At 41.3% G+C, this 72089-nt stretch overlaps 3 protein-coding genes across 3 annotated transcripts in view; all 3 read right to left on the bottom strand.

Annotated features, from left to right (window-relative positions):
* Nucleotides 1-18391: 18391 nt before the first annotated feature.
* On the bottom strand, nucleotides 18392-36989 carry LOC109917819 (granzyme K-like). Its single transcript, XM_048596576.1, is given in 6 exon segments — nucleotides 18392-18544; nucleotides 28786-28993; nucleotides 28995-29047; nucleotides 30937-31090; nucleotides 36343-36487; nucleotides 36926-36989. Coding segments are annotated over 6 exon segments (777 nt in total).
* Nucleotides 36990-50664: 13675 nt separating this feature from the next.
* Nucleotides 50665-58418, bottom strand: LOC109917818 (granzyme K-like). The gene is made up of 5 exons (XM_020517674.2): nucleotides 58355-58418; nucleotides 58056-58197; nucleotides 57234-57384; nucleotides 55417-55671; nucleotides 50665-51095 (listed from the first exon to the last, which is right to left on the bottom strand). The coding sequence occupies exons 1-5, from the start codon at nucleotides 58416-58418 to the stop codon at nucleotides 50922-50924; spliced, it is 786 nt and encodes a 261-aa protein (XP_020373263.2). The 3' UTR covers nucleotides 50665-50921.
* Nucleotides 58419-63934: 5516 nt separating this feature from the next.
* Nucleotides 63935-72089, bottom strand: part of LOC109917821 (granzyme K-like) — a 10290-nt gene continuing 2135 nt past the window's right edge. The window contains exons 4-5 of the mRNA XM_048596474.1: nucleotides 68388-68660; nucleotides 63935-64219 (exon numbers count right to left, since the gene is read on the bottom strand). Of these exons, the coding sequence (XP_048452431.1) occupies nucleotides 64031-64219; nucleotides 68388-68660 (462 nt within the window). The 3' untranslated portion in view covers nucleotides 63935-64030. The remainder of the gene's footprint in view (nucleotides 64220-68387; nucleotides 68661-72089) is intronic.

The following is a 72089-nucleotide window of genomic DNA, read 5'->3' as shown; positions in this document are numbered from 1 at the left end:
TGGATTTGCTGGGACTTTTTTCCCTGGAGCGTAGGAGGCTGTGGGGTGACCTTATAGAGGTTTATAAAATCATGCGGGGCATAGATGAGGTGAATAGCCAAGACTTTTTCTCCAGGGTAGGGGAATCCAAAACCAGAGGGCATAGGTTTAAGGTGAGAGGGAAAAGATTTAAAAGGGACCTGAGGGACAACTTTTTCCACACAGAGGGTTGTGCATGTGTGGAACGAGCTGCCAGAGGAAGTGGTAGAGGCAGGTACAATTATAACATTTAAAAGACATTTGTATGGGTACATAGATATGAGTCTCTGACTCCCTCCAATGCCGGCACATCCTTCCTTAGATATGGGGTCCAAAATTGCTCACAATATTCCGAATGTGGTCTGACCAGACTTTGTACTGCTGCAGGAGTACATCTCTGATTTTGCATTCCAGCCCTCTCGAGATAAATGCTAACATTGCAATTGCCTTCCTAACTGTCAACTGAACCTGCATGTTAACCTTAAGAGAATCTTGAACTAGAATTCCTAACGTCCTTTTTGCTTCAGATTTCTGAAGCATTTCCTCATTTAAAAAATAGTCTATGCCTCTATTCTTCCTACCAAAGTGCATAATCTCACACTTTCCCACATTGTATTCCATCTGTCACTTTGTTGCCCACTGTCCCAGCCTGTCCAAGTCCTTCTATTGCCTCAAAGATTTATAACAGATTTGTCAGGCATGACCTCATTGTTGAAGCAGTGCTCACTCAGTCCTAAACTATCCTAACTATGACCCCTGGTTCTGCAATCCCCCACTACTCAGAAGTTCCTTCCTGTATTGAACCTGTCTAGACCTTTTAGAAGAGATAGTAGGAACTGCAGATGCTGGAGAATCTGAGGTAACAAGGTGTAGAGCTGGATGAACACAGCAGGCCAAGCAGCATCATAGGAGCAGGAAGGCTGATGTTTCGGGCCTAGCCCCTTCATCAGAAAAAGTTTGTAGGCATCTATGATACAGCCCCTCAAACTTTAAGCTCCAGTGAATATAATAACTGACTCGATCTCTCCTCATACATCAATCTTGGCACTCCATCTGTGACCCTTCCTCAGAACTGATGGCAGCTAGGAAAATGTTGGTTTATATGCAGAACATAGGGTGGGGGAGGGGGAAAGGAGTAAACAATAGGTGGGGATAGAGCCCAAAGAGAGAGAACAGTTGGATAGACAAAGGAGTGAATAACAATCTGGCTAGGATGGTGAGTAGCTGTTAATGGAGACTGTTAGTGACTAACAACAGGTGGAGTGTAATGGCAGGCTGTGTGATAATAAGGCCTGGTGTGTGGGATTGGGGGCTGGGACATGGGAGATTTCAATCCCTAAAATTATTGAACTCAATATTGCATCTAGAGGTCTGCAGGGTCCCCAAGCAGAAATGAGGTGTTGTTCCTCCAGCTTGCTCTGAGCTTCACTGGAGCACCAAGCCAGAGACAGAGAAGTTGGCCAGGGAACAGGGTGGTGTGTTAAAGTGGCAGGCAACTGAAAGCTCAAAGTCTTTTGTGCGAGTAGAATGTAGATGTTCTGCAAAGCAGTCACCGAGTCTATGCTTTGTTTCCCTGATGTAGAAGAGACCACATTGTAAGCAGCGAATGCAGTTGACTAGATTTTGGGAAGTACAAGTGAACTGTTGCTTTACCTGGACAGTATGTTTGGGCCCTAGGAGACTGAGACATGCTGTTTGTGGGCATTGGAAATGTACCTGGGTTCCCACATTGTCCAGGAGGAGCACAGTATGCCTTTGAGCTCTTCTACCATGACTTAGCCCTTTAAGTTAAACGTTTTGAATGATGCTTAATATCATATAAATTCAAATTCTCTGGGTCCTTCTTTCCTGTTCCTTATTGCTACAAAATCCAACCCTTTGAAACAACTATAAACTTCAAAAGATACCTTACAAAGTATAAGCAATAAAAATTGTAAATGTTTACCTGACATTACCTAATACTTCCCAATCAGCTCTCTCCCTTGGAGCCTCTACTCCTGCAGTAGGATAAAACTATTCTGGTTTTCCTGTGACGTCATTGTTCTTTTTTATTTCAAATATATACTTTATTCATAAAACATCTCTACATATATAAGTAGTAAATAGAGCAGTTTGGTTCTGTAGAGTCCCAACAGTTCCAACAAACCCAAGGTATATCTTACCTCTACAGGACTATATTTACATGTATTTGAGGCACCGTGAGGGTTCGATAACTGAACGAGCCCCTGTTGTACTTTGGCAGAAAGACTTTGGACGGTGATCTTTCCCCATTGTGTCTAGGAAGCAGCTGCCCCAAACTCTAGTGCATCACTCAGTATGTAGTCCTGGACCTTGGATTATGCCAGTCTGAAACACTCAGTCGAGGTCACCTCCTTGTTCTGGAAGACCAACAAGCTTTGGGCAGACCAAAAAGCGTCTTTCAGAGAGTTGATGGCCCACTAGGCACAGTCAATGTTTGTCTCTGTGCGTGTGTCCCACGGAACAGGACGACAAACAGAGTCCTGCATCATGGAGCTGCTGGGGACCAACCTTAACAAAAACCACAGCATCTCTCTCCAGACCTTCTTTGCAAAGGCACATTCCAATAGGAGGTGTGTGACAGTCTGTACCGACCAGCAGCCACTTCGAGAGCAGTGTGCATTGGCACAGAGTGTTTGGGCATGCATGGAGAATCTGACGGGCAGTTCCAATGTAGTAATGTCCAATTAACACACCCGTTGGCAAAAAGGTTAATCAGATACAAGTTCTCACTTGCAGTTCTCCAATCCAGGAGATAAAAAACATCAAGAGAAAATTCAGAGAGAGTAGTAGCCAAAGGACATTTACTGAAGCTTCCAAATCTGTTGAGACCCAACAGCTTCTGATGCTACTCAGAAATCCTGATCTGTGATTGCTGGCCACAACCATTCAGGCAGTTAAACAAAAACCCAAGGGCTTCCAAGCTGTTTGCATTAGACCAGACTGCTCAGCACCTCTGCCTTACAACCTCTGTTCGAAAAACCAGGACAAAATAACCCTTTTAAAGCCACAGCACCGTCACAATCTTCAGCACCATTCATGACTCCTCAGATACTGAAGCAATCCATTTTCAAATGCAACAAGATCTGAACAATATCCCATGGGCTGACAAGTGACAAGTAATATTTGTGCCCACAAATGCCAGGCAATGACCATCTCCAATAAGAGACAAGCTAACCACCGATGCTTGACATTCAATGGTGTTACCATTACTGAATCTCCCACTAATATTGGGGTTACCATTGACCAGAAACTCAACTAGAATCACCACATAAACACAATAGCTCCAAGTGTAGGTCAAATGTTAAGAATGCTGCAATGAGTAACTCCCCTCCTGACTCACTGAAACCTGTCCACTATCTACAAGGTACAAATCAGGAGTGTGATGGAATACTCCCCACTTGCCTGGTTGAGTGCAGCCCCAACAACACTCAAGAAGCTTGACACCGTCCATGACAAAGCAGCCTACTTAATTGGCACCACATCAACCAACATCCACTCCCTCCACCACTGACCCTCAGGAACAGCAGTATGTATGATCTACAAGATACACTGCAGAAATTCACCAAATATTTTCAGACAGCACCTTCCAAACCTACTTCAGTCCAGAAGGACAAGGGCAGCAGATACATGGGAATACCACCTGCAAGTTCCCCTCCAAGACACTCACCGTCCCGTCTTGGAAATATATTGCTGTTCCTTCACTGATGCTGAGTTAAGTTTTAGAGTTTCTTCTAACAAGATTTTGGTTCAACCTACAGCATATTGACTGCAGAGGTTCAAGAAGGCAGCTCGTCAAGACCTTCTCAAGGGCAACTAGGGACAGGCAATAAATGCTGACCCAACCATCGGCGCCCAATTCTCATGAGTGAATAAAAAATGCCCCATTTTGCTGCCGTTTCTTTGTTCTCTATTATAATTTCCTTGGTTTCTAACTGTAAAGGACTTATATTTGTGTTTACAAATCTTTTTCTCTTCACATATTTCCTGAAGTTTTTACAGTTGGTTTCTATGTTCCCTGCAAATTTATTTTCATATTCTATGTTTTCACTCTTGATTAAACTTTTTTGTTAGATTCTAAAATGCTCCCAATGCTCAGGCTTATTGTTTTTCTGACAATTTTATATGTCTTCTGTTTAGAACTAATGCTATCCCTAATTTCTTCTGTCAGCCATGATTGAGACACCTTTCCTCCTTTATTCCTCTACCAGTTAGGAGTGAATAGTAGTTGTAATTCATGCACACATTCCTTAAATATTGTTGACTACCTGCTATCAAACCATTTAGTAATGTTCCCCAATCCATCCTTGCCAATTTGCACCCCAGACCTTCATAATTCCCTTTATTGGATTCAGGACCCTAGTTTTAGATTTTGCTATTTCATTCTCCATCTTAATGAAGAATTCAATCATATTATGATTGGTCTTCTTCAAGGGACCCAGCACAACAAAGTTGTTAATTAGTTCCTTCTCATTGCACAGTACCTGGTTCATCAATATATTGGTCTAAAAAGAAATCATCTACACACCCCAGGAGATCCTCGTCCATGACATCATTACTAGCTTTGTTTGTTCAATCTAGAGTCACCCACAAGGCCCTCGAACATACTATATATAGTTGCTGCCATAATGTAGGAAAATTGGACAGCAAATTCGCAAAAATAGCACTGAGATTATGGCCAGAGAATCAATTTGTTTCTGCAATGGATGAGGGATAAAGGTTGGCCACTCCCCTGACCTTCTTTGAAACAGTGCTGTGGGATCATTTACATTGACCTATGACAGCAGATGAGGCTTCAGTGTAACGCTATCTCCAGAATTTTCTGAAGAAGGGTCCAGACCCGAAACATCAGCTTTCCTGCTCCTCAGATGCTGCCTGGCCTGCTGTGTTCATCCAGCTCCACACCTTGTTATCTCAGACTCCAGCATCGGCAGTTCCTACTATCTCCAGAATTTTCTGTGTTGATTTCACATTTTAAGCATCTGCAGAATTTAGCTTTTCTAGAAGTAGGTCTCCTTTGCTGGGAAAATGGCAAAAATCTTATCAGTACTCTGAGCGAGTGCAATCAGCCAGGCATTCAAACTTTTACAGTCTCTAAAACCTACTTCTTTGACCAAAGTTTTTGCCATCTGCCCTTACATCCTCCTTGTTTTGCTTTATAATGCCCCAGTGAATCGCCTTCAAGATTTTCCTTAAAGCCATTATACAAATGCAAGTTCTTTTTTCAAAAGTTCACCTAAGCTAAGTCTTCCTTCATTTACATGCTTAACCATATTATTAATATAATCCATCGTGATGCTGACCTGAATTGTGTCACTGTGAGATCCTACACCTACTTGATGTACCACAGTACCCTTCTGGGGCAGAATCCTAGCAGTCATACCATAGGCTACAATATAAGTAAGTTAGAGCATTTTGTTGGAGTTTCTGTGGCTGATACTCTGGCTTGGACAATTAAATTATGTCATTTCTTAAACTGACTTTAGCACATGGCTAATCATAGCCTTTAGAAAAGTTGGAAATTAGTCAAATCACAATGTGGGTGATAGTCTGACTTATATGTTCCTCAAACTGTTGGACACTTATGCAGCAGCAAATGTTTTGATTTACACCTTTAGAGGAAATGCTGCAATTCCTGTAATGAGTAGTCTAACTGTGGCAACTGAAAAATATCAGGCTCTTTCTGACTTTCCACTTTGTTGCAGACTATAGTAGCTGTGGAATTCGAACTTAAATAATAAATCTGAAATTGAAAGCAACTCTCAACAATGAGAAACTTTCATTGTTTGATGTAAAAACGCAGCCAATTCACTGTAACCCTCTATGAAAGAAATTCTGCCAGTCCAGTCTATAGAGACATTTTTGATCGATAAAGGAGTTAAGGATAATGGAATGCAGACAAGCAAGTGGAGCTGAGTCAATGATAGACCATCCATGATTTTATTGAACGGTAGAGTAGGCTCAATGGGCCAAATTGCCTACTCCTGTTCCTATGTAACATGCTGTCATGGTTCTGTGTCTGTGGGAGGCACTTACAATCACAAGATGAGGCATAATTTATATATTAAAAGTATGCAATGATGATACCACAGATGCTTTAGACTATAAGCATTCCAAATTAATGAAACCAAAAGAAATGTAAAATATAATCTATCAACAGCAGCTACAAGTTTAAATGGTTTGGCTAGAGGAGAGAACCAATGAGGTGAGAAAAAGATAACGTGTATGATGAGATGGTGTGAACTGTTGAATGTGATAAAATGAGATATCTGCTGTAGATATATGGTTAGGGGTTAACATATCAGAACACAAATGTTTCCCTTACAATTTCAGAAAGCAAAAAGCTTGGCATGAGTTTCTCCAGACAACTGATATCTAATGCAGCCATATATAACACAACTAGTTGTTGATCTAAAAGTGTGTTTCCAAATTGCACAGTATTGACTGTGGTAGAAGTTAAATTGTCACCATGTGCTGATTTAATTATTGAAATTAAGGGCTGGAGTTTTTCTAACAGAACTGCAGAATTGTTCTAGTACAGGAGGCCATTCAGTCCATCATGGATGCTGGTGAGGGCCAACATCAATTGGTTTGAGGGCCCATCTTGATTCTTTGGGAACTTGTCTCACTTGTTTTGGTGCTGTTATGCACTCGAACCCTCACACCCCCTTATTTTCACTAATACCCATATCCCCATGTAATCCCATGTCACCTCCGTAGCCACTCCCTTTCTATCAGCCATGCTCTCTTCAGGAACTAGGTGAAGATGGTAAAAACACTTCTGATGCTCCCTCATCCAAACTTGATAGTGAAAAGCTCTTCCATTCAAGAAACCCATTCAGAGAGTTTAAATCTGCAAAAGTGTTGCCTCCATTATGCCAGGGAATACAATAACAGCAAGGTAATTAACACCAGGTAAGTAACACCAACAGGTTCCTGGAATGAGGGACTGATGTATGAAGAGATACTAGATTGGATTGGACTATATTCACTGGAGTTTAGAAGAATGAGGGGGATCTCATGGAAACCTACAAAATTTGGACATAACTGGACAAGATAAAGGCAGAAAGGATGTTCCCAATGATCAGGGAGTCAAAAACCAGGGGTCACAGTTTAAGGATATAGTGAAGGCCATTTCGAATTGAGATGAAGAGAAATTTCTCCACCCACAGAGTGGTGAGCCTGTGGAGCTCTCAGTCACAGGAAGCAGTTGAGACCTAAGCAATGGATATTTTCAAGAAGGAGTTAGATATAATTCTTAAGGTTAAAGGGATCAAAGAGTATGTGGAGAAAGTAGGATTATCAGCCATGATCATATCGAATGGCAAAGCAAGAGGAAGGGCCGAATGGCCTAATTCTGCCCCTATTTTCTATGTTTCTATATAACATTATGGAGAGAGCAGAGAATAATCTGCAGGGAATAGGGAGTGAACGAGGAATGGTCATGCTTGGTGATACCAATAACATTGCGAGCACTGGTATCGAGATTCTAACCCAGGACTTCACCACAACCAGTTCGCATTCATGAACAGGAAAGAAATAAGGGCATGGTTACAAGATTCAAGCAATCAATCAAATATAAATGTAAATTATACATTGATTGAGAGAACTTTAATGTTCATGTGCATGAGAGCATTGGTTTGCAAATGCAGGAAGACAAGGCTCAGCTTGCAAGCAATTTTGCAAAGCATGTGGCAGAAAAGGTCATTGCCAGAGGCGGTGGGACAGAACAAAGAACAAAGCCTGATGCAGCTACAAAGAACCGTACAACAACCCAAAGAGACCACACACAAAGCTACAGCAAAGACAATCTGCTATATTAGAGCTGTCTACACATAGATATCGATAAACCAGAATCTGATGATGCATAGATAGAGACAAAGTTTGTGGAACATTGGCTTCACACTGTCAACCTCATTGAAAACATCAATGTTGACACACTATCTGAAGTCACAGAGTCATAGAGTTGTACAGCACGGAAACAGACCCTTCAGTCTAAGTCATCCATGCCAACCAGATATCCTAAAATAATCTGTCCCATTTACCATCAAGTGGCCCATATCCCTCTAAAGCCATCCAGATACATTTTAAATGTTGTAATTGTACCAGCCTCCACCATTTCCTCTGGCAGTTCATTCCATACATGCACCAACCTCTGTGAAAAAGTTGTCTCTTTGGTCCCTTTTATATTATTCCTGTCTCACCTTAAACCTATGCCCTCTAGTTTTAGACTCATCCACCCTGAGAAAAAGTCCTTGGCTGTTCACCCTATCCGTGCCCCTCATGATCTTATAAACTTCTACAAGGCCACTCCTCAGCTTCCGACGTTCCGGGGAAAATAGCCCCAGCCTATTCAGCCTCTTCCAACAGCTCAAATTCTCCAACTCTGGCAAAATCCTTGTAAATCTTTTTTTGAACCCTTTCAAGTTTAACAACATCTTTCCTATAGCAGGGAGACCAGAACCGAATGCAATATTCCAAAAGTAGCCTAACTGATGTCTTGTACCGCCACAACATGACGTCCCGACTCCTATACTCAATGCACTGATCAGTAAAGGCAAGTGTACCAAATGCCTTTTTTACTACCCTGTCCACCTGTGACTCCACCGTCAAGGACCTATGAACCCGCACCCAAGGTGTCTTTGTTTGGCAACACTCCCCAGGACCTTACCAATTAGTGTATAAGTCCTGCCCTGATTTGCATTTCCAAAATGTAACGCTTCACATTTATCTAAATTAAACTCCATTTGCCATTTCTCAGCCAATGGACCCATCTAATCAAGGTCTCATTGTACTTTGAGATAACCTTCTTCACTGTCTACTACAGCAGCAATTTTGGTGTTATCTGCAAACTTACTAACCACTCCTCCTGTGTTCACATCCAAATCAATTATGTAAATGACAAAAAGCAGTGAACGAATATTGTGGCACATCGCTAGTCACAGGCCTCCAATGTTTGCAATTATTTAAATCATTTGTCTTCTGAAACTGGTGATGATTCCTTATTCTATATTTATCAACATCCAACCCAATGAATCCTAAAAACATGCAGCCACGGGCACAGGAAGCCATGAGGAAACCAACAAATGCAAACACTTCAGTTCTGAGGAAGGGTCACCAGACCTGATAGGTCAACTCTGATTTTTTCTTCACAGATGCTGCCAGACCTGCTGAGCTTTTCCAGCAACTTCTGTTTTTGTTCCTGATTTGCAGCATCCTGAGAGTATGTCTCAAAGCACAGGGGCTAAACACAATTTTGAAGTGGCGCCCTCACAAAATTCCCATTGCAAAAGAGCTCAACCTGAGATTTGCATATGAAAAGTTATTTTGAAAGGTTGATGCCAAGCATGGTTGCCAGTCAGTACATCCTCAGTAGAGCTGACTACATTCCACAGCCCTTTCATTCAAAATGCTTTCAACTGATTCCTTTCGGGCGATGTGTTAGCTGGAATTTCTTTCAAGCTCATATGAATGGAATTACATCCACTGTACCAGGATACATTTGTATCACCAATGGCATTTCTGCTGTAGGGAGAACAAAGCAAGAACATAGAGTCAGAGAGTCATAGAAGTCTACAATGCGGAAACAGGCCCTTTGGCCCAACTTGCCCATGCCATCCAGTTTTCACAATTTGAACTAGTCCCATTTGCCTGTGTTTGGTCCATATCCCTCCACACCTATCCCATCTATGTACTTATCCAAATGTTTCTTATATTACACAATTGTACTCGCTTCCACCACTACCTCTGGCAACCTGTTTCAGGCACTGATCACACTCTGTGTGAAAAAATTGCCCCTCTAGACTCTTTTGTACCTGTCCCCTCTCACCTTAATCCTAAGCCCTCTAGTTTTGGACTCTCCTACCATGGGAAAAAACTGTTGGCTGTCTACCTCATCTCGGCCTCTCATGCCAACATGATCACAATCTGCATTCACTGATACAAATAGCAAACAATGAAGGGATAATGTTCACAGTCAGAAATGTCACATCAACACATCATCCTGAACCAAGTAAAGCAGAAGACATAAAAAACATACTAACTCCCAAAGCCAAGGACAATCCTCAAAGATCTCTAGGTCTCTTTAATTCTGTCTCACCAAAATTTTCCAATTTCATTCAGAAGTTTTAATACTACAGGGAAGGAGACGGCCTAGTGGTATCATGACTGGACTATTAATCCAGAGACCCAGGCAATATTCTGGGGAACTGGATTCGTATTCTGCCACGGCAGATGGTAGAGTTTGAATTCAATAAAAATCTGGAATTAGGAGTCTAATGATGACCATGAACCCATTACCAATTGTCAGAAAACCAGAAAAACTTGGTTCACTCTTGTCCTTTAGGGAAGGAAACTGCCATCCTTACCTGGTCTGGCCTATATATGACTACAGACCCACAGCAATGTGGTTGTCTATTAACTGCCCTCTGGGCAATTAGGGATTGGCAATAAATGCTGGCCTAGCCAGTAACACACTCATCCCATGAAAGAATCTTTAAAAAGTCACTGATGAACTTTCTGGGAAAGGATGTGTTTTTCCTCTGACAATGAGGTCCACTGGTACCCTTCAAAACACTGAAACATTTGCTATTGAAAGCTTTAAACTTGCGTTTTTCAGTCTTAGGGAGACAACAACCTCTGGGGCAGCATGGTGGCTCAGTGGTTAGCACTGTGCCTCACAGCACCAGGGACCCGGGTTTGATTCCAGCCTTGGGCAACTGTCTGTATGGAGTTTGCACATTCTCCCCGTGTCTGCATGGGTTTTCTTCGGGTGCTCCAGTTTCCTCTCACAGTCCAAAGATGTGCAGGCTAGGTGGATTGGCCATACTAAATTGCCAGTAGTGTTCTGGGATGTGTAGATTAGGTGGGTTATAGAGGGATGGGTCAGGGTCGGATGCTCCCAGGGTCGGTGTGGACTTGTTGCGAAGGGCCTGTTTCCACACTGTAGGGATTGTATGATTCGATGAACAACCCTGGAGACAGACGTCTCAAAGAAAGGGTTGGCATCATGTTGACTACAAAAAGGCAAACTGATTACATTTACTTCATAAGCTCAGTCTGTAGCACACTCCAACTAATCAAATATTGAGCAGGAAAAATCAAATTTAATTTTTGGAGTCATCTGTTTTTATGTCTATCAATTCAGTAAAAGATTTGTGGTCATGATTTAAGATTAAAAACAACTAGAGGTCACAGTGAAAACACTTGCCCAGTGCACCACCAAGAATTGCATTTTATAAAGATCCAAGCTGGCTGTGAGATTAGGTACAAACCAGGTAATCAGATGATTATATCAAAGACACTTAGCAGTCTACTGAACCTCGTGAACGGAGAAGATAAACCCTGAGATCTGAAAGTTGACTTCTTTGACATTGAACTTGACAACCTTCTCCAAATTGACCTGGTACATCTCATGGTACATTTTAATGCCAGTACCTGCAGGAGGAATCAGCAAAGTTTCCGCATTAAAGAGTATAAGGAAAATCATTGTTGAAGAATGATCTGATTACATTCAGCATGTCAAAAACATGTGAGACTGTATTGGTCCTTTCAGGATCAGCCAGATGCAATAACTCCACAGAGGCCAATATCCTCTCACCAAGTCACCCTCATCTACAGATGGAGAGTCCTTGACACTGAATCAGCTCCTTCAGAGCCAGCTGTCAGAGTGAAAAAGATGTCTGACACTCCTGTTTTTATCTGTCAGCCAGGGCTCCCCGACTGGACCAGATTAACAGCCCCAATCAGGGAGCTCATATTCTATCAGGTCCACCTGGCTGACCTCGTTACTTCAGGTATCTCCGAAGGAATCACTTTTAAAGAAGGCAGGTTGTCATACAAGAATTTTTGTGACCTGATATTCTCCAATATGGCCATCACACATGGACAAGAAGAACCACAAGAAAATCAGTATATTAGCCCAGTATCAACACTGATGTTGAAATCCTTGTTAAGAACTGTGAGGCATGTCAAGAACATATGTCAAATCAATGCAAAGAACCATTGATACCACATGAAGCCCTTATCCATCTTGGTCTAAAATCACATCCAATCTTTTACACGTCAATGGAAATGACTGCATCATCAATGTTCACCACCTTACAAGTACTCCATTATTCAACAATTGCACATTACATCAAGTATACACTCTAAGCTTCATTTTTATTTTAAACCGAAAGAACTGCTGATGCTGTAAATCAGGAACAAAACAAAGTTGCTGGAAAAGCTCAGCAGGTCTGGCAGCATCTGTGAAGAAAAAAACAGAGTTGAAGTTTCGGGTCTGGTGACCCTTCCTCAGAGCTGATGGTGGCTGGGGAATCGTCAGTTTATATGCAGAAAATAGAGAGGTGGATGGGGTAGGGAGTAAATGATAGGATAGAGCCCAAGGAGAGAGAAGAAACAGTTGGACAGACAAAGGAGTTGAGAAAGATCAGGCTGGGAGGGTGAATAGTTGTTAATGGGGACTGTTAGTGACAAACAACAGGGGGTGTGTAATGGCAGGCTATGTGGGGGTGTGTGGGGTAGTGGGCTAGGACATGGGAGAGTTTAGACCCTAAAATTATTGAACTCGATATTGAATCCGGAGGGTTGTAGGGTCCCCAAGCAGAAGATGATGTGTTGTTCTTCCAGCTTGCATTGAGTCTCCATTAACAACTACTCACCTTCCCAGCCTGATCGTTATCAACTCCTTTGTCTGTCCAACTGTCTTTCTCTCTCTTTGGACCCTACCCTAACGTTTACTCCCTACCCCACCCACCTCTGTATTTTCTGCATATAAACTGACGTTTTCCCAGCCACCAGGGTGAGGAAGGGTCACTGGGCCTGAAACGTTAACTCTGTTTTCTCCTTCACAGATGCTGCCAGCCCTGCTGAGCTTTTCCAGCAACTTTGTTTTTGTTCATTTTTAATTTATTTGGTGCCCCTAGAGAAGTCATTAAACAATGATCTTCAATTTCTTCAGAAGCCATTCCAGGACATATGTGCGAAATGCCGTATCGGTCACATCACACCACATTCAATAGTGTAGCTGAACATACAATTCGCTCAAAAATCTAATGACAAACTATAGACAAACCAAGCAATATTTACATACTGCAATGTCACATTTGAGACCAGCACTCCTGAGTACAATCTGTGTTCATGTTTGGTACCTATTTACTCATACCTGAATTAGTATTTAGGAAACTTGAAAGCGGCTTGTAAAACTGGAAAAGAAAATGACTCAAATAAACAATAAAAATGCAACTGCAGAATTGTGAAAATTAAAAGAGAGACAGCAAGTTCATGTTCAAGATCCCTGAGAAGATATGTGACAACCTATGGTGATGACAGGAATGTGCTCATAGCTGATACCTTATGGGATCTACATCAAAGGAGTCAACTTGCAGATCTAAGGATTTATCTTCTCTGCTCGCTAGGTTCAGAAGCCTGCAAAATGTTTTTGATGTAACCATCTGGTTACCTGGTTTGCACCCCATGTGACAATGCAAAAGTAAGATGGAACTGAGGATAAACCAGGCCTGTCCCTGTTTCCCAACCACCTCCCAGTCCTGTTGCATCCCAGACAGGACCCCATACAAACACGAATGACAGACAATATCACTGACGACTGTGGGTAATCCATGGCACCTCCAGAGTCACCATCACAAGATCTGGATGTATCAGCAACTTTTCTTTATGTTATAGAGGCAAATTGACTCACATTATTTTAAATAGTCAAACTTTGTTTTGAAAATGGGGGGATGTTGTATTTGTGCATTGTGTTGAAGAGAGTTCACCTTTAAACACGCAATAAGCCATGCATATGCAATGTTGCGATTCGGACAGACAGCTGGATTGCTGTGGATTTGCAAACGGCACATTGAGCAATTAGTTGGTTTCCTGTCATGTCTGCTTTCTAATGTATGCATTTTACTGTTTTAAATAAACTAGTCCATTCAATTAATCAATCTTTGACAAGTAATTGATTATTAGGTGATTAACATGACAAGAAGTCAGCTTTGATATTTATAGAAGGATTGGATGTTGGAAAACTGGCAAGTTTTGAAATTTTAATCTACGATGCCGAATGGTGACAAACAGTAAAAATGAAACCAAACAAGTGCAAAACATCATAGATTGACTGGCAGAATGGACAAATAAGTGATGGATGGAATTTAGTACAAAGAGATAATGCAGAATGGAAAAGGAGGCAAGGCAATGGCCAAGAGTAACATTGTTAGATTCTTAATCCAGAGAACCCAGGTACTGTTCTGTCAATGCAGATGGTGGAATTTGAATTCAATTTAAAAGAGATTCTAAATTTAAAATTTTAATGATGACTGTGAAACTGTTGCAGATTGTTGGAAAAATCCATTTTGTTCACTTATGTCCTTACCTGGCCTAAATGTGACTCTAGACGTACAGCATTGTTGCTGACTCTCTGTGTAATTAGGGATGGACAATAAATTGTTGGTCGCACCAGCAATGCCCACATATATGAATGAATCATGATAAAAAATATGGCACATAATAGCACAATTTTAAAGGAAGTTCTGTGTCAGAGGATCCTGAGGATTTATGCATATAGGTCTTTGGAGGTGGCAGAACATAATGTGAAAGTAGTCAGCAAAATGAATGGCATATTTGATATCATAAATAGATTAATTGAGTACAAAAGTGAGGCATTGTTTTAACTTATTATAAATCTCTCATAAACCACACTTCAGGAAGCCTGTGAAGGTGCTTGAAAGAGAGCAGAAAAGATATTTTAGAATGGTTTCAGAGAGAAGGAATTTTTGTCTGATTTTAGTTTGGAAGACGGTGTTTGTTCACATTGGAATAAAGGAGACCGAGGGGGGAATTTGATAGAAGTGCTCAACATTATGACAGGTGTATAGTGAATGTTCCAGTGTTCTCCTCCAAAAATAGTGAAAGATGAGGTGTCAAATTATTTTGAAAGGAAACTGGATTGACAGTCAAAGGAAATAAAATTGCAGGGCAATGGGGATAGAACAGGAGAATGTAACTGATTGAATTTCTCTGCATTAGAATTAGAATTGGAATTAGGTTTTAATGTCATGTGTACTCAAGTACAGAAGCACAGGTGTACAAAGTGTACAAAGTCACCACTGGTGCCATCTTAGGCACAAAAACCCAAAATTTAAAAAAAAACTCACCTAGATACAAAAACCAAGACAACCTTTTAAGATACAAAAACTAGAATTAAAAAAAAACACAAAAATTTAAAAAACAAAGCCAAGAAAAAAAGAGGGTAAGTCTCCAAATCTAAAAGTCTTATCTCTGTAAAGTAAGTGGGCCTCCTTCCTGAGAGCCTCAAGTCTCAGTGCTGCCACACTGTCATTACAGATAGTAAATTCAATTTGATGGAGTGAATGGCCTCCTTTCCTACTGTCATGAAGTTATAGATAACATTTAACCATCCCAAAGGTGCTTCAGAGTTCAATAGGGCTGTGTTATTGGGCTGAAAGGTATGGTGTGGAGACCCCATCTTCTTTCTACCTTCCAACTTCATCCCAATTAGACCACGGTGCGAAGGCAAAGAATGGCATTACTTCTTAGTATTTAACTTGTTGGTATTATCCCCCAAACCCAATCCCTACCTCTCTTCCCACCCCAACTTCACTGTGATCTTTCAATTCCGCCCCATAAGTCTGTTCTCTAACAGAGCTAGAGGTCACCAATTAGTGACATCAGGTCAAGCAAAGCTGGAAATTGGCAGAATGCTCAAGATAACTCTGTAACATGTAGAAATAAATGAATCAGAGCTAATGAAAGGCAAATTATGCTTAACAAATCTATTAGAGTTTTTGAGGGTGAAACTAATAGAATAGATCACGCAGAAGCAGTGGATGTGATATATTTGGATTTTCAGAAGGCTTTTGATAAGGTTCCTCATAAGAAGTTAATGGCAGAATTAAATTCATGGGAGATGGGGTAATATATTGGCATGGATCAAGAATTGGATGACAGGCAGGAAGCAGAGAGTGGGAATAAATGGGTCTTTTTCCATATGGCAGGCAGTGACTAGTGGGGTACAACAAGGATCAGTACTTGGTCTCCAGCTCTTCCTGACGTAAATGATCTGGATGAGGGAACCAAATGCGACATTTCCAAGTTTGTTGGTGACAGAAAACTGGATGTGATTATGAGTTATGAAGAGGAGATAGGGATGTTTCAAGGCAATTTTAACATGTTAAGTGAAGAGTCAACTCCAAGGCAGGTACAGTACAAAACAGCTAAATATGAAGTTATATAATTTGATATAAAAAACAGAAAGGAATTTGGGCCGGCTCAGTGGTTAGCACTGCAGCCTCATAGCACCAGGGACCCGGGTTCGATCCCAGCCTTGGGCGACTGTCTGTGCGGAGTTTGCTTGTACTCCCCATGTTGCGTGGGTTTCCTCCCGGTGCTCCGGTTTCCTCCCACAGTCCAAAGATGTGCAGGGTAGGTGGATTGGCCATGCTAAATTGCCCGTAGTGTTCAGGGGTGTGTGGGTTATAGCGGGATGGGTCAGTGTGGACTTGTTGGGCTGAAGGGCCTGTTTCCACACTGTAGGGGCTCTATGATTCTATGAAGGGTATACTTAAGTGGTGATACATTGGGAAATGTGGCTGCAGACAGGAATCAGTGTGTCCTTTCACACCAATCAGTAAATGTAGACAGGCAAATTCAACAAGTTATTCTGAAGTCAAATTGTACATTGGGCTTCTTTGCAGGAGTATTTGAGTTTCGAAGTAGAATTTTCTTAACTGCAGGTATACAGGACCTTGGTAAGACCACACCTGGAGTATTGTGTGCAGTTTTGGTTTCCCTACCCATATGGGAAGAAAGCAGGAATATGGCATTGAGATAGATCATCAGCTATGACTATATTGAATGGCAGAGGAAGTTCAAAGTTTCAAATAGCCTCCACCTGCTCCCAGATTCTATGTTTCTATGTTTAAAACTTCAAATGCAAGGCCCCAGTCAATCAAATCATTCACAACAGAATAGCATAGCCAAAGCAGTACCATAATTTATTTAGAAAGAAAGTGACAAATCTTATTTTGCAAACTGTGATTATATTATCTCCCTTTACAACATGCAGAACTTACTCACAGAAAATAAATTGTATAAATGTTGCGTACAAAAATTGTTAAAAATCAAAGGACAGTTTATTCAAACAAATTCAGACCATGAGTGGAGGGGAAACATTCCTTTCAAGTACAATTTACTGTTTTGTTGTGAGTCCTAACTGCTATGACCTTGTTTATCCAATTCATAGAACATAGATTAAAGAACATTACAGCACAGTACAGGCCCTTCGGCCCTCGATGTTGGGCCGACCTGTGAAACCAATCTGAAGCCCATCTAACCTAAACTATTCCATCATCATCCATATGTTTATCCAATGACCATTTAAATGCCCTTAAAGTTGGCGAGTCTACTATTTTTGCAGGCAGGGCATTCCACACCCTTACTACTCTCTGAGTAAAGAACCTACCTCTGACATCTGTCCTATATCTATCACCCCTCAATTTAAAGCTATGTCCCCTTGTGCTAGCCATCACCATCCGAGGAAAAAGACTCCCACTGTCCACCCTATCTAATCCTCTGACCATCTTGTATGTCTCTATCAAGTCACCTCTTAACCTTCTTCTCTCTAACAAAAACAGCCTCAAGACCCTCAGCCTTTCCTCATAAGACCTTCCCTCCATACCAGGCAACATCCTGGTAAATCTCCTCTGCACCATTTCCAATGCTTCCACATCCTTCCTATAATGCGGTGACCAGAACTGTACACAATACTCCAAGTGCGGCCGCACCAGAGTTTTGTACAGCTGCAACATGACCTCATGGCTCCGAAACTCAATCCCTCTACCAATAAAACCTAACATACTGTACGCCTTCTTAACAACGCTATCAACCTGGGTGGCAACTTTCAGTGATCTATGCACATGGACACCGAGATCTTTCTGCTCATCCACACTACCAAGAATCTTACCATTAGCCCAGTACTCTGTATTCCTGTTACTCCTTCCAAAGTGAATCACCTCACACTTTTCCGCATTAAACTCCATTTGCCACCTCTCAGCCCAGCTCTGCAGCTTATCTATGTCCCTCTGTAACCTGCAACATCCTTCCGCACTATCCACAACTCCACTGACTTTGGTGCCATCCGCAAATTTACTAACCCATCCTTCTACGCCCTCATCCAGGTCATTTATAAAAATGACAAACAGCAGTGGCCCCAAAACAGATCCTTGAGGTACACCACTAGTAACTGAACTCCAGGATGAACATTTCCCATCAACCACCACCCTCTGTCTTCTTACAGCTAGCCAATTTCTGATCCAAACCGCTAAAATCACTGTCAATCCCATGCCTCCGTATTTTCAAACAAATGAGTATAAATGCCAGGTTTCTTCGGTTTTGCACAGCCATCTCCTGCTGAAACAATGCCTCTGTATTCATATATTTTTCGGAACTTGCTGATTTTGCACATGAGTGGGCCACCAGAGTCTCCCTGAAAAAAATTGTGATCAAAAATAATGTCAGTCAATAGTTTCAAATTATTCAGGTTTCAAATTTGGAAAGTCTTAATGAATCCAGCCTGGTATTAAAGGTTTGTTGTTAAGATTAAGACCCCAATTTTCATTCCCAGGTTAAGCCACAGAGCGGAAGAATTTGTTGCTCTGTTAACCCCACCTTTTACAATGGCTACCTGCGTTGCCCAATTTTAGTCGAGGGAGTGGTTTGGATTTAAAGTTGAGCCAGGTGAACTAGGAGGTGTTGAGGAGATTGCCAGTTGTCGAGGCACACTGGGTGGAAAACCTGCCTTGGGAATCCAACACAGTGTCCCAAAAATGGAAATAAAGGAATATAACATTACTCTTAAACTCTTGCTCCTCATACATCCCTCTCTCCCACAGTCCCCATGACCCTACCATGCCCATCCAGGTGATCTAATGTCCTCTATCTATCTCACGTGGTTCTTCATATCCACCATACTACCATATGACACTCTACCCATCCCCATGGGTTCTTTGTACCCCAGTGTGACCCTCTGCCCTTCTACCCATTTTCCACAGACCCTCATACTCTCTATACCAACTTAGTGCCAACCCTTTCCCTCTTCATTTACCATGCTAACTTATTCATTAGTACTTGTACACGCAAGTGAAAAAAGAAGTTCCATTAGTTCTTTATTTCAGACTATCCTCTTGAGAAAACACTGACATTCATAAAAAAATTACATTTTTGACACATATTGACAATTCTTGACAGTACTGAGGAGTTCATGCACTAGCGTAATCTTTACTGTTAGCAATCTGAAGGATACCTAACTATTCCGCCCTCCCCACCAAAGGCTATTTGATCCTTGCAAATGTGTCCCAAGGCCATTCCCATGGGGGCACCTTCCCTTGCTAAAGGGGTACCTTAGCTATCCAAACAATTCTACAAAGTTGAGGCTTCCTCTTAGCAGGTCTTGTGACACTTCTCTGGGTTCCATGGTATGGTGTTGCCAAGATCCCGCTTCAATAGAGGCAGCTGGTGATTTAAATGGCCAGCAGCTACTGTAAAATACTGGCCTGACTTCACTCTCATCCAGCAAAAATGGGAAAGGCTTTATTTGGGAGAAGAACTGGAAATATCAAGACTCATCTGTCATTTTTGCCCCTGTATTGTAGTGAAAATTTGGTACAAAGTGCAATTTCCTGGGTACAATGGTGAGGTTAGAGTGGAGCTCATTAAATAAGTCAATGGCTTGTATCTATTGAGGAGTATAAAATAAGTAGTCAAAGACCAAATAACAAACAAAACCACTCCATACAAATATAGATTTTTTAAATGGTTTAAGAAACTTGTGAAATAATTTTTCGCACATCAAGATAAAAGCACTAAAATTTCCTCAGCATTCACCTGATCAGCTATTGTAATTTAGCAGAAGTTTGGCACAAAGTCCACTTAATTGCATACCCTGGCTGACAAATTAACAGTGGCTGACTGAGTGAACATTCAGGAAAATTATGATGAAAGATCCTACAACAACAAAATACAAAAATGATAGCCAACTTGCAACAAAGGGTTTATACCAAAATTAGAAAAAGAAGTCAATCTGTATGAAGCACGAAAGCAGAGAAAATAGGAGCACGAGTAGGTCATTCAGCCCTTTGAGCCTGCTCCACCGTTCAGTATAATCTGGTTGGTCACCCAACTGTTCTGAAGAGGAGTCGTCGGACCTGAAATGTTAATCCTGCTTTGTCTCCACAGACACTGCCAGACCTGAGGAATCTTTCCAGCAATTTCTGATTTTGTATTCAAATCAGTACCCTGTTCCCACACTTCTCCCCACACCCTTTGATCCCTTTAGCTCTAAGAACTATGTCTAACTCTGTCTCAAAATCCTTCAATGCTTTGGCGTCAATCACTTTCTGTGAAAGTGAATTTCACAGGCTCACTACTGTCTTGGTGAAGAAATCTGTCCTCAACTCTAATGGCCTTCCCCATATCTTTGGACTGTGAACCCTAGTTTTGGATTCATCAGTCATCAGGAACATCCTTCCTGCACTTATCCTGTCTAAATGTGTTGGAATTTTACAGGTTTCTTTGCGATCCACCTCATTCTTCTAAATTGTGGTGAATATATTCCTCTTCATCTCAGTCCTGCCATCCCAGCAATCAGTTTAGTAAACCTTCATTGCACTCCTCCATAGGCAGAGAATCCTTCCTCAGATAAGGAGACCAAAACAGCACACAGTACTCCAGCTGTGGTCTCACCAAGGCCCTGCACAATTGCAGCAAGATATCCCTGTGCCTATACTCGAATGCTCTTGCTATAAGGCCAACATGCCATTTGCCTTTACCACCTGCCATACCTGCATGCTTATTTTCTGCTCTGGTGTACAAGGACACCCAGATCCCCTTTCTCCCCTCTCCCTTTCTTAAACTATCACCACTCCAATAGTAATCTGCCTTCCTGTTTTTGCTATGCAAGTAGATTAGCGTATATTTATTCACCTTATACGCATTTGCCCACTCCTCCAAGCTTGTCCAAATCAAATTGCAACACCTCTGCATTCTCTTTACAGCTCACTCTCCCATCCAGGTTTGTGTCATCTGTAAATTTAGACAGATTATTTAGTTGCCTCATTTAAATCATTTATATTGTGGATAGCTTGGATCCAAACACTAATCCCTGTGGTGGTCCACGAGTCACTGACTATCACTTGGAAAAAGACCTGTTTATTTGTACTCTTTGTTTCCCGTGGGCCAACTGTTCTCTACCCATGTCAGTACACTATTTCCAATTTAATTTTGAATGCTATCTCTTAAGTGGACCTTAATGAAAGCCTATGAAGATATAAAGGGCTTGCAGCAAAGAGATAGCAATTTAGTTCCAATCTTGATTATCTGAAACGGAAACTCTGCAAAACAGATCTAAAAGTTGTAAGCAGTTTGAATAAATGTGAGAAAACAATGTGAAGTGAAGAATGAGACCAGTTAAAGGAAGTGATGGTGTGAACTGCTCATTTCAAATACAATGCCGTGCCCACTCTAGTTGCATGTTTAAACAATAACATATAATAGCAAAGCCACTACTTTTCTAATATAAGATAACAAGGTGTAGAGCTGGATGAATACAGCAGGCCAAGCAGCATCATAGGAGCAGGAAAGCTGACGTTTCGGGCCTAGACCCTTTTGAGATAAGATTCATCGGTTTATATACAAGTAAAAAAACTGAATTTGTAATTTACGTAAATATGGGTAGCTGATGTTGTGTTCTGATATTTGATGCAACCCAAATCCAAACCAACCAATTATTGATTTAAAAACATAGTCAAAAATGCCTTAAAATAGGTCAAACTGGTGAAAAATAGGAGAGTGAAATTTGGCTCTGAATAGCCTGCCAATTGGGCAGTGGAGATGCTATGTTAAATGGCATTTACATCACATACGCACACCTCTGATGTTAATTGTCTACAGCTACAGAGATTAATGTTAACTCTGCGTAAGTAAAAGAGTTTTGAGTGGGTTAAATCAGACCATTAGTAAAGATGTTTGCACACGCACACTGGAAGTCTGCTGGAGCACAAGAATATAAAAAGTAGGGAGTAGGAGTAGACCCATATACTCCAATCTATGTAAAGCATTCAATGTGATAATAAATCATCCTAAGTTTCAACTCTATTTTCCACCTACATTCCATATCCTTTGATTCTCTGAGAGATTGGAGATTTTATATGCTGCTAGCAGGAATGTGTCCAACTTGGAGGGTCTGAGAAATAAGGCAGGTACCACCCTCCCACACACCCCTGAGCTGACTCCCATCACACAAGAGTGGGTGGGTGCTGAAATCGGCAGCCTGCCTGCCAGATTTGAATAAATCACAGTACATTATTTAAAAAGGTAATAGTCGAGCTTGTTACAAGCTCAGTTGTTCCTGGTAATACCGTGCCAGTGCGCAGAGGTTTATTTTCTTGTTTTGGCAATCATTCTTTCCATCTCTTCATCAAAGTCTTCAATATAAGTTGTAAACAGTTGAGGTTCCAGCACCAAACCCTGTGGCACACCATTCATTACATCTTGCCAACCTGAAAAATACTCCTTTTTACTTACTGTCTGCTTCCTGCTAGCCAGAAAATCTTCTCCCCATGCCAATATGTTACCCGCTATTCCATGAGCTTTTATTTTCTGCAATAAACTTTGATGTGGCACCTTATCAGATTCCTCCTGGAAATCTAAGTACAGTACATTCACTGGTTCTCCTTTATATACAGCATAAACTTCTTAAAGAACTCCGAAAGAATGGTCAAGCATGATTTCACTTTCACAGAGCCAATGTTGACTCTCCCATTTTGAATTCATCCAAATGTCCTGCTATAACTTACTCAATAATCGCTCTGAATACTTACCCTAAGGCAAATTTTACACTAACTGGCCTGTAGCTTCCTGCTTTCTGTTGACTACAATTTTAAATAAAAGAAGCTACATTCATTCTATTCCAATCTAATAGGATTGTCCCTGCATCAAGGGAGTTTTGGAAAATTAAAATTAATGTATCAATTCACTCACTAGCTATTTATTTTAAAATAGGATGAAGGCTATTAAGATCTGTTTACTAGTCAGCTCATAGCACGCACAAATTGCGCAGTATCACTTCTCTGGTGACTGTGATTTTCCTGAGTTCCTCCCCTCCTTCGATTTCTTGATTTATCACTGCTTCTGTGATGTTACTTGCATCCTTGTGAAGACTGATGCAAAATACTTGTTCAATTCATCATAATCATACAGTGTGGAATCAGGCCATTCGGCCCACCATGTCTGCACTGACCATCCAAAGAATGTTCCACCCAGACACACCTCCCCCACCCTATTCCCAAAACCCTGTATTTCCCATGGCGAATCTATCTAATCTACACATCCTTGGACACTACGGGCAATTTAGCATGGCCAATCCACTTAACCTGCACATCTTTGGACTGTGGGAGGAAACTAGAGCACCTGGAGGAAACCCACACAGACACAGGGAGAATGTGCAAACTCCACATAGACAGTGACCCAAGGCTGGAATCAAACCGGGCCCCTGGCACTGTGAGGCAGTAGTGCTAACCACTAAGCCACTATGCTACCCTCTGCCACCTCTATTTTCTATTCCTAATTTTCTAGTCTTGCTTTCTATAGGACTAAAGCTTACTTTGTCAACTCTTCTTTAAGTATTTATGGAAACGCTTAGAAACTCTTTTTATACTTCTCTTTGGAGCAGAGAAGATTAAGAGGTGACCTAACTGTGATGGTCAAAATTATGAATAATTTTGACAGGGTAAAGAGGATAGTCTGTTTCCACTGGTTGGTATGTCAATAAATGAAATTGGACTGACCACCTGACATTGGCCTAGGCACTGAAAGGACAACAGCAGAAACAGCCTTGTTGACCCTGCAAAGTCCTTCTTACTAAAAACTGGGAACTAATGTCAAAACTGGGAGAGATGTCTCAAAGGCTAGTCAAGCAACAGCCTGCCATTGTCATACTCATGGAATCATGTCCTCGACACCACCATCACCATCCCTGAATATGTCCTGTTCCTCCGTCAAGATAGATCCAGCAGAGGTGGCGGCACAGTGGTATACAGCCAGGAGGGATTTCCCCTGGGAGTCCTCAACATTGCCTCTGAACCCCATGAAGTCTTATGGCTTCAGGTTGAATATGGGCAAGGACATGCCCTGCTGATTATCACATACCTTCCTCCCTCAGTAATCAGTACTTCTCCATGTTGAACAACACTTGGAGGAAACCCTGAGGATAGCAAGAGCACAGAATGTACTCTAGGTGGAGGATTTCAATGTCCACCACCAAGAGTGGCTCGGCAGCAGTACCACTGATCGAGCTGGCTGGGTCCTAAAGGACACAGCTGTTAGTCTGGGTCTGCAGCAGGTGGTGAGGGAACTAACAAAGGAAAAAAGATATTCAACTTCACCCTTAACAATCTACTGGCTACAGATGCTTCATTCCATGACAGTATTGGAAGGAGTGACCACCACACAGTTCTTGTGTAGATGATGTCCCACTTTCACAGTGAAAATACCTCCATCATGTTGCCTGGCATTATCACTGCGCTAAATGGGACAGACTTCAAACAGGTCTAATAATTCAGGACTGCAATTCCTGAGGAGCTGTGGGCTATCAACAGCAGCAGAATTGTACTCCAGCACAATCTGCAACCTCATGATTGGCATCTCCCCCATTCAACCATTCCCATCAAGTGAGGGGATCAACCCTGGCTCAGTAGAGGGAATGCTAAGAGCAGCACCAAATATACCTAAAAATGAAGTGTCAACCTGACAAAGCTACCAAACAGGACTGCTTGCATGCCAAACAGCATGACCCCTTCCATCAGGCAAAAGACACAGAAGCTTGAAAACATGCACCAACAGGTTCAAAAACAGCTTCTTCCCTGCTTCTATTAGATGATGAAAGGACTTCTCTAACTTCAAATAATGCTGATTTTGCTAATGTTGATCTTGCTTTGATCCTGTGCAGCCGTAACCTGTATGCCTCGCTGTGTATAAGGCACCCTTTGATCTCTATGTTCTTGTTTGCTATGGTCTGCCTGTACTGCTCACAAAACAAAGCTTTTCACTGTACCCAGGTACATGTGACTACAATAAATCAAATCAAATCAAAGCAGCAAGTGATAGACAGAGCTTAGTGATCCCACAACCAACAGATCAGATCTAAGCTCTGCAGTCCTGACACATCCAGTTGTGAATGGTGGTGAAACAATTCACTGGAGGAGGAAGTTCCACAGACAGGAATACGGCAATGAGTACCTCTCTTACTGACTCACCAAAGCCTGTTCAAGGCACAAGGCAGGAGTGTGATGGAATACTGCACTCTTCCCTGGATGGGTGCAGTTCCAACAATATTCAAGAGGCTTGATTGGCACCACTGATGTTCAGTAACAGCAGAATGTACTATCTACAAGATGTGCTGCAGAAATTCAGTAAAGATCCTTAGACAGCTGCCAACATTCAGCTCCTCTTCCTTTATTAGGAGAACATCATGATTCTGACCGCCCCATGTTGTCTGTGCTCGCCCCTGGATTGGTAATGCAGTCTGCTCTTAACTTATTGTGCTATGCTGGGACTCCCTGACTGAAGGCTACCCCCCCTTGACTTGACTTAGGCATCCTGATGGCCATGACAAGATTCTGGTTTTGTGTCTATGCTAGACAATGTGGTAAGGGAGAAGCAATATATTATCCTTAGATGAGGGGGTAAAGCACAAAAAAGGCAGGGCAGGGGCAGGATTGTTGTGGAAATCAGACATGTACAGAGTGAACAATTGCTCTGGCAGTGAGAAAAGAGCCTGAGATACAGCCTGGTTCAGTGCAGACGGAGTGTGCACTTCAGCCCAAGGTGCAGCATTAAAGTGAAGAACTTCCCTGAAAGTGGATTAGAGATTTGGTATGAGGGTTCTTCGAAGTTGGCACATGTTGGATGCCAGTGTCCATAGACATGGGATGTATGTGGTCAGTGCCCATGGAGCATGCCCTGAGACGATGATGCCCAGTGTATAACGTGGAGATCACTTGGAGGATGTGCTGAGCTGAGCTCACAAGGCACCTGCTCTGATTTCTATGTCAATTTTTCTCAATGTCTTGATTGTTTAGTGAGACTGGTTAAATACAAAGCTGAATATTGTTGAGATGAGTTGGGCCATCAACCAAGCATCTAACAAGGAATAATCACCCTTAATTCGTAATTTGATATTGTTTAACAAGAAACCCCTCACTCTGCTTGTGAAAAACATAAAAGATGGAGTGAGATGCTCCTGTATTGATTTGGGACTTGCCAGGCACCTCATCAGATGCTGCCACACGTTTGATTTGATTTGATTTGATTCAATTTGATTCATTATTGTCACATGTACCAAGATACTGATTGTGGTCTGTAGTCAGGAAGTTACAGTTACAGATCCAGTTGCAGAGGTGAGGAAGCAGATTCCTGGGTCTCAGAGATTGGAGATGGGTTTTGTTGGAATTAGGGTACTGAAGGCAGAGCTAAAGTCAATAAATAGGAGTCTGACATAGGTGTCCTTGTTATCCAGATGTTGCAAAGATGAGTGAAGGGCTGGGGAGATGACGTCTGCCAAGGACTTTTTGCGAGGATAGGCAAGTTATCATAGATCAAGGCAATCTGGGACGCTGGTGTTGATGTGTGCCATTATTAACCTCTCAAAGCACTTATTAATGAAGGATATCAATGCCAATAGTGATAGTCATTGAGGCATGTTGCCTGATTTTTCTTTGGCAGTGGGACAATAGTGGTCTTTTTGAAACAGGATCACAGCAAGGAGAGTTTAAAGATATCTGCGAATACTGCCACCTGTTGGTCCGTGCAGGATCTGAGTGCACAGCTGAGGACTCCATCCAGGCCAGCTGCTTTCCATGGGCTCACTTTCAGGAAGGCCGATCTGACATCTGTGGCGGTGACTGTGGGTACAATTGTACCCAAGGCTGTTGGGGCAGGCGACATCATTTCACTGGCATTCTGTTCAAGCATAGAATGTGTTGAGCTTGTCGGGGATTGTTGTCAGCGATTCTACTCGACTTCGCTTTGTAGCCCGTTATATCATGTAAGCCTTGTGACAATTGACGTGTGTTCATGTGGCTGGTCTGGAATTCTAGTTTAGTCTGGTATTGTCTCCTGGAGACTCTAATGGCTTTGTGAAGATCGTACCTAGATTTCCTGCATAGGGTCACCTGGATTGAATGCTTCAGACCTGGACGTCAGTAGGGTCTCCTGGTTCATGCATGGTTTCCGGTTGGAGAAGACTCAGATTAATTTCCTTGGCACTCGGTCCACAACACACCTACTGATGAAGTCTGTGAAGGCTGAGATCTTGAATATGGCCCAGTCCACTGACTCCAAGCAGTCATGTGGGACTTGTACATTTATCTCAGACCAGCACTGTACAACTTTCTGCATCGGATCCTTATGCTTTAGTTTCTGCTTGTGAGCCAGAAAAAGGAGCACAGCTTTACGGTCTGATTTACCAAAATGTGCACGGGAAATGAAACAGTAGGCATCTTTGATGGTTGTGTAGCAATGGTCTTGGGTTATATGCCTCTGGTGGACAGGAGACAAATTGGTAGCATCTTTGTAGCACACTCTTGAGGTTGCCATAGCACACATCACTCAACCCCAACAAGATCTGCCCTTAGTCTATATTACACAACTGCATGCACAACAATAATAGAGGGAGGAATTGGCATAAATGATATTGTCACTGGACTAGTAGTCCAGAGACCCAGATTAATATTTATGGGCAGCATGATGGCTCAGTGGTTAGCACTGCTGCTTCTCAGCACCTGGGATCCGGGTTTGATTCTACCCTCAGGTGACTGTTTGAATGGAGTGTGCACATTCTGCCAGAGTCCGCGTGGGTTTCATCCGCATGCTCCAGTTTCCTCCCACAGTCCAAAGATGTGCAGGCTAGGTGGATTGGCCATGCTAAATTGCCTGTACTGTTCAGGGATGTGTAGATTAGGTGGGTTGTCTGGGGATAAATCTCGGTGGGATGCTCTGACGGTCGGTGTAGACTTGTTGGGCTGAAGGGCCTGTTTTCACACAGTAGGGATTCTATGAAAAACAAGTCTTTCATGTTCTTGTTCTCCAATCCTCATGAGAATAAGGCAAATTTGCCTTCCCAATTGTTTGTGGTTACCTGCATTCTAAGGATTCTTGTTAAAGCTACCCAACTTTGCCTGAATTTCAACATTCAGAAGTTTTAGGCTTTTCAATAATATTCTGCTGTTCCATCCCTGCGACCAAATGGAGTTTCTCCAGAACAAACTGCTTTTGTTTATTTATAAGGATCCTTTTTGTCACATCTCTTTTCAAACAAACACATCCGATAATAGATTCCATCCTAACCACAACTTAATTGTAATTATCAGATGTAGTGCATTTTAGCACTGTCTCTTTTTATAACCCATTAACTCATTCATATGCATTGGTTTATTTTGGTAACTAAATTTGACCTTAGTTGAATTAATTAATTTGGCAGCAATAATGTAACAGCATAAGTCAGAGATTATCTTCAGAATAAAACATTAATAGTACCTACACTTTGCTTCTTTCTTCATCACATTAGTACCTGTGCATCACTAACATTTACAGACACAGCAGTCAAGAAAATGATTACAATAATCTAACCTTTAAATTAAGAAAGCACGAGGCAAAACAATTCTGCTAACTCACCTGGCACGAATCTTTTCTAGCTTCTGCATCACCAGCACATAACATGTCCTTTGTTATAAAGGGATTATAGTTATAGTATTTTTTACTGTTGCATCTCTTCCTGGCAATGACAGTCAAGGTTACTTCCCTCAGGGTATCAAATGGGTTATGGATTTCAGGATTAGTTGTTCCCCATCCTGCAACACTACACTTGATTCCAGCTTTAACATTTAGGCAGCTTCAGGATTGACACATGCTTGCTCATAATAGCTTCATTGGCCAACTGTCCCAAATTAATAGAGAAAATAGATGGATTATTCAAACTGCTAAATTATTAGAAATAAGAACTAAATATCGTGAGCATTAATGTCACTTATCATTGCGATAACATCGAACGATTTGCATTGTTCTAGATTTGGCATTATTCATTTGGCAGCATCAGTTGGAAGTAAATTTGTCTGATATTTTAGATGCCAATGATTCATTAAATAGACTTGTTACAATTAACCAAAAGGTAATAGCAAATGTTGATTCCTCCTATTGATTATGTTTTTATCCTAATGTTTTATACTGTGTTTAATTCAGTTCGGTACTTATTTATATTATCAAACAGCGATTGGCTGGAATGCTTTTGAAATTAGACATTACTTGTGTACCAATTACTGCTCAAAATATCAGTAGCTGAGAACAGAATAAATATTTTCTTTGATAAATTGCAGAATATTTTCCTAAACAATGCAAGATTTGAAAAAAAGGATTTTGGTAAGACAATTCCAGCTGTAGTTTGTCAATGTGATAATACCAGGTCCCTTTTTCTTCCTCCAGCCAATCTACTTGCTCTTTACCCCCTCTGATTATATCTTATCTGTCTCACAGTACTCAGGGGAGCCTTGCTTCCCTTAAGCATATGAACCAGTCAACACAAGGAAAAATCTTCTATTTTTGTAGAAGCTAAAGAAAAAAGTGTCATTTGAGGCACAAGAATGTAAGAATTAGGAGCAAGAGCCAGCTACTCTACCAATCAATTCCAATTCCTTGTTCAATTTCCATCTTCTTGATTCCCTTAGAATCCAAGAATCCACTAATATTATTGAGACTAGGAAGGTGATTTTGAGCCTTCAACAGAAATGTAGCAAAGCAAGCCAACATATCTTACCTATTGTGACATAGCAATGAATAGGCTCACCACATTTTAACAGTGTGGCCTGATTAGGTATGCCAACTTCTCAAATCAAAGTTGGTGGGAACTTAGGTGGAAAACTGTTAGGAGACCACCACCAGGGATACAGAGGGATAGGCCACATCCCAAGGCAAATACAGTGGGGGAAATTCACAGCTAGGCATCTTGGACTAGGGAGGGCCTGATGTTTATTTATAAACCACAGAGACGGCTTCTGCTGATTCTTTTGGTCCACAAGGAAACCTGTAAAATGTTTGACCATTTAAATTGCTAGTCCTTTTCTGGCCCTGGAGCATGTTCCTGGCAGGTTTGACCTCATGGTGAGGCCACCAATATCCCACATGCTTTGTTCTGAAGTTAAAATGATACATAATTTGCATACTTAGGGGGAGGTGATAGCCCAGTGGTATTATCGCTCAACTGTTAATCCAGAGACCCTGGTAATGTTCTGGGGACCCAGGTTCGAATTTTGCCATGGTAGATGGTTGAATTTGAATTCAATAAAAATCTGGAATTAAGAGTTAAATGATGCCCGTGAATCTGTTGTCGATGGTCAGGGAAAACCCAATTGGTTCACTAATGTCCTTTAGGGAAAGAACCTGCCATCCTTACCTGGTCTGACCTACATGTGACTCCAGACCCACGCAACGTAGTTGACTCTTAACTGGCCTCTGGGCAATTAGGGATGGACAATAAATGCTGGCCTATCTGATGACGCCCTCATCCCGTGAATGAATTTTAAAAAATACTTAAAATGATCACCACCAACTTGGGAGGCTATCCTTGTCACTTAGATGCTGCTCAGGTCAGATCATGGTGGGGAAGCAGTGTGCAGGAGTTGCTTTTCAGTTTAACTGTCATCCCACCCAATTTCTGTCAGGTTGGGGGCATTGAGATTTCTGAATTAACTTAAGATGACAGTGACAGGAAGTGGGATTTTGGTGCTCTGGTGTAGCCAGTAAACCTACACAATCTAATCAAGTCAAATGTACCTGAATCAGCGTGATGTCATTTTCTTTTCTCTTCCAATTAAATTCTGGATAAGGGAAGCATTTCTTCACTTTCAATACTTCTTGTTTCTCTTCTTGCCTCTTAGAAAGCGAATAAGCCCCCAATATCACTTGAATGTCCCGATTTTTCCATTCTCTGGGATGATTGTAAGAGAAATAATTCTGAAATACCATGAGCCTTGAAGTGTGTTTTCAATGAAAAGCTGATGGCGAATGAAATTGTAAGAATGCGATGTTGTTAGTGCCAGGGCACATGTAGTAATGAATCAAACAACAATCTCCAACATGTCTTGCACAGTTAACATGCCTCTAAACAAATACAAATGTCGAAAATCTTTAGTCATAGACTGCTGACTTTAAAAAAGAGCTAGTTTAGCAGTAGGATCTTCAAGTAGGAAATTGATGCAACGCTGCACCGTAGAGATATCATTCCAGGTGAGTAGGCCAGCCAGAAAGCAGGAAGCATGTCACGATGCCCATGAGGAAGTGATGCTGAGTGGAATCCTATGGATTTTGGCCCTGCCAGATAGGGTGAGCCATTTTCCGAGCAAGAGTCGAATTTCCTAAAGGACAGGCTTTGCCTAGACTCTTCCCTACAGGGCAAAAATGTTGTTCAATGTCTTTTTAGTTAGCCTAATTGCTTCCCTGCTGGAATCAAAGAGAAGGAGACTCAGAACCCATTGTAGAGTAAACAGAAAGAGGGCGGGGTGATTGGGATCCCAACATGTCATCTATTTCAGAGGTTTTAACTCCTCGTAAGTAACTAGGAAAACCCTACCCACAGTCTCTATCACTTCTATGTCCTGGCCAAAGCAGAGTGATTTAAGGAATTATACAATTACAGCTTTATTACTAAAGGAAATTCACCAAAGATCCTCAGACAGCACCTTCCAAACTCATGACCACTTCCATCTAGAAGGACAAAGGCATCAGACATATGGGAATACCACCACCTCCAAGTTCCCCTCCAAGCCACTCACTATCCTGACTTGGAAATATATCACCGTTCCTTCAGTGTCGCTGCGTTAAAATCCTGGAATTCTCTTCCTAATGGCATTGTGGGTCAACCCACAGCAAGAGGACTGCAACGGTTCAAGAAGGCAGCTCACCACCACCTTCTCAAGGGCAACTGGGGATGGGCGAGAAATGCTGGCCAACCAGCGATGCCCACATCCCACAAATGAATAGAAAATAGGGTTATTGTTATTATTAATGTGAGCATTATTAGAGGCCTATGACAAGTATCAGCATGCAGCACTCAAGAAGCATTCAAATGTCACCTAGCAAGCTATTGAGTGCAAATATCAGAGATTTACAAGTTATTTTATGGATGTCACAATGGGAACGAAAATATATTATTAGATGAAATTCTGTGGCCGAAATCAACAAGTCTACATCCAATGCTTCTTCTAATCTATAGCACACAACAGGGGAGAACAGCACCACAGAGATTTGCAGATCAGACATGGTCTCATTGAATGGCTGAGAAGACTCGATGGGCTGATTCACCTCTTCTGCTCCTACATCTTACAGTCTTCTAACAATCATAACACAAGGTTAAGCATATGTCAAGACTAGCACAGCTGTAATAAAGGTCTAATTTATGCAGCCATAGACAAATTGGAGCTTCTTTCCCTAATGCTCACAATCATACACTGGATAATTGACGGTCCATGCAATCCCCATGCTATTGTAAAGTTTCATTTTATCCTCTCCTTGCAGCATGCAATATATTCACTTATTAGAGATCAATCTGAGCCAAGTTCTGACAGAGGCAGCTACTACCTTAACTGAGGGCAATGATATAAATTGGCCCTGAGAGTTCATTGGAATAATTGGGGGCAAGGAGATGGGGGATTGAATAAGGTGGAAGCAAAGACTTTCTCCTTGAGTTGGAAAAATGTTCCTGTTCCTTCTAGATCCACAGGAAGACATTTTATTAAAAGATCCTTTCCAGATTTACCATTTTCACTGATACAGCCCAAGTATTTGGTAGCAAAAATAGAATCACAGAATCATTACAGTGAGGAAAGAAGCTATTTGGCCTGTCGAATCTACATCAACCCTCTGAAGAACATTTCACCCAGACCACACAAACTATCCCTATAACTCAAATTTAGCATGACCAATCCACCTAACCTGCACGTCTTTGGACTGTGGGAGGAAACCAGAGCACCCAGAGGAAATCCACACTGACACAGGGAGAATATGCAAACTCCACAGAGACAATCACCCAAGGCAGGAATTGAACCCAATCCCTGGAGCTGTGGGGTAGCAGTGTTAACCACTAAGCCACTGAGCTGTATCAGGAACTAATTTTGAAAAATGTTTTGCTCAACCATTGTTAGCTCTATAATTGATATACTTAAGAGACCTGGCAACTGTTTAAGGGATCTGCCAGGGACATATAAAGATGTTACCTAATCGTGTGTAAACCAAATGGACTGCAGCTTGAGCAGGCAGCTTACAACAACTCTCTGAAGGGTAACAAGGGACAGGCAATAACTGCTAGCCCAAGCAATGAGTAAAAAAATGTTGATTTTTGCAATCTGAACTCTCCTCAGTGTTGATAAACTGGAAAAGATTTATGCCAATCCATTATAGTTACATGTTTCAGAATGAGATCTTCTGGATCCTGATGGAACTTTGGCTCTGCACCTGATCCCTAAGTATGTATCCTTTCCACAACATTTTATCTGAAATGAAGCTATAATAAAAGGTCCACCTTCATACACCAGTAAGTCATCTATAATTGTGAAATGCTGTTGGCACTCAAAACATATTTTCAATACCACAACACTGGACCTTTGGTCTAGCCATCCTTCCAAACAATACCAATGAATGGTAACATATTTTTGGTGGCTTTTTTGCTCCTGTCTTATTTGGAGCAGGTGAATGTAGCTTGCTGGCTACTGTCTCTCATTGACAGCACAAAATAAATTTCTGATCCCAACCTGGTTAATTTTTCCGACTAATTTTTCCTTAACCAAATGTCCTTTTTATCCCAAAATGGCTTTATAGATCCAAGATGGCAGCAGTGGGGCCAGTAGCATTCGACTGCAGATCCTTGAGCCAGCCGCATCCACACCATCTCACACATCTTCATCGTTCAGTGCCGCAACGGCTTCGTTGTCATCCTGTGGTGTTTCCTCCACGGGACAGTCTGTTAGGCCCAGATCCATGGTCCACTCCAGCTCTGGCACTGAGGACAAAGGCTGTTGGTGGGGGAGGAGCCTGGAGTCAGAACCCTGGCAACCGATGACTGGTGGCAGCATCTGAAGGAGGGTCTGAGGGGGAGCAGGAGGAATGAGACCAGGCCCCCAGCTCCAACTCGGACATGGCAGTTGTATGAGTGGCAGTGACAATGGAAGTGGGCCTGTAACTGAGAGCCAGGAGTCCATTACAGAGATCCCAGTCAATGTCAAGCAGCGAATGGAGGAGTAGCGTAGGGTAACAAGAAGAAGAAAGAAATATAAACTCTATTGCAATAAAATCTCCCATTGTATTCAGTGTTTCAAACTGATGCCAGAGCACAGCAAACTGAGTTCTGAGGAAGGGTCACTGGACCCGACACGTTAACTTTGCTTTCTCTTTGCTGATGCTGGCAACCCTGCTGAGCTTTTCCAGCCATTTCTGTTTCTGATTCTGATTTATGGCATTTGCAGTTCTTCCGGTTTTTAATTAGTGTTTCCCTTTAGAAAGCCTTTGATTTTCTTCTTTCATTGCCTGTTCTACCTCACAAACATCTTTGTGTCAATAGCTATTTCACTTCTTCCTTCTCTGTGACCGTGTTCTACTTTGCCACATTTTCTTAAAAATGGAATATTAATTTTTATTGTTAATTTGAAACAAGACAAGTTCAAAAAACTTTGCATTGTGCGGCAAAATGTCCTCAAAAAATAAGCTATTGAGCAAATAAGGTAGTAGTTAAATGTTATCCCTGTCGTTCACAGAATCCACCTAATTTATTTTGATACAATTCGGGTCTAATAGAAATAAAATTCCATACTGATTACTTTGAGAGAGTACAATTCATCAAATTTAGAAACTATTCATACAGTTGCTAAAATTATGAGACGTATAAAATTACGAAGTTTTGGATTGTGCCTTTAAAGTTAAGTTAAAATGAAGGGGATCGTGTTACTGTTTGATTTCAGCCTGACAACAAGCCTGGCTAAGTCAGGGGATTGGCTGAGCAACAGACGAAGTTCTCAACCCTCCATAAGGGCAAGGGCAGCAGTGCTATCAGTAAATTGACATGTTAGCTCTAGTCTTTTTGGGAAGAAGGTAAAAAAAGAACAGCAAGTGGTGTGGTCAGCAGAGAGAAGATGCTGCAGGTTATTTTTGAACAGTGGAAGCCAGATGCAGGAGGCTGCATTTAGTTACAGAGATGCATTCCATAGTCACCTAAGGAATCCAGGAAGTTCATCCCCACAAAGCCCAGGGAAAGGGAATAATCATTGGAATGAGAATTATTACTGGTGGTGGATTTGGGAAACTCTCCAAATACTGAGCAAAAATCTGGAGGCAGTCATTTGAAATGAAATAGGAAAGCATGCATTAGTTGGAAGCCGGAAGTGACAGTAGGCTAAATAAAAACCTAAGGAACTGAGGATGCCGTAAATCAGGAGCAAAAACAGAAGTTGCCCGAAAAGCTCAGCAGGTCTGGCAGCATCTGTGAAGAAAAATCAGAGTTAACATTTCAGGTCCAGTGACCCAGTTCTGAGGAAGGGTCACCTATGAAAAAAACTCAGAGCTAACGTTTCGGGTTCCTTTCCTCAGAAGTGGGTCACTGGACCCAAAACGTTAACTCTGAGTTTTCTTCACAGATGCCACCAGACCTGCTGAGCTTTTCCAGCAACTTCTGTTTTTGCTAGTGACTGTAGAATGTTTGTTATAAGACTGGATTTGGATTGGAGACTGTGAAGTTTGATGAATAATAAAAGTGGAGTGTTGATCTCTGTAGTTTAAAGTTGCCAGCTAAATATTCTTTAGTCCATAGTGTTTTAGTCACCTGTTACAGTTAAAAATTAAAACTTGAAATCTTGTTCAGCAATATGTACTTGTGGAAATTATGAAATCTTTTGAAACCTTACTGGTCTTTTTCTGTTATAACTATTCACTCTGAAACTGATGTGAATGCAATATCTAATAGTTAATGATTTTAAAGATAAGCATCTGCCCATTTTAAGTAAATCTCAGAAATTTTCTCAAATGAACACAAGGCATACTATCTGAAATCATAATGACTTTAATGTATTTTACTCTATTCATATTACAGTATTGAACTTTGAGAAACATTTAACTTATTATTTTGCCACATTACTAAATTATAATCTATAACGTTTCTTCTGAATTATGTTGTACAGCAATAATATATTAACTTACTCTTCACAGTGTGCTGCGGTCAGCACCCAACTTGGTGCAATCAAAGCTTCTCCACAAACATGTTGTTTGTTCATTTGGATAGAAGCCATATATGGTCTAGAATGAGGATTAACCTCATGACCCCTAATAATTTTTGTACAGATGCCTACAGAAGAAAATAACAATTTGCTAAGAGAGTAGAATGTCTAAAAATGAAATCTGTAAATAACAGTACATGTTTGAAATCAGAGCTGAAACAGTAAATGTAGTTAATATGTAAGGAGCAAACACAGAAATTGCTGAAGAATCTCAGCAGCTCTGGCAGCATCTGTGGGGAGAAACCAGAATCAACATTTCAAGTCAGCTGGCTCGTCGTCAGTTCAAGCCTTACTGGACTTGCCAGACCTGTTGAGTTTCTCCAGCAATTTCTGTTTTTGTTTCCGATCTTCAGCATCCACAGTTTTTTGGTTTGTGTAATGTACATGGATATCTATTTTGGTAACATTTTACACTTTGAAAGCATCTTTGAACCTAAAAAGGAAAAGCAGGGAAGCTTGTTTTGGGTTAACAGTTTGTTAATTAATTATACAGATATTAAACTTACCTTCCTGTCCCGTCAAAAAAATGATTTTGAAGCCAAGAAACAGCATCTGAATTAAACAGTCCATTTTGCTGGTCGATCAAAGGCATAAAATAGTTTCTTTCTATCACATTGACACAAGGATGTGGTTACAGTTTCTATGCAAACAATTAGCATTTTTGTATAAGACCTGACACTTTAAAATGTGACTGCAATTAAATACCATCAGCCTGCTCTCAATCATCACTAAAGGTGTGATCAATAGTGTTATCAAGCAACACTTAGTCGTGGATAACATGCTTACCAAAGTTCAGTTTGGGTTCCAACAAGACCACTTGACTTCAGATCTCATTATAGTCTTGTCTGCAAAACCTGCTTTCCAGAGGTGAGTTGAGAATGACTGCCAATGCCACATTTGACTGAATGTGGTTTCAAAGAGTCTGAACATTTAAGTTCATGGGAACTGGAACAAATCTCCATGGGTAACAGGCATAGCTAGTATAAGAAAAGATTATTGTAATTTTTGGAAATCAATCATTTCAAACATAAGATATCACTGCAGGAGTTCCTTGAAACACTGTCCTGGGCCTAAATTTCTTCTGCTCCTCCATTATTGACTTTTCCTTCACCATAATATCAAAATTACAGCTGCTCATTATAATTACATAGTTTTAAGTTTCATTCATGATCCCTCTGATACTGAAGCAAGCCATGCTCACATGCAGCAAGCTTTCAGGTTTGACTGACAGGTGACAAGTAATATTGGCATTGCACAATTTCTGTCTCTAACAATGTCTGCTTCTGACAAGAGAGAGCCTAATCATCTTGTCTTCACATGTCACCATTAACTTTCATGGAAACAAAAATTAGCAATTGTATAAAATAGATTGAACAGTTGGCATCACTTCTTTTAAATTCTTGCTTAAAGTCATAATTAGCCTCGTAACCTTTGGATTATTGGCCCCGGTACTTGGATTTCTAGTCAACTAATGTAACCATTTCATTATCAAACCTCAGCTATTTACAAAGTCTCAAAATTGCTCAGGCAACCTAGCACAAATAGGAAGTAGGCATTTGCTGCACTATGTATAGTCACTAATGTGCTGTACATTAATGGAGTAGATAATATTAATGGCCTTTTCTTTTTAAGTGAATCTTGATTTGTTAAAGCTCGGGTATGAATTTGGTTCAGTTTCTGACATATAAGATTCTGACTCAAAGAGTTGTGGGATTTAAATTTTTTTTTTAAATGCATTCACAGGACACAGATTGCTGGTCAGTCATTATTGCCCATCCCTAATTGGCAAGAGGGCATTTAAGAGTCAATCACATTGCTTGGGGTCTGGAGTCACATGTAGGCTAGACCAGATAATGATACCCGATTTCCTTCCCTAATGGAAATTAATGAACCAGATGTGTTTTTGCTGCACTTGGCAACAGTTTCATTGCCATCATTAGACTCTTAATCCCAGATAATTTCTTTTCAAAGCCCGTTTTGCCTACTGAGCATGCCAATAGAGATAGCACAACAAGCCAATGCTGAGGGAAACTTTTATAATATTCTTTGAATAAACCATGAAACAAACACACCAATCACCCAATTAAAATGATGCTGGGGATCCCATAGCATATTTTAATGAAAGGTGGGGAATTGACCAGTGTCACTGCAATATTTCTCTTTTAAACAATGCTTCAAGAATAGACATAACCATTTGATCATGGCTAATAGTATTTGGAGTACTATGGTGCATAGTTGATTGTTGTTTTTATTCATGTAGCAATACTCTTTGCACTTTGAAATAAATCATATTGGAACTGACTTGAGAAACTTTTGCACTGAATAAGAATTATAGGTGTGAGCTGGAATTTGTGGCATTTTTAATGATCTACTAAGGGACAAACCCAATTCCTGTGCGAACTGATTCCTTCATCAGTATTTGTTTTAAATATCAGAGTCTGTCAACAACTTCCTTTAGCTTGATTCCTCTGACCCCCAGAAGCCTATATGTAAGATTGTGGCAATATTCCTGAGTGCGAAGCCTCCAACACTCCTTCCAGGTGAAGCAACAACTTACTTGTACTTCTTTCATTCTAGAGTATTGTACTTACTGCTCACAATGTGGCCTCCACAACCCTGCCCCCAGACCCAGCAAAATTTCCAATGGGGGTAGGCAGTGGCAAGGCTGTGTACTGGATTTTATTAGGTATCACCACAGCCACCAAGAACCCAATGATCACATTTAAAAGGCCATAGTCACCCAGACAATCACTGCCAGTCTGGAGCTGCCCTGTACTGCTTCTGACATTTGCCCCAGAGTTGAGAGACAAGGGGAAATCAGCACCCCATTGCATTGTGGAACTCCTATTGGATGGAGAGGGGGTGGAATTCAGACTGAATTTTCCAAAACTATTCAAAGATTTAGGCATTTTTTAAATTAGAATCTGAGAAACCATAGAAAATTGTAAACATAGAAAGAGGCCATTCAGTCCATTGGACAGAGCAGTGGATTCAGCTGCATAGCAAAATATGAAAAGAATGATAGGAAAGGGTAACTCAGGAGAGGTTATTAAAGTTTTCAGCACACAAAATACGATAGAGTGTTTGGAAAGGATTAGGAATCAAACTTCAAGCACACTGGGTAAACAAATGACAATGAGAAGAGAGCTGGTCAATACGGGACTAAACGTGTTGTATCTGAATGCATGCAGAATGCGAAATAAGGTAAATGAGTTTGTGGCAGCAGATCGAACTTGGCAGATATGACGTGGTGGGCTTCACGGAATTGTGGCTGCAAGGGGATCAGGATTGGGAGCTGAATATCCAAGGATATACATCTTATCGAAAAGACAGGCAGGTGGGCAGACAGGGTGGTTTGCCTTATTTGTAAGAAATGAAATTAAATCAATAGCAAGAGACAAAGTAGGGTCAGGTGATGTGGACTCGGCATAGGTAGAGTTGAGGAACCGCAAAGGTAAAAAAAAGCCATATGTACAAGCCTCCAAACAGTAGTCAGGATTTGGCACATAAGATATACCAGGAGTTAGGAGATGTGTGTAGGAAAGGCAAGGTCACGGCGATCATGGGGGATTTCAATATATAGGTGGACTGGGAAAGTCAGTTTGGCAGTGGGTTGCAAGAAAATGTATTTGTGGATTGTCTGCGAGATGGATTTTTAGAGCAACTTGTGGTGGAGCCCATTAGGGAACAGGCAATTCGGGATTTAGTGTTGTGCAATGAAGCAGACTTGATAAGGAAGCTTAAAGTGAAGGAACCTTTAGGAGGCAGTGGGCATAATATGATTGAATTTACTCTGCAGTTTGAGAGGGAGAAGATAGAATCAGAGGTAATGGTATTACAGTTGAATAAAGGTAACTACAGAGGCATGAGGGAGGAGCTGGACAGAATTGACCGGGAGAAGAGCCTAGCAGGAAAGACAGTAGAACAGCAATGGCAGGAGCTTCTAGGAGTAATGCAGGAGACACAGCAAAAATTCATCCCTAGGAAAAAGAAGCACGGTACAGGGAGAATGAGGCAACCATGGCTCACAAGGGAAGTCAGGGATAGCATAAAAGCAAAAGAGAAAGCAAAGAATGTGGCAAAAGTCAATGGGAAACCAGAGGATTGGGAAGCTGACAAAGACTATCAGAGGGCAACAAAAAAAGAAATAAAGAGGGAGAAGATTAAGTATGAGGGTAAGCTAGCCAGTAAATAAAAGCAGACTGCAAGAGCTTCTTTAGACACATAAAGGGCAAAAGAAAGGCAAAAGTGGACATTGAACAACTGAAAAATGACGCTGGAGAAATAGTAATGGGGAATAAAGAAATGACTGAGGAACTGAATATGTACTTTGCATCAGTCTTCCTGGTGGAAGACATGAATAATATCGCAAAAATTCTAGAGAGTCAGGGGGCACAGGCGAGCATGGTGGCCATCACCAAGGAGAAGGTGCCAGAAGAACTAAAAAGTCTGAAGGTGGATAATTAATCTGGACCAGATGAACTACACTGCAGAGTTCTGAAGGCAGTAGCTGAAGAGATAGTGGAAGCGTTAGTGGTGACCTTTCAAGATTCGCTAGAGTCAGGGAGGATCCAAGAAGACTGGAAAATGGTTAATGTAACACCTCTGTTTAAGAAGGGAGTAAGGCAAAAGTTGGAAAATTACAGGCAGATCGGCGTGAAGTCCAGCGTGAAGGATAGGGTTTCTGGATACTTGGTAGTGGGTGGTAAAATAGGGCAAAGTCAGCTCGGTTTCATCAAGGGAATGTCATCCCGGACAAATCTGTTAGAATTCTTTGAGGAGGTAATGAGCAGGTTAGGCCAAGGAGAATCAATGGATATTATCTACTTGGACTTCCAGAAGGCCTTTAACAAGGTGCTGCACAGGCGGCTGCTGAGTAAGATAAGGGCCCATGGGGTCCTTCTCAGGATGGCAGCTGGTGACAAGTGATGTTCTACTAGGGTCAGTGTTGGGACCACCACTTTTCACTTTATATATTAACGATCTAGATGAAGGAACTGAGAGCATTCTGACTAAGTTTACAGACGATACAAAGATATGTTTAGGGACAGGTAGTATTGAGGATGCGGGGAGGCTGCAGAAGGATTTGGACAGGTTAGGAGAGTGGGAAAAGAAGTGGCAAATGGAGTACAATGTGGGAAAGTGTGAGGTCATGCACTTTGGTAAAAAGAATAGAAGTATGGACTATTTGCTAAATGGGGAGAAAATTCAGAAGTCTGAAGTGCAAAGAGTCTTGGGAGTTCTAGTCCAGGATTCTCTCAAGGTAAACTTGCAGGTTGAGTCAGTAGTTAGGAAGGCAAATGCAACTTTGGCATTTATTTCAGGAAGACTAGAAAATAAAACTAGGGATGTGCTTCTGAGGATCAATAAAGCTCTGGTTAGACCACATTTAGAGTATTGAGAATAATTTTGGGCCTTATACCTCAGGAAGGAGGTTCACGACAATGTTCCCAGGAATGAAAGGCTTAACAGATGAGGAATGTTTGAGGGCTCTGGGTCTATATTCGGTGGGGTTTAGAAGGAAGAGGGGTGATCTAATTGAAACTTACAGATATTGAATGGCCTGGACAGAGTGGATGTTGGGAAGAAGCTTCCATTGGTAGGAGAGACTACGACCCGAGGGCACAGCCTTAGAGTAAAGGGAAGACATTTTAGAACAGAGATAAGGAGAAACTACTTCAGCCAGAGAGTGGTGAATCTATGGAATTCATTGCCACATAAGGCTGTGGAGGCCAGGTCATTGATTATATTTAAGACAGAGATAGATAGGTTCTTGATTATCAAGGGGATCAAAGGTTACAGGGAGAAAGCTAGAGAATGGGGTTGAGAAATTTATCAGCTATGATTGAATAGCGGAGCAGACTCGATGGGCTGAATGGCCTAATTTCTGCTCCTATGTCTTATGTTCTTATGGTCAGTAAATAAAGCATACAGCATTCTCAACTTTGTTAATAGGGCATTGAGTAAAAGAGCAAAGAGGTGATGGTGAACTTGTATAAGACACCAGTTAGGCCTCAGCTGGGGTATTGTTGCGGTTATGTGTGACATTTTATAGAAAAGATGTAAATGCTGTGGAGACAGCACAGATGCGATTTACAAGAATGTTTTCAGGAAGGAGAAGCTTCAGTAATGAGGACAGATTGAAGAAGTTGGGACTCCTCTCCTTGTAGAAGAAGGCTAAGAGGAGATTTGTTAGAGGTTTCCAAAATAATGAGCAGGCCGGATAGAGTAGACAGGGTGACCCTGTTCCCACCTGTAAAAGGAACAAGAACAAGATTGCATGGATTTAAAGTGATGCGCAAATGGAACAAAGGCGATGTGAGAAAAAACTTTTTCACTTTGTGAGTAGGTAGGGTATGGAACACACTGCCCAGAAATGTGGTGGAGTCAGATTCCAAGTACTGTGAAGCCAAAAGCTACCTACCACGCAAGTGAGTATTGTGGCATGAGTTTCAGTGCCAGTGTGATGCCAGGTATGTATGCTCCACATTTCAATGACCGTTTGGCCATCAAACAACACCTTCTTTTGATGGTCTAGAGTGGAGTGTTTGCCGATTGTGCTCAGCCAGCCCATGCTTGCAAAGCTCAGAACCTATTGTCCAGGACAGGATATAATTCTTCTATTGGACAACAAATTGCACCATAAATTGATTTAAGATTATCAGATGGGCTCATGGCGCATTTTATTTGCATGTACTGGAAGATCCATTTACTGTAAACGTTTTATTATCCGCACCTATGGGACCATTGATCAAGTATTCTGGATAATCAAGAGGTCCACATAATCAACATATAAGAATTCTTGGTAGTCCAAAATGGAGGATGGGGAAAAAATTGTGGCTGTAAGAGCTGCTGTTTTTTTGAGGCTTTTTTCAGTGTTGGAGCTGATTCCTCAAATTCTAGGATCAGTAATTACTGCTTAAAAGCTGTTGTGTTGTTTTAGAACGTTGGCAACAAAAAGTGATCAAAACAACAGCACTTCAAAAGGGAGGAAGAGAAGCAAAGCAGTGACCACGTGGGAAGTGAAACAATTGGAGGAATAAACCTTCACAGCTGACTGCCTCTGTTGTTTGTTTTCAAGTATCTCTGGAGATTGGAGTTCTTTCTAAGAAAAATAAACAAATAGTGAAATTCACAGCTGACCTTACAGAAACCTGTGGAGGAGAACTCACAGCAGGGGAACAGCTAAGTGGCTTATTTTTAAAGTGTCATCTTACATTTTCTTGTAAATCTACAATAGTGACTATATATTTTTTGACTATTTGTTTTATTGAGATCTATCCCTTGATCAAACTTTAAAAATATAAAACATAGGTACTAAGAAGTGGCATGGTGGCTCAATGGTTAGCGCCACTGCCTCACAGCACCAGATTCCCAGGTTTGATTCCACCCTCAGGTGACTGTCTGTGTAGAGTTTGCACATTCTCCCTGTGTCTACGTGGGGGTGCTCTGATTTCCTTCCTCAGTCCAAAGTTCACAAAACACATTGATGAAGGCAGAGCAGTGGATGTGGTGTAAATGGATTTAAGCAGGGCATTTGAGAAGGTTCCACATGGTAAACTCATTCAGAAAATAAGGAGGCATGGGATTCAGGGATACAAAACTGGCTGTCAAATAGAAGACAGAGGGTAGTAGCAGATGGAAAGTATTCAGCCTGGAGCTTGGTGACCAGTGGTGTTCCACAGGGATCTGTTCTGGGATCTCTGCTCTTTGTGATCTTTATAAATGACTTGAATGAGGAAGTGGAAGGGCAGGTTAGTAAGTTTGCTGATGACCCGAAGGTTGGTGGAGTTGTGGATAGTGTGGAGGGCTGCTGTAGGTTGCAATGGGACATTGACAGGATGCAGAGCTGAGGAAAGAAGTGGCAGATGGAATTCAACCCAGAAAGGTGTGAAGTGATTCATTTTGGAAGGTTGAATTTGAATGCAGAATACAGGGTTAATGCAGTGTGGAGGAACAGAGGGATCTTGAGGTTCACGTCCATAGATCCCTCAAAGTTGCTACTCAAGTTGATAGGATTGTTAAGAAGGCATATGGTGTGTTGGCTTTCATTGGCAGGGGCATTGAGTTTAAGAGCTGCGAGGTTATGCTACAGCTCTATAAAACCCTGGTTAGACCGCACTTGGAATATTGTGTTCAGTTCTGGTCACCTCATTATAGAAAGGATGTGGAAACTTTAGAGAGGGTGCAGAAGAGATTTACCAGGATGCTGCCTGGACTGGAGGGCAGGTCTTATGAGGAAAGGTTGAGGGAGCTGGGGCTTTTCTCATTGGAGCGAAAAAGGATGAGAGGTGACTTGATAGAGGTGTACAAGATGATGAGAGGCATAGAAAGAATGGATAGTCAGAGACATTTTCCCAGGGCAGAAATGACTGTTACAAGGGGGCATAATTTTAAGGTGATTGGAGGAAGGTATAGGGGAGATGTCAGAGGTAGGTTCTTACACAGAGAGTGGTGGGCGTGTGGAATGCGCTGCCGGCAGTGGTAGTGAAGTAAGATTAGAGACTTTTAAGCGACTCTTGGATAGGCACATGGAGGATAGTAAAATGTAGGGTATGCAGGGTAGTTTGATCTTAGTAGGATTATAGGTCGGCACAACATTGTGGGCAGATGGACCTGTACTGTGCTGTTCTATGTTCTATGTTCTATGTTCTATGTTCTATGTGCAGGCGAGGTGGACTGGTCATGCTAAATTGCCCATAACGTCCAGGGATGTGTAGATGCGGTGGGTTACAGGGGATGGGTCTGGGTGGGATGCTCTGAGGTTCGGTGTGGACTTGTTGGGCCAAAGGACCTGTTTCCACACTGTAGGGATTCTGTGATCTAAGTTAGCTTGGAGCAGTGTTTCTAGAGAAGTAAGACTGGACTCTTTTCTGGGACTGTAGATTGTTAAGGTGCAAAGATCCCTTCAGTAAAATGATGTGCTCTTCGTGTCAGATGTGGGAGATTAAGGAGGGTTTCCATTTTATTGATGATTATGTCTGCAGGAAGTGTGTTTGGTTGCAAATCCTATCAGATTGCATGGATCCATTGGAGCAGCAGTTAGAGGCAATGAGGAATTCACAGGAGCTTAGGGCTGTGATGGATGGCAATTGCAGAGAGGTAGAAGAACCATAGATATCGTCAGTAGATGGGTTACCTCCAGGAAAGGTAGGAGAGATACCAGGTAGTGGAGGAGTCTCCTGTGGTTATCCCCATCTCAAACAAGTATGCTGTTTTGGAAAATGTAGGAGGTGATGGACTCTCAGGGGAATGTAGCACTGACAGACAGGTTTCTGGCACTGAAACTGGCTCTAAAGTAACGGGAGGTACATCAGGTTCCAAGCGAGCGATTGTGATAGGGGGCTCTCGAGTCAGAGGCATAGACAGATGTTTCTGAGGCTGACAACAAGACATCAGAATGGTGCGTTCCCTCCCAGGTGCCAAGATCAAGGATATCTTGGAGAGGGTGCAGAATATTCTCAAAGGGGAGAGGGACTAGCAGGAGGTTGTTGTAACTATTGGAAATAACAACTTAGGAAGGGAAAAGGATGAGATTCTAAGGAGAGAATAAAGGAAGTTTGGCAGGAATTTAAAAAGTAGGTCCTCAAAGGTAGTAAAATCTGGATTGCTCCCAGTGCTACCAGCTCATGAGGGTAGGAATAGAGGGATAGAGCAGATGAATATGTGGTTGAGAAGCTGGTGCAGGGGAGAAAGATTCACATTTTTGGATAATTGGAATGTCTTCTGCGGTAGAAGTGACCTGTATAAGAAGGGCATTTTGCACCTGAATTGGAAGGGGACTAATATGCTGGTGGGGAGATTTGCTAGAGCTGCTCCAGAGGATTTAACCTAGTAAAGGGAGGGTGGGGCTGGTACCCAGGGAGATAGTGAGAAAATAGATCAGTCTGAGACTGGTGCAGTTGGGAAAAGAGCAAGTGAAACAGTCAGGGCAAACAGGAGCAAAGGAGAGAACAAGGTAGGACTGAAAAATTAAATTGCATTTATTTCAATGCAAGAGGCCAAATGGGGAAGGCAGATAAACTCAGGGCATGGTTGGGAACATGGGACTGGGATATTTTAGCGATTACAGAGACTTGGCTGAGGGATGGACAGGACTGGCAGCTTAATGTTCCAGGGTGTAGATGCTATAGGAAGGAAAGAAAGGGGGACAAGAGAGGATGAAGACTGGCATTTTTGATTAGGGATAACATTACAGCTGCACTTTGGGATGATATTCCTGGAAGTATGTCCAGGGAAGTTATTCGTGTGGAACTGAGAAATAAGAAACGGATGATCACCTTTTTGGGATTGCACTATAGATGCCCAATAGTCAGCAGGAAATTGAGAAACAAATTTGTAAGAAGACCTCAGTTACCTGTAACAACAATAGGGTGGTTATGGTAGGGAATTTTAACATTCCAAACATAGACTGGAACTGCTGTAGTGTGAAGGGCTTGGATAGAGAAGAATTTGTTAAGTGTGTACAGAAAATTTTCTGATTCAGTACATGGATGTACCTACTGGAGAAGGTGCAAAATGTGACCTACTCTTGGGGAATAAGGCAGAGCAGGTGACTGAGGTCAATGGGGGAGCACTTCGGGGCCAGTGACCATAATTCTATTAGTTTTAAAGTTGTGATGGAAAAGGATAGACTGGATCTAAAATTTAAAGTTCTAAATTGGAGGAAGGCCAATTTTGACGGTATCAGGCAAGAACTTTCAAAAGTTAATTGGGAGAGGAAATTTGCAGGTAAAGGGACGGCTAGAAAATGGAAAACCTTTAAAAATGAGATAATGAGAGTCCAGACACAGTATGTTCCTGTTAGGATGAAGGGCAAGGCTGGTAGGTGCAGAGAATGCTGGATGACTAGAGAAATTGAGATTTTGGTCAAGAAAAAGAAGGAAGCATATGTCAGGTACAGACAGCAGGGATTGAGTGAATCCCTAGAAGAGTATAAAGGCAGTAGGAGTATACTCAAGAGGGAAATCAGGAGGGCAAAAAGGGGACAAGAGATAACTTTGGTAAATAGGGTTAAGGAAATCCAAAGGGATTCTACAAATACATTAAGGACAAAAGAGTAACATGGGAGAGAATAGGGCCCCTTAAAGGTCAGCAAGGCCGCTTATGTGTGGAACTGCAGGAGATGGGGGTGATACTAAATGAGCATTTTGCATCAGCGTTTGTTGTGAAGAAGGATATGGAAGACAGAGAACTTGGGGAAGTAAATAGCGACATCTTAAAAAATGTCCATATTACAGAGGAGGAGGTGCTGGACATCTTAAAACCCATAAAGCTGGATAAATCTCCAGGACCAGATCAGGTGTACCTGAGAACTCTGTGGGAAGCTAGGGAAGTGATTGCTGGGCCCCTTGCTGAGATATTGCTATCATCGAAAGCCACAGGTCAGAGACTGAAGGTTTGCTAATGTGGTGCCACTATTTAAGAAAGGTGATAAGGAAAAGCCAGGAAACTATAGACCGGTGAACCTGACATCAGTGGTGGACAATTTGTTGGAGGGGATCATGTAGGACAGGATTTACATGTATTTGGAAACGTAAGGACTGATTAGGGATAGTCAACATGGATTTGTGCATGCAAAATCGTGCCTCACTAACTTGATTGAGTTTATTGAAGAAGTAACGAAGAGGATTGATGTAGGAAGAGCAGTGGACATGATCTATATGGACTTCAGTAAGGCATTTACAAAGTTCCTCATGGTAGGCTGGTTAGCAAGGTTAGATCACATGGAATACAGGGAGAACTAGCCATTTGGGTACAGAACTGTCTCAAAGGTAGAAGACAGAGGATTGTGGTGGAGGATTGTTTTTCAGACTGGAAACCTGTGACCAACGGTGTGCCACAAGGATCAGTGCTGGGTTCACTGCTTTTTATCATTTATTTAAAGGATTTGGATGTGAATATAGGAGGTATAGTTAGTAAGTTTACAGATGACACCAAAATTGGAGATGCAGTGGATAGCCAAGAAGGTTACCTCAGAGTACAATGGGATCTTAAACAAATGGGCCAATGGGCCAAAGAGGGGCAAATGGAGTTTAATGTAGGCAAATGTGAGGTGCTGCATTTTGGATAGGCAAATCAAGGCAGAACTTACATACTTAATGGTAAGGTCCTGGGCAATGTTTCTGAATAAAGAAACCTTGGAGTGTAGTTTCGTAGTTCCTTGAAAGTGGAGTCCCAGGTAGACAGGATTGTGAAGAAGGCATTTGGAATGCTTGCCTTTATTGGTCTGTGCATCGAGTACAAGAGTTGGGAGATCATGTTTCAGCTGTACAGGACACTGGTTAGGCCACTTTTGGAATGCTATGTTCAGTTCTGGTCTCCCTGCTCTAGGAAGGATGTTGTGAAACTTGAAGGAGTACAGAAAAGATTTACAAGGGCGTTGCTAGGTTTGGAGGGTTTGAGCTATAGGGAGAGGCTAAATGGCTGGGGCTATTTTCCCTGGAGCATTGGAGGCTGAGGGTTGACCTTATAGAGGTTTATAAAACAATGAGGGTTATGGATAGGGTAAATAGACAAGATCTTTTCCCTGGAGTGGGGGAGTCTAAAACTACAGCACATAGGTTTAAGGTGAGAGAGGATAGATTTAAAAGGGATCTAAGAGTCAACTTTTTCACACAGAAGGTGGTGCATGTATGGAATGAGCTGCCAGAGGAAATTACAAATTTAAAAGGCATCTGGATGTGTATATGGATAAGATAGGTTTCATGAGATATGGGCCAAATGCTAGCAAATGGGACTAGGTTTATTTAGGATACCTAGTCAGCATGCTGTGTAGCTTAATGACTCTATGATTTAGTCATAGAAACATAATGCAGGGGGTATACACATCACTGTTATGCTTTATTTACAGCATAAATCACTTAAATAATAATGCAACTTTACCTTAAATAAAATTTACCAGCGGAGAGCCTTCTCATTGGTACCCTCAACAGACTAATCGGACATTGCGGTATTTGAGGAGAAATTGACTTGAAATTGAATCAACTGTTGATATTTCGTGTGACCATTCGGTTGAACAACAAGTATATTTATATTGAGGTAAATAAATTAAAAATACTATAATAACTGGATAAAATAATACCATAAACTTTGTGATATTTGAAATATATAATTTTTGGTGGCTTATCAATAGTGCCAGTTAAAACAAAGTTAGCTGGATTCACACAGGACTTTGTTCTGTGTTGAAATCTTCCTAATCAACCTGTTCAGATGTATTAGGATATACCTATGGAGTAAGTGGGACTTGACACTAGGCCACCTGGCTCAGTGGTATACACACCACCACTGCATCACAAAAGCCATTCACCTCTGCATAAACAAAAGGAGTTTCTGCATGCATTGCACCTTCTTCATCGAGAAAGGTTTATGGAGATTGCTAATCTATGCATTTTCCATAGCAATGTCCCAGTGTCTACCTGCCTGGTCTGAGGATATTCACCTAAACAATCAACACCCTCTTCCCACGCACATTGGTGTTCCACTTGAAAGTTAGCTTTCTTGCTTCCCAGTCCTGATGATGCCAAAGATATAGCTTCAACTTTATGTCTCTTTTTCGCAATATCTAGTCTCTGAACTCCCAGTTCTCAAATGCTGTATTCGCCTCTGATCCCAAACAGTTCCAATATTTTTTAACAATCTCTCTCCCACTGCTCCCTCACACTCCAGCCTCTGATGCCTTGCATCCCTTCAACACCTCTTTCATATACCCTTCAAACCTCTAGCTCCTCAATCTATCCTCACTACAATCATATTGCAGTATGATAATGACAATCCAGCTGCCAGAAGCTGACAGCGTTTCATTCTTGCTGTGCGGGACTGGAGGCAGATAAAACTTTTTTTATTCACATTCTGTCATTAAGTTCAACAGTGCTAAAGGGAAATCCATTCTAGTTCTCTCCCAAACTTCGATCTTGTCAGGAGACAAAGTTTCCTCTATGCCTCCCAAGAAAAACTCCAGCCCTTTCGTTATTAATTCTTTTCATCAAAGGTTTTTGCATTTGACCAGTGTATGAGATATCAAGTGATGAAGGCAGAGTCTTTGTAAAGGATTGCTTCTAAGGAAACGTTGTTCTACCTTCTAGTAATTTCATTTTGAATAAAGAACAAGATAAAATATCTGCAATATCACATTAAAAATATTCATTTGAAAGATGTTTATTGAAAATCAATCAATTGTTGTTCAGTTGGTAATGGTTACGACAAAATTAGAAAATATCTAATTCTAAATGGGATTTGTATACATGTACATTATAAGTGGATTACAAGTTTAGCTGATAATATTAGCAACCGCGTTAATTTAACAGTTAAGCTGTTTTGTATTGAATTTTCAAAGAATAGATGATTTTTGCACTCTACTTAAAAACGTAAAAGATGAAGTTCTGGCAATCATTAAAAGAATTCAGTTGCACCATTTTTTAAAAATTTTAGGCTATGAACAATTTCCAACTCAATAAAGATTTCACAAGCATGTTCTTCCTAAAAAAGCAGAATGTTTGTCATTCAATAACTTGCAGCATGAATTACTTTGTTGATCCATGAGAGATAATTGTTTGATAAATGTGTGTAAACACCAGGTTTAATGTTATCCCCGCAGTGACTTCCAAATGAAACAATGCCACTGTACACATTTTGACGAAACCACTTCTTACATAATAATGGACCACCGGAATCACCCTGTTAAAGCAAATGTGAGAAAATAATAAATCAGTCAAGGAATGGCCATAGTTATGGGCAATACAGGCTGATCTCTCATGCCATTACGCATTGCACTTACACTTAGGTTTTTCAAGATTTGGGAAGTTCTTAGGAATACCTACCATAACTCCATTGAACTTCAACAGAAAGCCTGGAAATGTAATTTCTCTTTACTCTGTTTCTGTGGGATTTTTACCAAAGTGTCACTAAAATTTTGGTAGATAATTGGTGACTGCTTGCATAAATTCGACCTGTTCATTTTGTATAGACAGGAGCGTGATAGAATTGTTACATTATGAGCTTTGCTTCGACATTTGACTGGTATCCAAAATCCAGAAGTAAGTCTTCAATTTTTATGAAGCAAAGCAAGTTCATTCAAGCACAATATGCTGTACTGTAGCAAAAGGTATGCAAGATATAATGATCAAGGATATTGTACATGCTATGTATATTTATAGCAGTAATGCTTCTAATTTATTAAAACTGAAAAAAATATAAGGTCTGAAGCTATCCAATTATTTTGCAGAATGGTTTATAATTACTGAATTACATAATTAAGAAGATTTTATTTTCTTAATTCCTTAATAACAGTAGTGGTAAATTGATAGTATAACTATGTTGGAAGTCAAAGATCGAACGCTATATCTGTTGGAGTAAAATACTTTATTGGATGTAGATGTGCAGTTCTTGAGAAGAAAGATGACTTGGGAAAAGTAGAAGATGATAAGAGATCTTGAAAGGGGAATTCTGGAGGACATTTATCTTGAGGTGTAACTGGAATTGCGAATGAATGCAATACATCTATGGAGATGAGGGATTAGAACATAGAACATAGAACATTACAGCGCAGTACAGGCCCTTCGGCCCTCGATGTTGCGCCGACCTGTGAAACAATCTGAAGCCCATCTAACCTAAACTATTCCATTATCATCCATATGTTTATCCAATGACCATTTAAATGCCCTTAAAGTGGGCGAGTCTACTATTTTTGCAGGCAGGGCATTCCACACCCTTACTACTCTCTGAGTAAAGAACCTACCTCTGACATCTGTCCTATATCTATCACCCCTCAATTTAAAGCTATGTCCCCTCGTGCTAGCCATCACCATCCGAGGAAAAAGGCTCCCACTGTCCACCCTATCTAATCCTCTGATCATCTTGTATGTCTCTATCAAGTCACCTCTTAACCTTCTTCTCTCTAACAAAAACAGCCTCAAGACCCTCTGCCTTTCCTCATAAGACCTTCCCTCCATACCAGGCAACATCCTGGTAAATCTCCTCTGCACCCTTTCCAATGCTTCCACATCCTTCCTATAATGCGGTGACCAGAACTGTACGCAATACTCCAAGTGCAGCCGCACCAGAGCTTTGTACAGCTGCAACATGACCTCATGGCTCCGAAACTCAATCCCTCTACCAATAAAACCTAGCATACTGTATGCCTTCTTAACAACGCTATCAACCTGGGTGGCAACTTTCAGTGATCTATGCACATGGACACCGAGATCTTTTTGCTCATCCACACTACCAAGAATCTTACCATTAGCCCAGTACTCTGTATTCCTGTTACTCCTTCCAAAGTGAATCACCTCACACTTTTCCGCATTAAACTCCATTTGCCACCTCTCAGCCCAGCTCTGCAGCTTATCTATGTCCCTCTGTAACCTGCAACATCCTTCCGCACTATCCACAACTCCACCGACTTTGGTGTCATCCGCAAATTTACTAACCCATCCTTCTACGCCCTCATCCAGGTCATTTATAAAAATGACAAACAGCAGTGGCCCCAAAACAGATCCTTGAGGTACACCATTAGTAACTGAACTCCAGGATGAACATTTCCCATCAACCACCACCCTCTGTCTTCTTACAGCTAGCCAATTTCTGATCCAAACCGCTAAATCACCCTCAATCCCATGCCTCCGTATTTTCTGCAATAGCCTACCATGGGGAACCTTATCAAACGCTTTACTGAAATCCAAATACACCACATCAACCGCTTTACCCTCATCCACCTGTTTGGTCACCTTCTTGAAGAACTCAATAAGGTTTGTGAGGCATGACCTACCCTTCACAAAACCGTGTTGACGATCCCTAATCAAATTATTCCTTTCTAGATGATTATAAATCCTACCTCTTATAATCCTTTCCAACACTTTACCCACAACCGAAGTAAGGCTCACTGGTCTATAATTACCAGGGTTGTCTCTACTCCCCTTCTTGAACAAGGGGACAAGATTTGCTAGTCTCCAGTCTTCTGGCACTATTCCTGAAGACAATGACGACATAAAGATCAAAGCCAAAGGCTCTGCAATCTCCTCTCTAGCTTCCCAGAGAATCCTAGGATAAATCCCATCCGGCCCAGGGGACTTATCTATTTTCACACCTTCCAGAATTGCTAACACCTCCTCCTTATGAACCTCAATCCCGTCTAGTCTAATAGACTGTATCTCAGTATTCTCCTCGACTACATTGTCTTTTTCCTGCGTGAATACTGACGAAAAATATTCATTTAGCACCTCTTCTATCTCTTCGGACTCCACGCACAACTTCCCACTACTGTCCTTGACCGGCCCCAACCTTATTTTGAGATTTCCCTTTAAAATTTCAATATCAAGGTTGTTTTTAACAGGGTGTGGCATCAAGGAGCCTTAGCAAAACTGAAGTCAGAGAACAAACTCTCCATGATTGGATTCATAACTGGCACGTAGGAAGATGGTTGTCATTGTGGAAGGACAATTATCACAGCTCCAGGATATTTCTGCAAAGTTGCACAGGGTAACTATTTTCTAAACAATCTATTCAGAGATGTAATTACACACCACTGGTGCAGCTGACACTTCAATTTGTTCTTCATGGTCCAAGGATATGAATGAGTTCTTAGGCCCCTACATCTTCAGCTACTTTATTAATGACCTTCACTTCATCATAAGATCAGAAGTGGGGATGTTCGTTAATAATTGCACAGTGTTCAGGATTATTTGTGACTCTTCAGATACTGAAGCAGTCAGTGTCCATATTCTGCAAGACCTGGACAACACCCAGGTTTGGTCTGAAAAGTGACAACTAACATTCATGCCATAGAAGTGCCAGACAATGACCATCTCCATAAACTAGAATCTACCCATTACACCTTGGCATTTAATGGCATTACTATCACTAAATCCTGAACCTTCAACATCCTGCAGAATAACATAGACCAGAAACTGAACTTGACCAGCCATATAAATAGTGTAACTACATGGGCAACTCAGAGGCTAGGAATCCTGCAACAAGTAACTCACTTCCTGACTCCCATTGTCTGTCCACAATCAAAGAGACAGAAGTCAAGAATGTGATAGAATACTCCCCATTGCTTGGATGAGTGCAGCTCCAGCAACATGCAAGAAGCCTCACACCATCCAGGGCAAAACAGCCTACCTGATTGTGCAACAGTGAGTATCATCCGCAAGATGCACTATAGAAATTCACCAAGTGTCCTTAGACAGCACTTTCCAAACCAATGAACACTACCATCTAGAAGGATAATGGGAACATATTATTGGGAACATCACACCCATAAGTTCACCTCCAAGCCACACACCATCCTGACTTGGAAATACATAGCTGTTTCTTCAAGGTCACTGTGTCAAAATCCTGGTACTCCATTCTTAATGGCATTGTGCATGTACACCAACTGCCTTCACAAGAGTAACTAAGGAGCAGCAATAAATGCTGGCCCAGCCAGCAATTACCATGCCCCCTGAGTGGATAAAAAAAAGGAACAGGAGTAGGCTGTTCAGCTCCTCCAGCCTCTCTGACATTCAATAGGATCCAACATTCCTCACATCCACTTTGCTGCGTTTTCTCCATCACCCTTGATTCCTCGACTGATCAAGAAACTATCTCAGACTTATGGATGGATGCCCATTCTGGCTGTAAAGGACCGACGTGCAATGAATCTGATTATTGTCAAACAAGTTCCACATTGGATGTGGGCTAGAGTACAAATTTTTCCAAAGTGTTGTCACTTGTGAAATATTAGCCAGAAAGGAACAAAAGATAGTCATTAGGAAATGGAACCGTGATAGACACTCTAAGGTCTGATGTTCTGACATTGACAATGAAGAATGTTATCAGGTTAAAACAGAGAGAATTTTATTTAGCTATCCCTGAACTGCTAAGGCTTGAGTTTGAAGTAGGCAACCCAAAATCAACAGCATTTTATTCCTCATCTTAACAATCACAGAACAAATTTAAGAAAAAGGAAGTTACTTTGCTACCTTTAATGCAACAGTTTGAACATAAATTGGCAACTTACCTCACATACATCCTGTTTGGAATCTTGACCAAGCGCACATATCATGTCATTTGTTAGATTAAGTGAATATATTTTCTTGCAAATTTCCATTTTCAGGACAGTTATGTTAGCTTCCTTTAAAGTATCAGGGTACGATTTAGTTCCATCTTTTCCCCATCCTGCGACACTGCATTTGGTTCCTGGTTTGACACTTTTAGTTGATTTGGGCAGCTTTAGAGTTGAGACAAACTTGTTGAGAATGGCTTTATTCCTTAACTGTAACAGGTAAAGGTAAAATTTCAATGAGCAAATTATTCTATGCATATGTAATTATAACAAAGGAGTCCAGTTTTAGACAAAGAAGCAATAGAATCAGGAGTTCAGTTTCTTGCTGCAAGATCCCTATTCTCTGACCTGCTTTCTCTGAGACAGTCTTTATAAGCTTTGCTTAGTTCAGTTTCTAGTCAATGGTAACCCCCAGAATGTTAATATTGGATGATTTAGTGATGGTAATGCTATTGAAATTCAAGAGATAATGGTTAGATTCTCTCCTGTTGGAGATGGCTATTGCCTGACACTTTTGCCATGAACCTCCCTCTTCTTAGCTCAGGGTTGAATGTTGTCTGACTTGAGAGAAATTTTGGGATTTACATATACATATTAATCAATTAAAACCTTCTAACTGATTGAAGATTTAACAGCATCTTAAGTTGGTTAAATACATCCTCATCAGTGGTGTAACCTTTTGATCTTTTACTTATAAATTCTGTATCTGATACCAGCTCTCTCACAGACACCTGAAGAAGGAGTGAGGCTCCAAAAGCTTATGTTTTCAAATAAACCTGTTGGACTATAATGTGGTGTCATGTGATTTCTAACCTTGTCCACCCTAATCCACCATTGGCATTTCCACATTATTCCTACATTTCAACAGGGGCTGCTTCAGTGTCAGAGGAATCATGAATAGAACTTAACATTGTGCTGTGCAATTATCAATGAACATCCCCAACCCTGACCATATCAGGTAGGAAATAGCTAAAGATGGATGGTTCTAGGGGCACTACACTAAGGAACACCTGCAATGTTGTCCTTGAATGGAGATGATATGCCTCCAACAACCATATCATTTTCTTTTCAGATAAATATGACTCCAACCGAGGAAGAGTTTTTCCCCAAATCCCATTGACTTCAGTTTTGCTAGGGCTCCTTGATGCCACATTTGGTCAAATTCTGCCTTGAAATTGAGTACAATCATCTTTATTTCCCTTATGCCTTCCCTTTCTCTATATGCATTAGTGACTTTAGTTAACAAAAGTTACATCAGTTTGGAAGTTAAAATAGATCAATTGCCATTTATGGAATTGTTCCCATCATAGCCGTGGAGATGGGTGTGGTGAGAGAGGTGGATTTTGAGCAGCAGGACGTGCTTCCATGTTTTTTGACAGGAATTTTCTGTTCTTTAGTTAATGAGATGAGGGGGATAAAGAACTGAAGACAGGGAGTCAAAATTTGTGGAGGGAGCGGAAGAGGCAGTAAATGTTGGCGGGCACAGGGATGCCTGCATCTTCCGACAGAGAAAATGATTCTTTTTGTCATCACATCCATGCACCTTCCTTCATAAAACTTCCCCATTCTGAGATCCAGCTTTCAGATACCCAGGAACATCTGCCCAGTCTTTGCAGCCTCAGGAGGCAGAAAGCAACAACAATGTAGACCTGAAGAAGAGGCCCCTTTACTTGATCAGACACCCACAGTAACCAATCATAGTAAGCCCCCTTAGCAGTGCTAATCAAATAATTTGTTGCCCATTTGATTATTTTCTAAAGTGAGGTTTCTACCTGAAGCAGCATAATGTCATATCCAACAGAATCCCAGGTGAAGTTTGGATGTGGAAAGGTCTTCTTCAGCTTTATTGTCTGTTTGTTTTCTTGCTTGGAAAGCGAATGGGATCCAACAACTACTTCCGTTTCTGCTACTGTCATTCTTTTGCTATTGTTTTGAGAATAATTTTGTTACTTGCAAGTCAAAATGAGCTCTTTTTTATTATAAGAAAAGTAATTAAATCATTCTGACATTTGCGTTTCACTTTCTTAAAAAAAGAACCATAATAATTATACTTTGATAAGTGACAGGTCACTGGTGGGAGACAGAGTAAAAAAAAATCAAACTGGTGTTGCAATTAGATATTCCTAATCGACAATGCAGTTGAATTCTATGACAAGGATTTTGTCAGATTGGCCCCTTACGCATTTATGCTACTGCTGGGTTAGTCTAGGATCAGGATCACATCACATCAAATTGACTTTAATGGTAACAAAACCATAGTTAATATTCAGGCTGATTGAAGTATTTAAAGGGGGAAGCAAACTTGTTAGGTGCCTACTGACAGCATTTTGAAATGAATCACACTAGAATGACCTAGGGTGGATTATCCTGGTTCTAGCAACAAATTCACCTGTTAGAAGGTCTCAGTTTAAACTCACAAAAGTGTCAGCCTAAGTAATGTGGTCAAGTCTCTTGAGAGAAGCTTCAATGCAGAACCTTGAAATACAGCAATACAGTGCCACCACTGAACCAAGTCTGACATCTAGAGTTTCATTGTGGTCTTGAGAATTCTTTGTCAACAGAAGATATACATAAAACAAAAAGCATAGTCTTACCTGCAGTGCGCTGCAGTCAATACCCACTGAGGTTTAATCAATGCTCCCCCACATACATGTGTTTTGTTAATCTGAATAGATGCCATGTAAAGTCTTGAGTTACTCTTAACATCGTGACCCCCAATGATATCCACACAATCATCTACAATGGAGAAACAGATGAGATTAGATTATAGAATGTTAGTAGCTAAATTTGATAGTTTTTCATCTCAATATAGAGACAGTGTTATAACAAGATACATCAATAAAATATGGATCTAAGATTTATAAATACAAAATTATAAAGTTTATGTACTTACATCCTTGCATGGACAGGTAAATGACTGCGGTAATGATCAACACCAATACCAGTAAACTACGCATTTTTATTGTTTCTGTACGTGCAGAATCAAAGCAGCAATCTTTTTTAAAAAACTGACCAGGAAGTGGGAAGAATGAGTAATTGACCAAGATGATCAACACTACTGATAAGAAATGTATGATTTTAATTCGGTAAAATGTGATAGTTCTGAATTGCAAAATTAATTGCAAAATGCCGTAGGGTATAAAATGATGTCTTGGAATACCAGTACATGTTTGCTGGATTCATCCATGTGTTTCTGCAGATTAGATTTGGATGGTTTGTAACACAGACAACCAATCCCCAATGTCACTTTTCTTTCCACATCTTTAGCATGCTGAATGAAATGGATAATGGAAATTACTCAAGTATTGAATTTGCAAGTTTCCAACAAAAGTAACGCTTAGAATTATTTTATTCTATGTAGAGTTGTTGATATATGGAATGAACTACTAATAAAATGTGTTAACTCTAAAATTATAGGGGAATTCAAACCTGACACCAAATATGATTGTAATTCAAACTAGTTAGTATATTCAAACTAGTCTCGTAGACTTGATCCAATCACGCGGATTCCACATGGGGAAGGATTTGAGAGAGGGAAACTCCAAAGTTTCCTGTGGTTTTGCCATTTCTCTTTAGGATGGCTGCATGAGAAAGGATGCAATACTGAGAGAAAGAGGTTGGGAAGTAGAGGGAAAGTCGGGTTGGGGAGGAGAGAGATCATGATGACAGTGGGTTGGTGATTAGGAGAGTGAGATGGTGATGGGAAAAAAGAGCACAGATGGCGGTCAGAGAAGGATACCGACCCTGGATCATGGCAGGGTGCAGACACATCACAGGGATTATTCACAAGGCAATGTATTAGGTTGCCAGGCTGACAAGCATTGCCAAGAAGGCACTTGCATGACCTTATATCAAGCTTGTCTCTGTTTGTTTCTTTCACTTCCTGAGGGAAAATTGACTAGAATGGGTTAAAACTAAAAGTATAGCCTTCCAAAAATGACCAATGACCAACTAAAACTGACAGCAGATTATTCATCTACCTTCAATAAAAATATAAACAGGCAGGTTCCAGATAATTTATTAACAGAGGAATTAATAGCAAAAGTAGGCCACTCACTCCCTCGAACCTGCTCCACCATTCAGTAAGGTCATTGTTGATCTGATTAATCCACATTTTACATATCACCGATCATCAGTCAACCCCGTGTTCTCTTCCTTAAAAAGATTAAAATAATCAGATTCTACTACCTTTTGAGGAAGAGAGCCTCAAAGTTTCATGATCGTCTACAACTATATTTCTCCTTACCTCCGTTTTAAATGGGTGAACGCTTACTTTTAACAGTGACTTCAGAAATGAAAATTCAAACCTGATCAATCCCACCCATTTTGGGATTGAATATTGCCTGCAATTACCTCACTAGGCGGTTGTCATGAAAAGATTTCTTCTTTAATTATTCATATGAACGCATGTACATTTGAAGACAGAAACTAGAAAATAGGAGCAGGAATAGGCCTTCGACCCTTCAAGCCTGTTCATCATTCAATATGATGATGGCTAGTCATCCAACTCAGTATTGTGTTCCAGGTTTCTCCACATAACTTTCAATCCATTCAGTCCTAAGAACTATATTTAGCTTCTTCTTGAAAACAAGGAACATACGAACAAGGAACAATAGTAGGCCACTCGGCCCTTTGAGACTGCTCTGTCATTCAATAAGGTCATGGCTGATCTGACCTTAACCTCAACTCTACATTCCTGCATATCTCTGATAATCTTTCATCCCCTTGGTAATCAGAGATCTACCTTTGCCTTAAAAATATTTAAAAGTCCTGCATCCACTGCCTTTTGAGGAAGAGATTCTAAAGACTCACAACCCTCTGAGAGAAAAAATGTTTCTTTATTTCTGTCTGAAATAGGCAACATCTGATGTTGAACCCGATAATTGTCTTCCTTTCTGGGACTTCTATGTTTCAATTAAGTCTCTTCTGACTCTTCTAAACTCCAGAGGATACAGACCCAGCCTGCCTAGACTTTCTACATAAAGCATTCCACTCATTCCAGATATTAAACTGGAAAACCTTCTCTGAACTGCTTCTAATACAAGGGATATGGGCATCGCTGGCTAGTTCAGCATTTATTGCCCACCTCTCATTGCTGCGTCGACAGTTAAGTGTCAACTACATTACTAGCTGGTCTGGAGTCACATATAAGCCAGACCAAGTAAGGATGGCTGATCTTCTCGCTAAAGGCCGTTAGTGAGTAGAGATAAATGTCATTTTCCCTGTTTCTTTATGGGTAAAGATATAAACATTGCATTAAATATTGCATTCTTTTTTCTGGCCCCCTTCTGGTTTCCACAGAGCTGATAGCACTTCACTGAGTGCCCAATGGCCTTTTACATGTACTGCTGACCCTCTTGAAATCTGAGATCATCTGCCCATGGATGAACTTCTCAATTGTCCAGAAATGCACTTCACATCCTATAGATAGCACAGTGCTTGCTTGAATCCAAAACTCTTTACAATGTTAGTCTGAATTGCTGGATTTGCCCACAATTGAAATTAAGAAGTGCATTGAAATTTCATGAGATCAAACTTCAGAAATCACATTTTCCACAATGTCTGCAATGGAATTCTTGTTTAGAATGAAGTGTGGCTATCCTGATGCTGTACTGTGCACATTGGAAATGATGGTTCCTTTTCTTGGCACATATTTGTGCAGGCTAGTGGGATATCTTGATGTTGATCAATTCTTGATGTCACATTAGAGATGAGATGTACACTATTATTTACACTGCCAGATTTTGACAGACTGTCAGCAACATGCACTTCCATGCGTCTCATTACAGTAGAACTAGTACCCGTTTTAAGCTTAATTTCTAATAGCAAAGGCTTTAACGCTGTTGTTTTCTTTTCTTTTGAAACTTTGATGTGCCGCCAAAGGCCATAAACTGCGGTGTTGTTTCATTTTAACGAGATTACAACATTGAAGTTTCTTATGTTCCTATTTAGAATTAAAATTAGAATCAGCATTTTGTTTTATCACAACAGTTAAGGTTATTGTACTGCATTTTTGGTTGGTTTTGAAATGCTGGTACAGTACGCATGTAAAGACTGTTTTTTGTTTATTTTGCTGTATTTTAAATTGTGGACTTAAATGGGAAATGCCTATTTTAAAAGCCAAGGATTGTAGAAGGGATTGCTGCACTTTTTAAAAACTTAAAATTACTGGCCCTGATTGGAAGTCCATTTTATACTGCCATTTGTTCAAGCAATGGGGAAAGTTACTGCAACATGCTGGAGTCAAGGATTATGTGCAAAGGGTGATTCAGCCAACAACAAATAGCTGATTGGTCTGAGGAATGATGACCACTTGTCAATGACAAAGGCCTTCTGCTTGCCAGCAGCTACATATTTGGCGCTAAGGTAGCTGAACAGCTTGTGAGTGTGAAAAAGATGGGCAGGAGCCTTCAGACCTCTGGAAAGGGAAGTGGTGTCTTTTTCTCTGTACAATCCACCTAAAGCCAGAAAAATATCCCTTTGTTTTTCCTTACCAGTTGCTGTGGGCTGTTGGTTTTTGCCAGTTAGTCAGAGACTTTATTAATTGCGAACCAGTCTCTCTGTGCCTCCTGCAAGCAGGTAGAAAGTCCCTGAAGAAGAGAAATGGAAGCGCTGCAAGTCCTAGCAAGGCAGAATTATCATCCCAGTGAACTCTATGGACAGGGACAAAAGAATAATATACAGAGGCAATGAGCTGCCTTCTCAGGTTTTCCCTCCACCCCAACACCAATTTTTCTTTTGTCTGTTTGTGTAAAGGGAGTTTTATAGCAGAGATGATTTTAACTTAACTAATTGTTTCCCTGCAACTAGAATCCACTTATTTTTAATAATTTCTTATCGAGTACAGTAACCTGGTCCATGCTATCTATTAACCTGGCTATAAAACGTCAGATAAATTGGGGAATTCTGCGCACTTAGATGAAATCTTTAACTTTTGTTAGGATTCCAGGTTTTGCAAGGTTTGATGTCCAGCACAGTACCCCGCAGAAGGCTATTGTATACTGGTGCTTTATTTTACTTTGGCACTTCACAAATTAACAAAAACTTGTACTGACCTGGCATTCCATTTGGCTTATTTTGACATCAACAGCTGCTCACAAACTGAACACCTGGTCCTAAGCCCCACACCTACAACACACCTCCCTCCCCTCCACCCCTCAAAGTTCTGATTTAGGTTCCTAATGATTTTCAAACTTCCACATGGGGGCAACAGCAGGAAAAAATAAGGTTTAGGAGCTCTGTTTTAAGTTTGATGTAATAACCTATTTATAAGGATCTAACCTCATTTCTGCCAAAGATTTCATGTGACCATTCTTCCTCATTTGATATCAATAATTGGACTAATACTCATAAGAAGGATTGATGGCAGTAAATCTATCCAAGCCGTCTCAGATGGCCCCGATGGACACACCCACGATAGATAGCATACCAAAATAGCTGGAATCCAAAAATATACCAAACTTGGCATCAAAAGCTTAAAAACTGTGGCCCATAATTCATAAAGATAGTTATGTTTGTTGCATCTATTATTTCCACTACAGACTCAAAAGAGAATAATACAGAGTGTGATAATAATTCAAACCCAGTTGGTAGATATGGATTTTCATCATTCTGTTATCTCAATCTTAGCTATGAGTGAAACCACAAGCAGGGGTTAGGAGAATATGGGATATATAAGATTAAGTGCATTCCACTTGGCTGTCATTGCTTAAACATTCCATAGCATGATATAAAAAGAACAGGAAGAAGATAAGAGATAGTAGGAACTGCAGATGCTGGAGAATCCGAGACAACAAGGTGCAGGGCTGGATGAACACAGCAGGCCAAGCAGCATCATAGGAGCAGAAGAAGATAATGCTGATTATGATGAAGGTATCAAAAAGAATGAGATATGTCAAGATACATCCTGTTCTTCATTTCAAATGTATTTAACACCCAATGGCATAATTTGGAGGGTGGTTAGCTCAGTTGGCTGGCCAGCTGGTTAGTGATGCAGAGTGTCACCAACAGCATGAGTTCAATTCCTGCACTGGCTGAGGTTACCATGAAGGTCTTATCTTCTCAACCTTGATCCTCATTGAAGGTGTGGTGACCGTCAGGTTAAACTCACCACCAGTCATGCTCTCTCAATGAGACAGTAAGCCTGTGGTCCTCAAGGACTATGGTGACTTATATGTAATGGATAGACCAGAATACATCATTAGATTGAAAATAAAATCAAAGCTGGTAATTTATATAATTGTGAGAAAAATAACACACACTTTGCTCTTTCCATAATAGAGGAGAAATACTTGCCACAATTTATTTGACCAAAGAAACAGCATTATCCCAATCCTTTGGAATGCTACTCAGCTAAATTTGACACTAATTAGCTATCTTTCCCATTGCAGCATTCTGATATTTTGCTCTTTAAATCTCAAAATTTGGTGGCTGCTCAACCAAGTTATGAGACTAGTGAACAAGTGAAGAGACATTTTGACATGTGTAACTGCCCAATTGTTTATGTTCTATTTTCAAAATCATTACTTAAAGTACACACGCTTACTTTTTTTAACCAAATCATTTCTTTTCAATTTACTCCAACGTGGTTGTTGCCCATTTGCCTTTTTATGGTTTCCTTTATCCACTTGACGTAATTCTTCGATAAACGCATATAAATTCCAGGTTTATTCACGGCTTCGCAATCCTTTTCAAAGGCAGCAATACCAGCAAACTGTTTTATCAGAGTTTTACATATCAACGGTCCGCCTGCATCACCCTGTGACATAATGCACAATATATTAGAACTTTATATTGTATTAAACAATGGTTGTTGCAAAAGGCAACGTGATTAAAAGTCCCTCAATATGGCAACATTCTTTCTGGCCTGTGTCCAGATTATTCAAACAGGGCGTTTATACATGAGCTATTTACAGGTTTGATCTGTGAGGCTGTTCTGATGAACAAGAGGATACTTTACTAACTGACAGATATAGGTTATTAATGGGGTGACACTGCATATATTTCATGCAACTTTCGTTCCCTTGTCTTAAAGTATTATTTTCCTAAAGAACAAAGCTTTAGTGTTGTGAGCTTCCAACCAAACATTCCAATTCTAATGTTGTTGATGTTGAACTTATTGTTGTGGCTGATGGTGGACCCACATTATAGCTGTGATTCTTTCCTCTCAGCATTATCAATTGGAGCACCAACATTATTTATTTCATAAACTTCTGTACAAACTATTTAAAGATCCAGATGAATAGTTCCAATCCAGAAACGTATTGCACTCCATGTGGGTGTGTTTCTAAAGGGTCATGTAAACCATGTTGGGTTGATTTGAATTATTAATTGCCACATGTATTTTGTTAGAAATACAGTGAAAAGTGTTGTATAAAGAATCCCTACAGTGTGGAACAGGCCCTTTGGCCCAACAAGTCTGCAGAGAATCCCACACCGACCTAACCCCCTATTAACCCACCTAATCTACACATCCCTGAACACTACAGGCAATTTAACATGGCCAATCCATCTAACCTGCACATCTTTGGACTGTGGGAGGAAACCAGAGCACCTGGAGGAAACTCACGCAGACACGGGGAGAATGTGCAAACTCCACACAGACAGTTGCCCAAGGGTGGAATTGAACCCAGACTGCTGGCGCTGTGAGGCAGCAGTGCTAACCACTGAGCCGCCGTGCCGCCCATTATGTTATCACTCTCCAGCGCCATCTTAAAATACAGGAAAATAAACCAAAATAAGGAATATAAAGACAGAAGAATAAAGAAATAAAGAGTGTTCAACTGTACGGTCTTTCTTGTTAAGTGTTCCATCATGGGCCATGGGCCTGGTGGCCAGGCACAAGTCCCCTTTGCCATGCCACTGCTGCTGGAAGAAAAGACGCTACTCTTCTGCACCATCTTGCCTCCACCAACATCTTCGTCAATGCTGATGCCACCAATGCCACTCGGTACCGCATGGCCCAAACTCAACTCTGCCGCTGCCCCCACAAGTCTGCTTCAGGCCCACCTCGCCAATGCAGCCACTGTTGATGCCGTAGAGTCTCATACTGGGCCCAGACTTGCCTCCACCATCACTTGCATGAATCTGCGTTGTACAGAGACGCCACTGGGAGCCCAAACTCGCCTCAGCCACGGAAGTTATGAGTTGGCGCAAGGACCGGTTTGTCGATGTACCCAAAATCCCTCTGACGCCGCTGCCATGAATCTGCGCTGGGCCTACTTGCCACCGCCAATGTTGTTTCTGTGATTTCCCAAGCTCTTCAACAAAAGTTAAAATAAAAAAGAAAAAAAAAGAGAAAAAAAAAAACGGAAAAGAGAGAGAAAAAAAGAAAAGAAACAAAAAGAAAAGCGGACAGAGTGGACAAGCCCTAGGCTCAGAAGCCCTACTCCACTGCTATCTTACTGGAAGAGACAACTCACTACCTTTTCACCCAACCACAAACCTACTCTCATACCACACAAAGTGGATGGACATCAAAATCAGCTGCCCACCATATTCAATTAAATAAATAGATAGAATTGTTAGTAAGCTTGCTCATCTGAATAACACAGTGTCCACACCATTATGCTGGCAAGCCATTTTTAAAGGGATGCATGAGAAAAGGTAAGAAGAAAATGCATCTCATTCCTGCAGGGCCTTGTGACTATTTTCAACAAAGGTATATGTCCCTCACCATCACCTACACAAACTGCCCAAGAGAGACCACTGTCCTCTCCTCAATTCTCAGATTAGCATCCTGGGGTGTGCGTTTCTGAGGCAGCCAGGATCATTTTCAACCTTCTTCCAGCAGTATCCATTCTGGTGTTGCTGAGACTGAAGGCCAGGGACTGTTTCCCTCTGACGGGTGGAGGTCCCACTAAAAGCCAATGTAGCCCCCGTGGATCACATTATGGCTGCAGCATTGGCCTAACAAGAGTGGGCTCCAGCCTACGTTTCTTCCAGGAGAAATCCAGTCCCATGTATCAGAGTGAATCAAATCAACAACTCAGGAGGTAAGTTTAGAAAAAAATCAAAGTTAGCTGAACTTTAAATCTAATGTGGTGTACATGACTTCCAAAGGCATTTAATGAATTAACACAACAGACTTGCCAGTGGTGCTGAAGGCTGTGGAATAAAAGGGGAAGTGCCAGAACAAGTGTTTCTCAGATTGGACAGAAGGTGAGGTTTCTCAGAGACTGGTATTTGGGTCACTGCTTTTCTTGATATCAATTAATGATATAGACCTGACGCACGGGGCACAATTTCAAAACTTTCAAAACGGAAAGTCAGGAAGTAGTGTGCACTGAGAGGAAGGTCATAATAAATTCCATGAGTTCAAAGGCAGGCTGGTGGAATAGGCAGATGAGTGGCAGTTGAATTTTAATGTAAAGAACAATGAATCACAGAATCATAGAATGTTTATAGCCCACATGACCCTTCATATCTGCACCAGCTGAAAATAATCCATACAGTCTCATCGTACTTTTCAGCACTTGGTCCACAGCCTTGCAGGTTACAGTACTTTAGCTCCATGTGCTGATATCTCATCAATGCTTTCAGGGTTTCTGTCTTTAGTACAATCTCAGGCAGTGCTTTCCAGACCCCTACAACACTCTGAGTGAAAGTAAAATCTTTCCTAATCTCCCTCCTAATCCTTCTACCAATCTCTTTCAAATTAAGCTCTCCAGTCACTGATCTTTCCATTCAGGAAATGATAATGATGCAGGGTGCTATTGTCACTGGATTAGCAATCCAGCGATCCAAGTACTGTTCTGAGGACCCATTTTTAAAAATCTAGAATTTAAAATGTCTAATGATGACCATTGTACACAGTTGTAAAAACACATCTGGTTCATTCATTTCCTCTACCTGATCTGGCTTGCATATGACTCCAGGCCAATGTGGTTGATTCTTAACTGGCGTGTGAAATGACCGGGAAAGCCATTCAGTTGAAAGAATCGCTAAAACGTCCCAAAAGAGGAATGAACAAGGCTGAACAACCTAGCATTGCCCTAGGTTTCAGAAATAACACCAGCAAACTTAGCTCTGTAGACCATCATGGATATCTATGGGCTGGTGCTAAAACTGGGTTAGCTCTCACGGATTAGTCAGCTAACAGTCTGACCTATTCATGGAATCATACTTTACAAGCAAAATCCCAGACAACACCATCACCATCCCGAGACATGTCCCAGCAGAGGGAGGAATTGCCCCTGAGAGACCTCAACATTGACTCTGGACCTCATGAAGTCTCATGGTATCAAGCCAAACACAGATGAGAAAATATGAAATGGTTTCCAAAGGGGCGTTGAAATAAAATCTTTAAAAGAAATATTGAGCAGAGGTATGACCAAAACCCAGGGTCTGGGACTAGATAATTTGCTCTTGCTGAGGGTCATAGTGCACGCGAATGGGCTAAATGGCCGCATTTGGTGCTGTAATCATTGCATTATTCTATATCTATGATCCAACATTTTAGACCATCACAAGTTATGTTTGTACCTAGTTCTATTAAAGCCATTATTTTTGAGAGAAGACTCTTCTTCAGTTGCAGGTTGTGTGATCACCTGGGGCTTTTGTTGATTCCAGGATGGGACTCAGTCTGTGCAGCAGGAGGCACTGCAGGGTCTTCTATATTATTGAGGGCAAGGTGATGGTCCTTAGCTGTGAGGCTTCCCTGGTTTGGTAATCACGGCCAATCTCTTTGATGAATGCCTGATGTTTGGAATGGTAAAGAGCTTTGCTAGCCACTGCGATCTGATTTTCTTCAGCAGTTCTGGATCAATCCCATTGGCCTCTGCCTTACCTGACTTTGCACACAGGCTGTTGTCTACTTCCCCTTAGGTGTAATGACCAATCCTGTATTTTAGTCAGATCAATTATTCTCCTGGCATACACTTAATACATATTTAACAATGATGTTTATAACATTATTTGTAACTTACCCTGCACATTTTAGCCCTCCCCTTTTCATCACCAGCACATAACATATCATCTGTTATGACTGGATTAAGGTTGTAGTAGATTTTACTGTTGCAGAGTTGCCGCTTTATGACAGTTAGATTAATTTCTTTCAAAGTGTCAGATGAATTGTCATCATCAACATCTGTTTGTCCCCATCCTAGAACGTCGCATTTTGTTCCATATTTAATATCTTTTGTTGATCTTGGCAGTGAGAGGGTCCTTACAAACTTATTCAGTTTTGCAGCTTGATCCAACTAAAATAGAGAGAAGGAAGGTTTTTGTATACTCATTCACAAGATGTGGGTGTCACTGGCTCAGCCATCGTTTATTGCCTATCCCTTATTCCCAGAGCGCAGTTAAGAGTCGACCACTTTGCTTTGGGTCTTGAGTCACATGTAGGCCAAGTCAAGTAAGGATGGTATTTTCATTCTCTAAAGGGCTTTAGTGAAACAGATGGATTTTTCTGAAAATTGACAATGGTTGTGTGATAACCATTAGACTCTTAATTCCAGATTTTACTTTAAATTGAATTCAAATTCCACTGTCTGCCATGGTGGGATTTGAATGGAGGACTCCAGAGTGCCTGGGTCCCTGGTTTAATAGTCTAGTTACAAGGCCATCACCTCCCCAAAGGAATAGACTTTTTGACAAGAATATTGTGTAAAAGGGAACATTGCAGAAATAGAATCTCCTATGCTGGAATCCTATGTGCATTTTTTTTTTCTGCATTTATATGCAGGTTTTGAAGTGAATTTAGTTTTTCCCAAATGTATTCATTACGTTGTGATTAAAGTTTGCAAAATGTTTGTAGGAAAAGAGAGATGTGGAAGTATATGAGCAGACATCTTTGAACATATGGCAAGATGACATGAAAAAGTTGTGAAATTTAAATCTGAAGTTCTTAGCTTTGTCAACAGAAGAACAGAATACAAAAGTGAAGAGGTTATGCTCAGAGAAAATAGGAACTGCAGATGCTGGAGAATCTGAGATAATAAGGTATAGAGCTGGATGAACACAGCAGGCCAAGCAGCATCATAGGGGCAGGAAGGCTGACATTTCAAGCCTAGACCCTTCTTCAGAAATGGGGGTGGGGAAGGGGGATCTGAAATAAATAGGGAGAGAGGGGGAGGCAGATAGAAGATGGATAGAGAAAAAGATAGGTGGAGAGGAGACAGACCGGTCAAAGAGGTGGGGATGGAGCCAGTAAAGGTGAGTGTAGGTGGGGAGGTAGGGAGGAGATAGGTCAGTCCAGAAGGGACGGACAGGTCAAGGGGGCGGGATGAGGTTAGTAGGTAGGAGATGGGGGTGGGACTTGAGGTGGGAGGAGGGGATAGGTGGGAGGAAGGACAGGTTAGGGAGGCGGGGACGAGCTGTGCTGGTTTTGGGATGCGGTAGGGGGAGGGGAGATTTTGAAGCTTGTGAAGTCCACATTGATACCATTGGGCTGTAGGGTTCCCAAGCGGAATATGAGGTGCTGTTCCTGCAACCTTTGGGTAGCATCGTTGTGGCACTGCAGGAGGCCCAGGATGGACATGTCGTCTGAGGAATGGGAGGGGGAGTTGAAATGGCTCGCGACTGGGAGGTGCAGTTGTTTAGTGCGAACCGAGCGTAGGTGTTCTGCAAAGCGGTCCCCGAGCCTCCGCTTCGTTTCCCTGATGTAGAGGAGGCCACAACGGGAACAGCGGATGCAGTATACCACATTAGCAGATGTGCAGGTGAACATCTGCTTGATGTGGAAAGTCTTCTTGGGGCCTGGGATGGGGGTGAGGGGGGAAGTGTAGGGGCAGGTGCAGCACTTCCTGCGGTTGCAGGGAAAAGTGTTGGGTGAGGTGGGGCTGGAGGGGAGTGTGGAGCGGACAAGGGAGTCACGGAGAGAGTGGTCCCTCCGGAAAGCATTTAAGGTTGGGGAGGGAAAAATGTCTTTGGTGGTGGGGTCGGATTGCAGATGGCGGAAGTGTCGGAGGTGCTCAACCTTGATAAAACACTGCTTAGATCTTAGCTGGAGTATTGTGTTTAATTCCGGGGGACACCACATTTTAGAGAGCTGCAGAACCACAACACAGGGCGTTTGAGACGATATGCTGGAGAAACTCGGCTTTACATTTATACTTGGAAGCAGGATCCAATGGCAAGGCCAGCATTTATTTCCTAGCCACAACTGCTGTCTTGTGGTAGTTAAGTAAAAAATCATGTTGCTTTGCGTCTGGGGTCATACGTAGGCCAAAACACATCAGAATTCCTCTCCTAAAGGGCAAGAATGGACCAGATGTGGTTTTATAACAAGTTTATGCTTGCGTCATAATTATTGACCAAATTAGAATTTTATCTCAGATGTCTCACCAGGTGGCCTAGTAGTTCAGTCGTTAGCCCTCCCAGCAGCAGGGACCCAGGTTCAGTTCCACTCTTGGGCGACTGCGTGGAGTTTGACTGTTCTCCCCATGTCCTTGTGAGTTTTCCCCAGATGCTCCAGTTTCCTCCCTCAGTCCAGAGGTGTGCAGGTTAGGTGGATTAGCTGTGCTAAATTGCCTGTACTGTCCAGGGATATGCAGGCTAGGTGAGCTAGCCATGGGAAATGCAGGGTTACATGAATAGGGTGGAGTGCTCTTTAGGGGGTCAGTTCAGACTCGATGGGCTGAATGGCCTCTTCCCACACTTTGGGATTTTATATTAATTACTTGTGTTTAAATTCTGCCATATGACATGGTGACATTTGAACTGAAGTTTTCGGAGCATTGGCCTGGTCCTCTGGATTTCTAGTCCAGCAACTCTTACTTTTTTATATTCATTCATGGGATGAGGCAGCTTTTAATGCCCATCCCTAATTGCCCAGAGGGCAGTTAAGAGTCAACCACATTGCTGTGGGTCTGGAGTCACATGCAGGCAGTTTCCTTCCCTAAAGGACATTAGTGAACCAGATGGGTTTTTCCAACAATCGGCAATGGATTTGTGGTCATCGTTAGATTGTTAATTCCAGATATTTACTGAATTCAAATTCCACCATCTGCCATGGTGGTATTCGAACCCAGGTACCCAGAACATTATCTGGGTCTCTGGATTAACAGTCCAGCAATAATACCAGTAGGCCATCGCCTCCCCTAATACCACTAGGTCGTCACCTCCCCTTACTGTACTACATGCTGATATACCCTCAAATTATGACCACGCTCATTGTACCCAAGAAGATGAAGAGATTTCACAGAGGTGTTCAAAATAATGAACATCTTTGTTAGAGTAAATAAAGAGAAACTGTTTCCAAAGGTAGAATGTTTAGAGGTTATAGATTTATGAAGATTGGTAACTGTTCGGAAGAGTGATGACAGTTGATTTACTAGAAACACCTAAAAGAGAATTGTTTCAAATGTTATGATGTGGAGGTGCTGGTGTTGGACTGGGGTGGACAAGGTTGGAAATCACATGGCACCAGGTTATGGTTTTAAGAGAAAAAAGAACTGCAGGGGAAAGCTTGGGTATGTGAGTTAATTGACAGGCATGATAAGGACAAGTTGCATCTTATTATGATGTATGATTCTGTTAAATAAAGCAAACTTCTATAATTTTCCTATGATTACTGCCAATTTTATCTCAAAAGTTTGTATAAAAACTCAAATGCAATGTGTATTTTTTGATTATTTAACAGCTTAGTGATTAAATCATGGATTTTTCACTTAATCCATACAATACTA

The sequence above is a fragment of the Rhincodon typus genome, chromosome 1 (assembly GCF_021869965.1).
Source record: "Rhincodon typus isolate 14 chromosome 1, sRhiTyp1.1, whole genome shotgun sequence".
NCBI classification, from domain to species: domain Eukaryota; kingdom Metazoa; phylum Chordata; class Chondrichthyes; order Orectolobiformes; family Rhincodontidae; genus Rhincodon; species Rhincodon typus.
This window is presented reverse-complemented; position numbering and strand designations above follow the sequence as displayed.

Coding starts and splice junctions, on each gene's coding strand:
- LOC109917818 (XM_020517674.2), bottom strand. CDS start 58,418: ATGCGTAGTTTACTGGTATTGGTGTTGATCATTACCGCAGTCATTTAC. Junction 58,198..58,354: donor TTACCTGTCCATGCAAGGAT/GTAAGTACATAA, acceptor TCTCCATTGTAG/ATGATTGTGTGGATATCATT. Junction 55,672..57,233: donor ATGACATTATGCTGCTTCAG/GTAGAAACCTCA, acceptor TACCTGTTACAG/TTAAGGAATAAAGCCATTCT.